Source organism: Peromyscus leucopus, chromosome 2 (assembly GCF_004664715.2).
Source record: "Peromyscus leucopus breed LL Stock chromosome 2, UCI_PerLeu_2.1, whole genome shotgun sequence".
In the NCBI taxonomy this organism is placed as follows: Eukaryota; Metazoa; Chordata; class Mammalia; order Rodentia; family Cricetidae; genus Peromyscus; species Peromyscus leucopus.
This window is the reverse complement of record NC_051064.1, coordinates 69,227,680-69,299,768: the sequence shown is the minus strand read 5'-3', so window position 1 is coordinate 69,299,768 and position 72,089 is coordinate 69,227,680. Positions and strand designations below refer to the sequence as shown.

The 72,089-nt window shown below is 38.0% G+C and overlaps 1 protein-coding gene across 2 annotated transcripts; it reads left to right on the top strand.

Moving 5' to 3' along the window:
• Window positions 1–14,467: 14,467 nt before the first annotated feature.
• Window positions 14,468–66,697, top strand: Smc2 (structural maintenance of chromosomes 2). 2 transcript variants are annotated; one of them, XM_028855959.2, is made up of 25 exons: window positions 14,468–14,574; window positions 15,422–15,646; window positions 16,232–16,381; window positions 19,371–19,493; window positions 21,266–21,304; window positions 22,275–22,385; window positions 22,583–22,627; window positions 23,632–23,865; window positions 24,065–24,214; window positions 31,650–31,883; window positions 32,969–33,128; window positions 33,580–33,697; window positions 34,713–34,851; window positions 35,678–35,797; window positions 37,167–37,371; window positions 39,597–39,732; window positions 43,061–43,185; window positions 44,958–45,151; window positions 46,140–46,283; window positions 50,876–51,070; window positions 53,130–53,330; window positions 54,807–54,923; window positions 59,709–59,869; window positions 62,438–62,585; window positions 64,921–66,697. In XM_028855959.2, the coding sequence occupies exons 2-25, from the start codon at window positions 15,479–15,481 to the stop codon at window positions 65,077–65,079; spliced, it is 3,576 nt and encodes a 1,191-aa protein (XP_028711792.1). In that variant the 5' UTR covers window positions 14,468–14,574; window positions 15,422–15,478; the 3' UTR covers window positions 65,080–66,697. The 2 variants fall into 2 exon arrangements, with proteins under 2 accessions (XP_028711792.1, XP_028711791.1); XM_028855958.2 differs by having other exon boundaries at window positions 14,468–14,656.
• The last annotated feature ends 5,392 nt before the right edge of the window (window positions 66,698–72,089 follow it).

Genomic DNA, 72,089 nt, shown 5'->3' with positions numbered 1-72,089 from the left:
TTTTTAAAAAAGAAGAAAAGGGGAAATGCTGTGGATATCATTCTATATAAATAAAACACTGATGGCCAGTGACCAGGCAGGAAGTAGGTGGCCAGGCAGGAAGTAGGTGGGACAAGGAGAGAGGAGAATTCTGGGAAGCGGAAGGCTGAGGAGAAAGACACTGCAGCCACTGACAGGAGAAGCAGCATGTAAAGACGCTGGTAAGCTACCAGCCACGTGGCAAGGTATAGATTTATAGAAATGGGTTAATTTAAGATAAAAGAACAGTTAGCAAGAAGCCTGCCACAGCCATACAGTTTATAAGTGATATAAGCGTCTGAGTGATTATTTTATATGTGGATTGTGGGACTGCGGGGCTTGGGGAACCTGGAGAGAAGCTCTCCAGCAAACGTTGCCTATTAACTTGTTATGGTTTTTATTCTTAATGAACATTGCTTTTACAATAAGAATTCTACACTGTTTACAATGATTCCAATTTTATGTTCTTGTCTGAAACCTGGGCACCAACTATAAACACATACTAGATTAGAAATGTTGGACCAGCTGGTGAGCTAAAATAGTTGGGGTTTCAATGACTTGAGGACTTTGGGAGCCACATGGGAAGAGCAGTGGCCTCAAGTATTAAAGTTAATAACCACTGCAAGGGTAGCCTAAGATTACTGTAAACATTTGTGCTTTAAATCAATAAGAACTGATATCCACCAGGATGTAAAATGTATGTGGCAGAAATTGTTAAGGTTCATTGACAATGTAAGGTTTCAGATACTTTGTGAATGAATGGATGGCCTTTTAGTCTAGGCAGTGCTTATGTTCAAAGTCTAGACCAGAGACTTCCCTCCCTCATCTATAAAACAGAGATGATAACAATAAAATAGTGCTTCATGAAGTGGCTTAGGAAAAGTGATTGGACTTAGTGAAGCACGAGTCATGATTTTGAGCAATAAGATTACTATTAACAATAATCTTAAATAACATAAGTTCAAAAATAACGTTATTTAAATTTCCCAAAGAGGGACAGCAAGGGAAAAATGTTTAAAAGTGCAAACATTAAAACAAACAAACAAAAAAAAGTGCAAACATTATTCTTTATCCTAGAGTGTGAAAATTTTAACTTTTAGCCTCAAAAAGATTTTGTTTTTGTAAAAATCATCTGAACACCATTTATAACAACATTCTGGTTGCAAAACAAATGCTTTACACATGTAGGCAAATAAATGAATTGCCTTAATATTATAATGTATTGGTTTTTATGTGTACCTAGGTCATACTAGGTCTGTATGTCACTTATTTTCATAAAAACCTGTGTTTTTCCCCAAGCAATTGCCCAAGGAAGACTAGGAGAGGATTCCTTGAAGTGCCAGAAAGAACACAGAGACATTTTTTTTTTATTTATGTATTATGTATACAGTGTTCTGTTTGCATGTATCACTGCAGGCCAGAAGAGGGAGCCAGATCTCATTACAGATGGTTGTGAGCCACCATGTGGGTGCTGGGAATTGAACTCAGGACCTCTGGAAGACCAGTCAGTGTTCTTAACCTCTGAGCCATCTCTCCAGCCCTGAGACATGATTTTTATTAACTATTCAAAAAGGATATCAGAACTAAGCATTGATGCTGATACCTCACCTGAACTGTACTATGTCATACAAATGGCAACAGTTTAAAAAAAAAAAATCTCAAGACTCCAAAAAAAATGTCTTGATGGTATCTAATCATATTCTGAAGACCGTCAAAGTCCAAAGGGCAAAAACACTTTATCTCAATAAGAAGAGTAGAGGTTTAAAGGCAACCAACTGAAGTGTAGGGATTCCCAATCTGTCATCTACCCACAGTTGGATAGAGGTGAAGCAGAAATCAATGTGTAGATATGGTCAGAATGAGAAAGAGAGGGGAAGTAGTGACCAACATGACTTCTAACTTCCCATGCACTTTATTTTTTGATGAATTGTGGAGATAATCATTAAGAAATTTAAATGTGGGAAGAAACTGAAAAATATGGACAAGAAATGGATGCTCTGTAGCCTGGAAAGACTGGCCATCTTTATGTGTATGTTTATATAGTTGCTTGCCCACTCAACAAACATTCATTAGTAATTCTGAAAGGAACTGGCTGTATTCTAGATTTCCAGAACTAACACCAATAAAAGTGTACTTACAGGTGGACGTCCAGGGATGCCAATAGGGAATTATCTTGGTTATCTTCAAAGGAAGTGGGATGATTGACCCGGAGCAGACAACATTTCCTGGTTGTTGTCATTGACTACGCAAATGTTCTAGAAAAGGAACTTAGCAGCAATAGGTACTCGTCTCTGTGTTTCCTGATTGTGGATAGCATGTGACCACCTTCTTCAAGTCTCTGTTACCTGGACTTCCCTACCATAGTTGACTTTACACTTGTACTCTGGGTGAAATAAGACCCTTTATCCTTGGAGTTGCTTTTGTGTAATTTATAAAAAAACAACATGAGAGAAACTGAGATAGTGGGAAATAACCTAGAGAACATTTAGCAGGAGTCTGTCTACATAATAAAGGGCACAAAGGAGGGGTAGTCATGCAGTGACAGCTGCTAAGGAGGTAAGCCTTGGATTCCAGTCTTACTGATTTTTATTTATTTTTAAGACAAGATCATGTGTATACCAGGCTGGCTTCAAACTCACTCAATTATCACAGAGAATGACCTTGAACTTCTGAACCTGTTTCTACCTAAGGGCTGGGATTGCAGGTGTGTCTACCATGCCTGCTTTAGAATTTTAGTCTTTTGTTATGAAACCATAGCTGTCCTACAGCATAGGAAAGGCTTGTTTCTAGCTCCCCCCAACAAACGACACATGGAGAAGGATGTGATGCTGAGAGTTCTCTGAAGCATACGTTGGCAGATTCATCTACAGTAGATGCAACTTTATGAATGCTGCGGTAGCCAGTGATGGCATTACACAGTCTGTTCATTTAGCCAGCAAAGAGCTTTCAAGGCCTTCAATATGAGATCTAAGAAAAATGACCACTATTACTAAGCTTCAGAACCTTCAAAGATTGTATATTTTGTGGGCCATACTGTATATTTCAGTATTCAGTGCATTTTAAGTCTTTACATTTTGCACATTCTTAAATTGGACCCCAAATTAGCAGTGCCAATGACAATGTCCTAAATGGCATTCTGGGCTCAGCTCAGGCTGCACACTGATTGGGTAAATACAATTACTAGCAAGTAAACAAATCCTAAATCTTAGCATTCCTCAGAAATCTTCTGAAGTGAGTTTATGTTTGTCAGGAAAAGCCATTACTTCACTTATCTGCCCCCAACAGCCAACTACTGGCAATGGGCATCTAGTTTCCAATCAACTCAAACAAGACTGTAACAGATCAAAGGCCCAACACTAGCCCTCAGGCTGTTCTGGCCTGCACCCCACCTCCCACTGCTCTAACTCCCAAGCTATTCAAGCTCCCATGAACCCCTCTTCTTAAAATAGACAAGGTTTTCCCTTCTTTTGCTGTTCTTTCTACCCACACTCCAAGAGACAGCCTGGTGGTATGATTCCCCAATAAGACTTTCTCTCTACCCTGAGAGTGGTCTAATTCAGTGATTTTACTGAACCCTGGCTCACACAAATACTATGAACCTGTTCATATTAACCAATGTTTGGTATATTCCTACTAAGTGTTTGACACTGAGGTGTGTCAAAACGGTCTACCACAAAAGAAATATATTTCAGAAGAAAGTGTGGATAAAGAGTTAAGTGAATATACAAGTGCCTATAAGAAGATAGATGGAAGCCAGGTGGTGATGGCACATGCCTTTAATATCCCAGAAGTTGGGAGACAGAGGCAGGCAGATTTCTATGAGTTCAAGACCAGCCTGGTCGACAGAGCAAATTCTAAGACAGCCAAGTCTACAGAGAGAAATCCTGTCTCAAACCCCTTCCCCCACAAAAAGAAAAGAAAAAGATGGAGATACAAACAATCCATCAGTAATATCAAAGTTAAAAATAAGATGGTACATTAACTATTTCATAACTGACTTCTAAATTTACTCACTAATTCATCTATTCATTAGAAAAACTATGAAGCACTTCTTTTTTGTCTTCAGTTGGTGCTTGGTTACAGTCATGAACAGGAGATGATAATCAGAAGAAACAGACAACAAATACAGTTGAGAAGAGATAATAAAAAGTATTTCAGCCAAAGAGGTCAAGGTTAATTAAAATGTTCACCAAAAGTGTTTACAGGAGAGAACCAGTCTGCCTCCCTTTTTAGGCATAAAGACCACCTTATAGGAAAGACAAAGTAGGTTCATTCCTGTTTATGATTAAACTGCTTTTTTCAAGGATTGGTCAATGCCCCACCTGTAATTTTACCTACAAATACATTTGTACAGTCTGTTCCAGTAATGGCAAGCATGTCTTTGTTTCAAAAAGTTATTTATAACAATCTTTAAAGAAGAGTTAATACCAATACTCTCTAAATTGTTCCACATAATAGAAACAGAAGGAACATTACCAAACTCCTTCTATGAGGTTACAATTACCCTGATTCCTAAACCAAACAAGGATACAACAAAGAAAGAGAACTACAGACCGATCTCCCTCATGAACATTGATGCAAAAATACTCAATAAAATACTGGCAAACAGACTCCAAGAACACATCAGAACAATTATCCACCATGATCAAGTAGGCTTCATCCCAGGGATGCAAGGGTGGTTCAACATACGAAAGTCCATCAATGTAATACACCATATAAGCAAACTCAAAGAAAAAAACCACATGATCATCTCACTAGATGCAGAAAAGGCATTTGACAAAATCCAACACCCCTTCATGATAAAAGTCTTGGAGCGATCAGGAATACGGGGAACATACCTAAACATAATAAAGGCAATATATAGCAAACCAACAGCCAACATCAGATTAAATGGAGAGAAACTCAAAGCAATTCCACTAAAATCAGGAACGAGGCAAGGCTGCCCACTCTCCCCATACTTATTCAATATAGTACTTGAAGTTCTAGCCAGAGCAATAAGACAACACAAGGAGATTAAGGGGATACAAATTGGAAAGGAAGAAGTCAAGCTTTCCCTATTTGCAGATGACATGATAGTATACTTGAGTGACCCTAAAGATTCCACCCAGGAATTGATAAAGCTTATAAACACCTTCAGCAACATAGCAGGGTACAAGATCAACTCAAAAAAATCAGTAGCCCTCCTATATACAATGGACAAAGAAGCTGAGAAGGCAATTAGAGATACATCACCCTTTACAATAGCCAAAAATGACATAAAATACCTTGGGGTAACACTAACCAAGCAAGTGAAGGACCTATATGACAAGAACTTTAAGTCCCTGAAAAAAGAAATTGAAGAAGATGTCAGAAAATGGAAAGATCTCCCATGCTCATGGATAGGCAGGGTTAACATATTAAAAATGGCAATCTTACCAAAAGCAATTTACAGATTCAATGCAATCCCCATCAAAATACCAACACAATTCTTCACAGACCTGGAAAGAATAATACTCAACTTCATATGGAAAAACAAAAAACCCAGGATAGCTAAAAGAAACCTGTACAATAAAACAACTTCTGGAGGCATCACAATCCCTGACTTCAAGCTCTACTATAGAGCTACAGTAATAAAAACAATCTTACAACCCTACCTTTGTTTTAAAAGATTATATGATCACCTATCACTACGTGTTATTTTGACTACCTTGCTATGCCCACCTTGCAACCATGTCTTTGTTTCAGGAGGTCATTAAAAATAGCTTGTTGCCGGGCGGTGGTGGTGCACGCCTTTAATCCCAGCACTCGGGAGGCAGAGGCAGGCGGATCTCTGTGAGTTCGAGGCCAGCCTGGGCTACCAAGTGAGTCCCAGGAAAGGCGCAAAGCTACACAGAGAAACCCTGTCTCGAAAAACCAAAAAAAAAAAAAAATAAATAAATAAAAAAATAAAAAAAAATTGCTTGTTATGCCTATGTTCTGCCCCTGTTACCCCACCTATTTTTTGCCCACCAAATATCCTATTTGGAAACCTTCTACCCCTGAGCCATAAAGCCTTGTCTCTCACATCCAATGCTGATCTCTCAAACCCCATCCTAATGGGAGGCAGCCTATGTACACGAATAAAAAAAGCTCACTTGAATTAATTTGGCCATGATGTTTTTGGTCTGTGGTCTTTCTCCTCCTATCACTGGGATTAACAAAACAAATACTAGGACCACAGAAAGGGCAGAGACAGGCTGCTACCCTGTCTTGGATTTTAAAAACAAAAATGAAACTAGAATGTGAAGAAGAGCTATTTTGACCATGGAGGCCCATAAAATTGTGTAACAAATAGAGGGAAAAAAATTGCACATCTTGTGGGATAATCACGTGTGCAGATCTATTTTGAATCTGATAAGAATTGAGCTAACAGAAAGAAACCAACTGTTGGAAGGACAGGTAGGTCTGCCATTGATTTAAAATAAAAACCAATCAAAGAAACATAGCAAGGGGCCACCATGGCAGGGAGAATAATTAAGAGAAAGAAACTTGTGGAAGAGGCAATAAAAGGAAAGAGTATGACAAAGTAAAGAGGGATGATATGATAGCTCTGCCTATAAGCTAACAAAAAGTGGAAAGATGGAATGATAAATATGACATGTGTAAGATTAGACTAGATTTTGTTAGTAATGCTTAAAAATATTTTCTTACGAGATGGTACCAGACTTCTTTAGTAATCACTGGGTTTTAGGAATAGCTATGTTGAACACAGAATTGTAGTGGGTAGCCTTAATAATTTCACCAATACAGAATGTGAGAATCTGTAAGTTGGGGTCAGTAAAAGCAAAATAATGAATGACCCCTGATATCTTCAGGAACTCACCCAACATTTGATTGGTCCCTTTGTGAGGGATCTGATCAATGAGCCACAGTAAAAAGTCATAACAAAAGAATGGGCAATTAAAAAAAACAAACAAACAAAGAGTTTTTAAATGAATGCCATCATTGAAATTATAATACATCTGTCTAGCCATAAGTGAAAGAATATGACCATTAAGGGTAACAGGGAAGATGGCAAAACTCCACTCTGTCACCCTCAGCAACCTGAGAAGTCCCACTACCTTTTAGGGACCTAAACTCAGGCCAAATTGGTATTTGAATGAAATGGAGACATGACCACTCCCAGGTATGTTTGAGGAGGTTTTTATTGTAGATATGAGGGAGAATACAGTCAGAAGCATCTGGTAGAGTACAGAGAAGGAGAGAAAACAGCAGACTGAACATGGCCAATAAACAGAACCAGGCCATGAAAGGAGAGGGAGGGGAGAGAGAAGGGACCAACAGAGCATCTAGGGAAACTAAGAGAACCAATAGGACCAACAGGACAAAAGAGAGCATGTGGCCAAAATGGCAGATTTTTATAGGAAAGAGAAGCTGGGGAAGGGAAGCCAAGCCACTGGGCTGGAGAGGTTTAGCATAGGGGTGTGGTGAGAAGAGCTGCGAGGTGTCAGGGTATTGAGTAACCCTGGTAGCCAGCCAGTGCTTTGGTATGCTAATCAGCACCTCAGTTAGCCATTTGTCCTGAGTTCTTTGGGACCTGAAGGTATTCATGCTGCTGCTTCCCACAAAATGACTAAAGTCTACCAGCTCTTTAGGATTCTACAGTTTGAAACATCCACCAGTTTTTAGCTCACAGTGATGTAACAAGACATTTACATTGTATCTACTCAATAGTCTGTTCCCAGCTGTCTCCTCTACAAATGAGGGAGTGTCATTGGCTTGTGCCTTTTCATTCTTTACTTGTGATCTCAGAAGGCAGAGCCATAAGCTTTTCACCCCTTAATCAAGTTCCTCTGAACCACATTTAGGAGGAATTCTTATTTCTGGAATGAACCAAGACTAAAACTGAGAGAGATCACAAGTTTTTTGAGCAATTTTAATAAGTAGTTAGGATGGGCATTAAACACCTCAATGTCCTTATCCAGAAAAAGTGCATTCATAGCACCACAATAAACAGATGCCCAAGTCTCTTTTGTATGTTGACTTAGATTTCTGCATGCACAAGAAAAAAGAATCATGTCATTCACAGGAAAATAGATGGAACATGAGATCATCTTGTTAAGTGAAGTAGACTCAAAAAGAAAACTATTATATTTTCTTATATCCTTATATGTGGAATCTAGATCTAAAAAGAAAGAAAGAAAGAAAGCTCTTGGGAAGAAGGAGTTTAACACCAGGGCAGAGGAATAGACAAGAGACATTAAGGGAGGGGAAATATGAACAAAATACATATTATACATGTATGAACATATCATAATGAAACCCATCATTTTATGTGATAAATACAGCCTAATAAAAAAGTACACTTACCTATAAGTTTTTATTCATTTGACCTAAGGATATCTCTTAGCTATTAATCTATTAAGATAGCCAAAACACTGATGTCTATTTGTCTTGATACTTAAATTTTTATCCCCCAAATAGATTATGCAATTTGGAAAAATCAACATTACATTATCCATTCAAAAATTAAAATTCCTTATTCATAAAAAAGTGATCAAAGTAATACAGCAGAGCTGAAGGTAAAAATTTATAATTCAACAGAGTAAGTGAAGTGAACTCATTGGAGTTCAGGAGCTATAGGAATTACAGTGGACAAAATATCTTTATTAAAGTGATGTTAGCTAATCCCACAGGACAAATTAGCTGATACCACAGGAAGGTAGGTAGCATGCTAGTATAGATAAATGTACTGTTTCTTAAACAAAAATCCATAAAACTTAACTAAAGTTGAAAAACAATTTCAAAACAAAAGACCTACTCTTGGTCATTTAAAATTGGTTCAAAATTGCTGTAAGACCAAGAAAACAATATTAAAATACATACCCCAAAATGCTATGATTTAAATTTCTTGCCTCAATGTTCACATTCTCAAATCCTAAATCCAAAGCAACAGTATTAACAGGTGGAGCTTGTGGGGCAGTTGATTAGGGATTTATTGGCCTTTATAAAATAGGTCTTGCAAAACTTGTATCTTTACCAGTGGTTCTCAACCTTCTTAATGCTGCAACCCTCTAATACACCTCATGTTGTGGTGACCATCAACCATAAAATTATTTTTGTTGCTACTTCATAACTTTAATTTTGCTACTGCTATAAATCGTAATGTAAGTATCTGATATGCAACTCCTATCAAAGGGTTGTTCAACCTCCCAATGGGGTTGCTACTCACAGGTTGAGAATTGTTGCTCCAAACAGTAAGGATGCAGCTAAGTATGAACTGCCACCCAGAAAGTAGCCTTGACTCTGCTAGTATTTTGTCATTGGACTTCCCAGATTCCACAAACCAGGGGCAGTAAATTCCTATTGTTCATGAGATGTCTGTAGTACTATATTAAAATAGCACACATGCCTCACATTTTTATACCTCACTGTATTGGCTAGTTTTTATATCAACTTGGTATAAGCTAGTCATGTGAAAAGAGGGAACCCTAACTGAGAAAATACCTCCATAAGGTCTGGCTGCTGGCAATTATTTTCTTAATTAGCAATTGCTATGGGAGTGTCAAGTCCATGGTGGCTAATACCACCCCTGGGCTGTTGTGGTCCTGAGTTCTATAAGAAAGCAGACTAGGCCAGCCACAGCCAGCCAGTAAGCAGCACTTCTTTGTTGCCTCTGCATCAGCTCCTGCCTCCAGGTTCCTGCCCTGTTTGAGTTCCTGCCCTGACTGCCTTTGATGATGACTATGATAAGGAAATGCAAGTGAAATAAACTCTTTCCTCCCCAAGTTCCTTTTTGTCATGGTGTTTGAAAACAGCACAAGAAACCCCAAAAGACAGTCACCTACAACAGAAGCCCCATTATAAAGCTAAACCCCAGCAGACCACGTGCAGAGAGGCCCATATTCCCGAGCTGCCTCCATCTCCTAGGGACTCCACAGACCCTAACCAAACTTAGCCTCACCCCATCCTTGTGTAAGCCTCCACTACCCAGGGACACTCTACCTGAGAACCCACTGGACAAGGCTGGCTTGGGAATCAGGTAGGTGATGGTCAATTTCCTCCCTTTTCACCACTGTAAATTCTCCAGTCTTGACCCCAGCCTGATAGCAGACCACCTGCTAGGACCTGCCTTCCCTCTCTGACTGCACTCCCTGGGGAGGGAATCCACAGACTCTCTAGGCAGGCCCAACTTTTCTCCTCATGTGGATTCTCTTACACACACCCCACTCTAGCCAATCCTCCTTATCCCTCCCTGTCAGACCCTAACAACTAGAAACACATTCTACCCAGGACCCCCTAGTGGCCACACCTGGCAAGGACTCGGCAACCCACACCTACCACACTCTTTTAAGATCCAGAAAGGGCAACAAAAACCAAGGAATAGAAAATCCCCACAACAAAGACAAAGCCAGGTATCAACACCTAGAATTACAATCATCCCAAACCCAGATGTCTAGACACCAACATAAAAACACTGTCAATAACCACTAGAACAGTATGTGGTTATTCACCAGAAGCCAGAAAGCCTACTCCAGGAGGCCCCGAGAAATGCAACACAGCTGAAGCACAAGACAAGGACTTCAAGTAGCTACTACGAATATAGTCAAAGATCTCAAAGAGGAAATGAATAAATCCATTAATGAATTCTATGAAAACACAAGCAAACAGTGAAATTAAAGGAAGAAAACAACTTAACATGTGAAAGTAGAAACAGAATCATTAATAAAACCCAAACTGAGGAAATCTAGAAATTAAAAATTTAGATGCTCAAACAGGAACCTCAGAGGCAAGCCTTACGAATACATGAGATGAACAAGAGAATCTCAGGCACTGAAGATACAACAGGAAAAAAAAAGGATCCCTCAGTCAAAGAAAATATTCAATCTAAAAAAATCTTGGCACAAAACATCCAGGAAATCTTTGACACTATGAAAAGAACAAATCTAAGAATAATAGAAATAGAGGAAGGAAAAGAAACACAAGTCAAAGGCACACAAAATATTTAAAAAAAAATCATAAAAAAAATTCCCCTAACCTAAAGAAGTATTTCAAGGTACAAGAAGCATACAAAACACCAAATAGACTGGACTAGAAAAGAAAGTCCCCTTGGCAAATAATAAAACACTAAATATAAAACAAAGAAAGAACATTAAAAGCTGCAATGGAAAAAGACCAAGAAACATATAAAGGCAGACCTATTAGAATTATACTGAACTTCTCAATGGAGACTAAAAACTGGAAGGGCCTGGACAGATGTGCTACAGACTCTAAGAGATCACAAATGCCAGCCCAGACTATTATACCCAACAAAACTTTCATTCACTATAGATGAAAATAAGACAGTCCATGATAAAGTCAAATTTAAGCACTATGTACTAGTCTAACTCAACTATGTTCATTGCTGCTCTAGTCATAGGAGCCAGAAATTGGAAACACCTTAGATATTCTTGAACTGATTAATGAATAAAGAAAATGTGGTACCTTTATAAAATGGAATATCAATCAGCTGTTTAAAAGTGAAATCATTAATTTGGCAGGCAAATGGATGGAGTTAGATAAAGTCATCCTGAGTGAGGTAACGCAGACCTAAGAAGACCAATATGGTATGTATTCCCTTATATGTGGATGTTAATTGTGAAGTTCTTGGTAAAGAAACTACAATCCATATAAGCACAGAGGTTAAGTATAGACTAAGGGACTAGATGGGAGGGAAGAGTTTCTCTCAGGAAGTAAAACAGAATAGTTACAGATGGACAGGGGGTGGAGGAGCACTGGAACGGGAGTATCAAACAGGGACGAAGCAAGAAGGGAGTAAGGGAGGGATAAAGGGTGGGACAGCTAAAACACAGGGCCATTTGGGGGGTCTTGAGGAAACCTGATACATTAGAAGCTCCTTTAACACATATATTTCAGATATATAAGAGGCTGGAAAGACGGCTCAGTGGTTAAGAGCACTGGCTGCTCTTCCAAAGAACCTGGGTTCAATTCCCAGCACTTGTCTGTAACTTCAATTCCAAGGCTTCTGACAACCTCACATAGACATGTATGCAGACAAAACACCAATGAACATAAAATAAAAATAAATTATATATAAAAAAGATATCTAAATTGGAATCATCTAATAATGAGGAAGACAAAGCGCCAATTAGACATCTCTCACCAACAAATGAAACCTCTAGTGCTGGGAATGGGTTCCATCAAATTATGAAGTTGGTCAAAGATGCCCTATAGAAACCTCCAAGTAACACAGGCTATTGTTTGCTCTCCAAATACTGAAGACAACACCAACACAACTCACCAATCACAGAGAAGTCAAGCAGGTGCCTACCTAGGGCCTTCACCTCTACTGAACAGTATTCATGGTATAGAAAGGTACTCTGCACACTAAAAGATCAGAAAGGTAAACACTAACACAGCTACAAAACTTTGGTCTAAAATAGTGACCTGCCTCTAAGATAAGTTGGTACAGTAGTGGTATAAAAGTTGTGGGAGTAACCAACTACTGTCTGATTGGAATTAAAGTCCACTCCATGAGACAGAATTCATGGTCAATATTGCCTGAGTGGCCAAGAACCTGAGACTAGATAGGAAATGGATCTAGGAGACAACCAAATATTACTGTCCTGCTAAAGGACTGTAGCAACAAGGCTCCTAACAACATTCTGCTATACTTAAGATGAGTGTATTGCTCAGCCATCATCAAGAGAAGCATCCTCCTGCAGGAGATAGGAACAAATACAGAAACTCACAACTGGACAATGTGCAGTGAGACCTTGGAACACTCAGTTCTAAATGGAATGTCTCCATCAAATCCCTCTCCTCAGGGTTCAGGGAAGAGAAAGCAGAAAGATCCTTTGAGCCATGGAAGGCACCAAGGAAAACAATGTCTCTAAGACAGAACAGGACTGATGCAAATATGAACTCATAGGACTGTGGCAGCATGCACAGGGCCTGTATAGATCTAAGCCAGATGGGGTCCCAGTGCTGAAAGGGGAAGTAGAAACAATCTCCTATCCCTAACTGAGAAACTATATCCAATTGAAAACTGCCTGCAAAGGACAGATTTTTTTTTTTTCAGTGAAGTCTCACTGGGCATAAAAACCACACATAAGGGCAGTCCCCATGACCAGCAATAAATGGCCAACACAAAACAAACTCAATGGTATTCCTAAAGAGTTTTTCTCTCACAATGCTTGTCTGGACAGCTTTTTTTTTTAATCTTACAGATCTTTTGCTTATATATTATGGTTTCTGCTTCTCTGTGTGTGTGTATGTTCGAAATGTGTCTCAACATATGATGTTTCTGGTGCCTTTTCTTTGGTTCTTTTTTCCTATTCTGGCTTGTTTTCATCATTTTATTATTATCATTATTATTTTAGAATCCTGTTTGTTTTCTAATGAGAGAGAAAAGAAAGGGTGTGGATTTGGGTGAGTGAGGCTCTGAGAGGAGTTGGGGCCTCTCTCTATATTCTCAGAATATACGGTATGAAAAAAATTATTTTCAATAAAAACAATAAAGCCAAGCCCTTCCCCATTTAGTATTACCGTAACACCATGTTGTTTTTTTAAAAAAAAAAAAACAAAAAACAAAAAAACTATACACTCTGTTGACGGGATCAGCTATTACTAGCACTGTAAAATTAGCAATTGTAGATAATGCTTTAAGAACACATGCTCTGCAGTTAGGCTGCCTGGGAACAAAATCTGTCACTTGACTTAGAAGTCGTTTAACCTAGTGACTCAGAGTACTCATCTGCACAAAACGAAACGAAAACCAACGAGGACATTAGGATGATACCATGTTTGTGGAGGAATTGTTGACAGCCTTTGAAACACAGCTACCCAATACACAGAACTATGTAAATGCCAACTGTCGTAAGAAGCTTCTGAAAGATTTCCTGAACCATTAGGTTAGCCACGGCTTGTCAATAAACAGCTTTTCGGCACAGGGAATCGTACAGCCATTTGCCCAGCAGCTGCTACCCAACTTCACGTTATTGCAGGCGAAGGGTCCCCTCTGGAAACTTGAGACTTCTCCCCAAAGTCAGCGCCTTCCTGATTCAACTAATTACAGCCTCCATGTCCCAGAGATCGTAGTAATCCGAAGAAAAAGAAGCCTCAGAAGTCAGTTCTGGCCAACCTGTGTTTCTACAGCGTAACCTCCTGCTAAAAATCGACCTGGCGGAGGCGGAGCCTGAGGACAGAAGCCGGTGGCCGGAAAGGGCAAGAAAGCGGGCGGGGCCGGGGACGCGCGAGGCCCCGACCGGGGAGACGTGCTGCCCGAGCATGCCTGTCACGAATGTCAGCTCGACCCTTCTTCGTTTGCACTTTCCATGCCCACAACATTGTAGCCCCTACCATCCACTGTCGAAAACATTATTTACTATCGCCATGTTGTTTCCGTATTTTTACTGGGGTCAAAAGATGAAGCGCTTCAGTCAGGCATATACTAGGCACCAACAGAGGACGGACGCTTCGGAGGCGGGGTCCTTTGCTCGCGCCGAAATTCAAAGGAACAGTTCCGGCACGGTTGTTGGGCTGCGGCGGATGCAGTCCCCGCGATGGTGGCGTTCGCCCCGTAGCACCCCAATACAGGTCGGGTGGCCTCGCTCTCCGCCTTCGCCTTGTGCAGGAACTTTGCTGCTTTCCTCGGCCGCCCGGGGCGGCTTTGTGGACGGTGCGTTGTGCGGCCTTGGCTCGGCCTGGTGTCTAGGCGGGAGATGGGGTCCGGGGGCGGGGGAAGGTTCAAGGAGGGACTTCAAGCGATAATTAGAGGTCTTGACGGTTGTTTATCCTTAAAGTGGATCGGGAAATACTTGGGGGAAGCGAGAAAACACTGAATTTTTAAAAAGAGGCTGTAGAATGGGTTCACATCGTCCTTAAGGTCCGCTAAGTACCCGGGTTCTGAGTGCCTTGCATTCAGAGATTCATGGACGTCTGCAGGCAAAGAGCATAGCGGAACTTAGGACGAGTTGGACAGACAGGCAAATGCTGCTTAGTGTCATTTTTTACTGCCATGGAGGAAATCGGAAGGAGAGGGTGCGTGTGCTTTTACTTAGGGAGAGCCAGAGAGATTCATCTGAGGTGACATTTATGCCAAGACGTCTGCGGTAAAAGGGGTATCGATTCCAGTACCAGGAAAGCACCTTTGTGGCGAGGAGAATGAAATGTGAAATTACCAATAATCTTTATCAACTACACTGTTATTGGAGTGCAGTACAAGCCTAGGAAAGTGGGCAGTAGTGATAAAGATGGTGACTTCCAGGCAGTGGCTAACTGCTGGTTATTTTTAAATCCGAGGAAGCCATTTTTAGAAATAAAAGTTGTTTGGCAAGTATATTTTTTCGGTGCTCCACATTCTTGTGTATTGTCATATTTACTGTGATTTGGGCTTTTTTTTTTTTTTCATCTACTTATGGGATGTTATTTCTGTTTTACACAGACCTGGCTTGTAGCTTGTTGTCCAACAGAGGCTTACTGGCCCAAGACAGTGTAGAAAATGTATGTGAAGTCAATCATTCTCGAAGGATTCAAGTCCTATGCACAAAGGACTGAAGTCAATGGTTTTGACCCCCTCTTCAATGCTATCACTGGTTTAAATGGTAGTGGAAAATCCAATATATTGGACTCCATCTGCTTTCTCCTAGGCATCTCCAACCTGTCTCAGGTAAAGTGTAAACTTTCTGGTTTCTGTAAAGTTTGGCTAGGACATCTTTGTTACTCTTTGGAGACTATTGAATTTTTTGTATTTGCATGTTTGGACTTCATGGGGATTATGGTATATCACAGTGCAGCCATTTAAGCAAGTACTATTATTATTCCATCCTTTAGATGAAAAGGTAGAAACTTTGAGGCCTTGCCTCAGTTTCCCCCTCTTAAACTGTTGTAGTAATGCCCACACCAGCGCTATTCAGTGTAGTCTTAGCTTAGAGTTGTGTACCTTTTAGGCTGTACTAATGGATAGGGTAGCTAGTAAAGTTCATAGACACTACTTACTTGAGTTTTGCAAATTAACTTTTACTACATTAGTAAAAATCAGTTCAAAATATAATCAAAGTTTTATTGAAAAAGGTAACTATTATAGGTTATTTATTGTCCGCAGTCCTTGTTTTTCTTGCTGATAGGATGTGACTGACTGTGTTTTACTTAATACTACATAGGTGGGTTTTCCAAAAAAAAAAACCATGTACTTTTAATGCTGCTTTTGTACAATATGAAGTTTTGTCAATGAACTTTTCTTCTATAATTATAGGTGCGGGCTTCTAATTTACAAGATCTAGTTTATAAAAATGGGCAGGCAGGAATTACCAAAGCCTCTGTTTCAATCACTTTTGATAATTCTGACAAAAAGCAAAGCCCTTTAGGATTTGAAGCTCATGATGAAATCACAGTAACAAGACAGGTAAGTAGATGTCAAATATTTGGATACCTTATATTGTGTAACACTATTTCTGGGGAGGTTTACACATCCCAGATAGGGAACCAACAACATCAGTAACAGCTGTGCATACCACCAGAGTTCAACATGATGGACCAGTGAATTATACTAGGGATACTCACAGGATTTGGGGTAAGGGATTACTACTTAGAGGGTTGGAAATGACTCAAAGACAGCTGTATCATCCAACATGGGTGGCAGTTCGCAAAGCTAGGAACCTGAAGCATATTGCATAGCTTGTAGGCAGCTCAACAGATTGGAAAGTATCTTTTCCAGGTATCTTATTTGATCTAAACCTCTTCCAGGCAGCTGGTCTGGTCTCAGTCGCCTTTGCAACTTTTCTCCTCTCAGACTCTTCTTTGCAGCTCAGCATCCTTCCTTCTGAGGGCACTCAGCTTCTATTGCTTACTCTCACAGGGAGGGCTTAGTGAGTCTGGTCAATTTTAAGGAGTTCCCGAAGCTATCATGAGTTGTTTATGTTCCTGTTTAAAGAGCTTCCCTGTAGAGTGGGACATTTCATTCAGCCTTGGAGGAAACTTAGACAACACTGCACCATGGTATATTAGAGCAGGGGTTCTCAACCTGGAGGTCAGATGACCCTTTCACAGGGGTTGCCTAAAAACATTGGAAAACACAAATATTTATGTTACAATTCATAACAGTAGCAAAATTACAGTTAGGAAATAGCAATGAAATAATTTCATGGTTGGGGTCACCACAGCATGAGAAACTATATTAAGTGGACGCAGCATTAGGAAGGTTGAGAACCACTGCATTAGAGAGTTTCTCTTCTAGGCAGCTCAGCTGATCTAAACATCTTTCAGTTTCTGGTCTTAGGTGAGAGTGTCTCTTAACAGTGCTTCTTATGTTAGATTAATGGAGTGTAGAAGTGGGCCGTGAGTCTGCTCAGTTCCAGGGATTTCCTGAAGGTTTTAAGTTGTTTATGTCCTCAGTTTTAAGGAGCTTTCCTGCAGGATGGAATGTTTTCATCTCTAGTTAGAAAGAACAGCCTGTGTCTCAAGGAGTGTCTCACAGATAGAATGTTCTTTCTTGGAGGAAATTGCAACCTAACACCTTCTAAACGTTTCAAGTCTAATGTGTTGCTTGGCAGTACCATTCAGTAAAAGCTGCCTGGGACTGTGTTGATGAGCACAACTTAGGAATACTGACTAGAACCCTAGAATATCTTTCTTAGAGAGTCTTGAACTGCAGAATGGTGCTTCTGTCAATAATGAACTGTATATTTGATAGTGCCCCTGTACGATGTAAATGTATCATCTGTAAGAGAATGGAAAGACATGTTGAGAGTCTTCATCTCATGTAAGCACTCAGTTATGATGAGAACTTAAGCTTTGCCAGGTCTTTCTTCCCTGTGAGCACCTCCAGTTACTTCAGATCTTGCTTTCTAGTCTAGTTTTGTAAAGAAATTATTAAAAACTAATCTTAAGTTCAGCAGACATCTGCTAACTTAGTTTTATGTATTAATCTTGGTTCTCTTGAGAGTTTGAAGATGAAATTGGACTTTTTTTGTATATTTCAATATTTAGATTGTCTACAGGTCTAAATATTTTCTAAGTGGAACCTTATCAGAGCTGTCATTTAAACCTCTTTCCGGGTCCTTCATTAGCCTAATCACCCCCCACCCCCGCCATATAAATTTTTTAGCCTATGTGGCCTCAGATATAGTGAGACAAAGAGGGGTAGTAAAAACAGATAGGAACAGAATTAGCATTTCTTCATTTTAGATACTCCACTGGTTTTCTTAGGTTTTCATTTCAATATCCACAACATGACTTGAAGCTGCTCTGAATTTGTTATATATGTTATTACTTAGCTTCATTACTGCCATTTCTTTTAAAATCATTACGGATCTTTCACTAGTCCTTAATTTTTTTTTCTTATAGTCAATGCTTTCAGCTTCTTAGTTTTTAAAAATTCTATTAGTTCTCACTTTCTGTTTTAACTTTTGTTAATACAGGTTTTCTTTTTATTTTTATCAAGCTTCTGATTTATTTATTTATTTATTTATTTATTTATTTATTTATTTATTTATTTGGCTAGGGCAGGATAGAATTCAGCTCTTTGTTAGGTTTTTAGTAGCCATAAACAGCTACTTTTTGGGAATTGTCTCTACATACCTATTTAATCTACATATTTTTTTTCTATCTTTATTTGGGTCATGAGACTGTATTCTTACCAATTTTTTTTTTTTTGGTATAAAATTCTTGTTTTATTTATGGACATACCTCCCAACCTAGTAATCCTGTTAAAAAAAATAAATTAACTTTATTCAGTATTTATTAATTACTGGTGTGTATTGGGGATTCTTGAATACAGTTAGGTGTATATTTTGAGAAGCAAGTCTCTCAAACTTGGTAACTGTGACAGTCATACCCTAAATGGAGATTTTGGAATTATAGTAAAATGTGAACAAGACAGGATCTAGAATGTTGTGACCAGCCCAATCTGAAGTGACATTACTCTTTTTCTTTGAAGTTGTCAGATGCCATTTTAATGAACTCCTTTTAGAGTTTGGCCAAGAATTCATACCAAAATCCATGTGTTTAGCTTTTAGTATCTTCTGTTCCCATTAAAAAGTGAAAGACAGATAATAACCTCCAAGTGTAGTCAATTTCAGAACATGATCAGGAAAGAAAAACACATTTTATACATACTGGAAAAGTCAAGTTAGATGTGACCTAGATGAGATACTTAGTCCAGTGCAGGTTAACAGGCTTGTGCAGTTACATGAACTAGTAGTTAGTCAAAGTACCTGAGTTGTCCTAAACTGAGTTAGTGTTCCTTTTGACTGTTACACACATCTTCCACTATTTACTCAGGATTGGGTATGCCATTACATGTAGAATAGTGCAAGGTAATAGATCTTGTCATTTATTATTTTGGCACAGAAATGTTCCTTTATCTTAAAGGTTGTTAAATACTTCCTTTTTAGGTGGTTATTGGTGGCAGAAATAAATATCTAATCAATGGAGTGAATGCCAATAACACCAGAGTCCAGGATCTCTTTTGTTCTGTGGGCCTGAATGTTAACAACCCTCACTTCCTCATCATGCAGGTATCTTGTTGGGATCGTTTTTGTATCTTTCATAATGGTTTTACTTTTGTTTTTCATTTGTTACATAAGAGAATCATGGGGTTTTTTTAATATCTGTTTTCTGTGTCTATTTTTATTTGCATTTTCTGTTACGTGATGCTTTTTTGCAGTTAATTTTATAAGTGAAGCTAATATCAGATAAGTTTAAAGTGTGTCAGGTTTTTATAGCTGACAGAATGGAACACCCATCCCCCCAAAAAAAGTCAGAGGAAGAAAGATTTTTCATTGAGGTTTCCAGGGTTTCTTGCCCATTGTTGACCAGCTCCATTGCTGGTCGTTTGTCTAAGGTGAGGCTGAAGTGTCACAAGTGGAACCCCATGGCAGAGTCAAGTTGCTTACCTCATGGGTTCAAGGAGCAAAGAGAGATGTGCCTTAGAAACCCAGTTTCTTGGGGCTCGAGAGATGGCTCAGAAGTTAAGAGCTGGCTTCTCTTCCACAGGTCCTGAGTTCAGTTCTCAGCAACCACATGGTGGCTCAAAACCATCTATAATTCAATCTGGTGCTCTTTTTTGGCATGTAGGCAGAACACTGTATACATAATAAATAAATAAATTTTAAAAAGAAAGAGAGAAACCCAGTTTCTCAAGTGAGATCTCCACTTCCATAGTTTCTAACCTCACAGTCTAGTGATGGCTACATCAGTGGACTAGACGATTGATTAGATCAGTGTTTTCATGATTGAATCTTGTCCCTAAAGCCCCACCTCTGAATGTTACATTGAGGATGACATCTTCAGCTCTTGAACCCTGTGGAGGAATACTTGATATCAACATCATAGAATCGTTATCTTATAAATGATTAGTTTTAAAGCATTTTAATATTTCAAGGATAAACTGAATAATGTCCTTCAGAGACTTAAGCAAATGAAAAGTAAAGTTACATGCTAGCATTATTTTATTTGGTTCATCTAACTGTCCATTAAGAGAGTCAAAGCAAGTGCCAAAGTCAGGATCCTGATGGGACCATGGGGTTGTCCATTTTATGTTGCTATAAGGGAATAGCACAGACTGGGTGATTTCTAAACAATAGAATTTTTTTTTAATTGGTTCATGGTTATTACAGGACAGTGAACATGGCACAGGTATACAAGGGCAAGAGAATGGGGAGCAAGCATGGACGAACTCACTTTTTATTATGTGCTTAGTAAACAGCAGCCCACTCTAAATATCATTCATCTCTTCCCTAGCCACCTATTACTACATCCCACCTCCCAACACCATTGCTTTGGTGATTAAGTCCGTAATGCATGAATTATGAGGAATATATCCAAACTAACTAAAATAAAAATGTATTCACAACAATCTGGCTTCAAAGCTGACAGCTTACTTTCAACCAACTTTAAATTATGACTTGTAATCTGAGGCCTGGATAAATAGGTTTTGGTTTGGGAAGTGAATATAGTTGATGATTTCCTGCCACTGGGAAAAATAAAGTTCCACTTTAGGCCTGGAGTCAGATGATCTGCTTTTAGAAGATAGATTGCAGGGCTTAAAAAATAATCAAGAAATGCTTAATAAGCCCACATGTCTAGTTTAGAATCTCTACTTATACATTATACTGACCCTTTCAGAAGTAAATATCCTGAATTAACCTTGTGTAATTTGTGTCACTTAGTAACTTAATTGGTGTCACTCTGATGAGTGAGTTCCAACAGCTTCCATTGAATGACCTACTTAGTTGACATTTTTTTATAGCTCATTGTAGTTAAACTAAATTTGTTGTTTTCTTTTTAGGGCAGAATTACAAAAGTATTAAATATGAAACCACCAGAGGTAAGAGTACTATTTATAAACATCAATCTGTTTATTCTAGGCAATCTGATTTTAAAAGTAGTTTCTTATTAGAAAAACAGCTTAATATTTAGCACTGTGTCCATAGTTAAAAGATCTTGACTGTATAACATAGTATAGCTAATAGTCTTCTATGTTGGGATGAATTACCAAGGGAAAACCTGATGGAAAAAAGTATATGAAATTAGTTTCTTTTCTAGAAAACATGAGGTGGGGCAAGGGACTTGTAACCAACCACCTTGAAAGTAGTTGGTGAGATGAGATGAGCTCTTTACTCCTTAAGAGTCTGTCACCGACATTACTACTCTATTTAAATAAGGTCAAGTGTACTCTCACTAAAGTCATGTCTTAGTGAGAATTGCTAATTTAAAGCCTGGTGAACGTGTACACATCATAGTGAATTCCAGGAAAGAAATGATCCTCTGCAGATGGGGATTGAAGATAATTAGGAACTTTGTAAAAGGTGCTGGCATGCATTTGCATTGCTTTGTTTAGTTACTAGTGGTGGCACAAGACACTGCCCTCGCTCTGAATAGAGAAACGGAAGCATAAAGTTACTTGTCACAACTTGTCACTAATGCATGTGCCATAGTCATTAAGCATATATGCCATGCTTCAGCCTTGGAGTAAAATTGTTGAAGTCAAGCTTAAAACATAAAAAAACTTGCTTTTTTTTTTTAATTGCCTTTTTTAGACTTGTATCAGGAAAATATGAAAAATCAGTAGCTTCAATTTCAGAAGAGATAAACATTGGGAAATTAGTATAGCAGAAGGCTTGATTCAGAAATAAGAGTGAAGCCATAAATATTTCTTCAATTAAGTGCCATGGTCATATATAGGGGGGTTATATATTACTTAGTAAAATTCTGTTGAGGTCAATATAGTGGTATAATTAATGTTAAATTCTAGTGAGACATATTGCTTTGAATTCTTAATACAATTGTCATTCCAGATATTATCCATGATTGAAGAAGCTGCTGGAACTAGGATGTATGAGTACAAAAAAATAGCTGCCCAGAAAACTATAGAAAAAAAGGAGGCTAAGCTGAAAGAAATAAAAACGGTAATTAAATAGACATGAAACAGTTTTGGAGAAGAATCTTGCTTTTGGAGTTTATGCTGTAAAGCGAGTAAACATTGCTCTTCTTAGTTTTGTTCTCCATAGTCTTTCATGTACCATGTCTTAAAACCAGAATGCTTAGATGTATTTTCTATTGGTACTTGACCTACTGAAAATATTGCCTGCCTTTTGTTTTCCAGATATTGGAAGAAGAGATTACTCCAACTATCCAAAAATTAAAAGAGGTATATGCTATATGTTTGATACATAGTTTGGATGGTTCTCAATATTGCCGACAGATCCTAAGTTACATAAATAGTGCAGAAGTTTCTACCATTTCTTGGGAATTTTTCTATGAGATAAAATACATTCAAATTAGTACTCTATAAGCAGCCTTCTACTTGCATAGATATGCATTTCCTATCTAAGTAAAAATGATATTAGAGAATAATCTTCATAATCTTGGATATAATATTTGCAGCCCCAGGCATAAAACTTTAAGTGGGAAAAAAAAGTGTTTGTAAAGCACATTGTTTTTGAAGATGTGCCTACTTAAGACTTACTAAGTACTTATTGAAATTTGGTATTGCTTAACTCTTGATAGTGTAGATAATTTGGAAAAGCTGAAAAATTGTGGTCCGAAGGCACCCCCCTTTTCATCAGTAGCAAACAATAGATTAGAAATATAAACCTAGCCTTTGGACCCCTATTTGACACATTCTTCCTAAATCTGGTAGGAGGGAGAGGCAGTGAAGTACTGTGAATTTTTCTTTATCTGCAGCTTCTGGAGTTTAGTTGCTATGTTGCTTCTTCAGTGGGTCCACATGTGAATCAGTTGTGTCACTAATATGCAAGCAAGTTGTTGTAGTACTTGAAAGTTCTGTAGGAATCATAGTGACACTGTCGCCAAATACATTTAACAGTGTGTCCCAGTGGGTATATGCACTTTATAGACTTATGCCACCAGTTTATAAACCTTGGAGACACTTCCTTGTTAATCTCAACTGCTTGACGTAATTAAAAAAAAAAAATGGGCATATAGGATTCTTTAGAGATGGAATAATGCTGTCTTAAAAGTCAAAGTTCTAAGGTTAAAGTCTTTAAAAATTTAAAGTGATGTCATTAAAGACAAAAAACTATCAGATCATATAAAGAGAAATTTGATCCAAGTTTGCTATAGTGAGGTTCTTCCTAAGTTTGTTTAAGAGTATGAAATTTGAATTATTATTTACTATAATTTTTCTTTCAGGAAAGATCTTCATACTTGGAGTACCAAAAAGTCATGCGAGAAATAGAGCACCTGAGTCGTTTATATATTGCTTACCAGTTTTTGCTGGCTGAAGATACCAAGGAGCGCTCAGCTGAGGAACTAAAGGAAATGCAGAATAAAATATTAAAGCTTCAAGAAGTACTATCAGAGAATGAAAAAAAAATAAAGGCTCTCAATTGTGAGATAGAAGAGTTGGAGAAAAGAAAAGATAAGGTCAGAACAAACAAATTAGATAAACACTCTAGAAAAACTATAGCATAACTAGGATTCACTGGGCAATATTTTCCACATTGGTTTGTTAATCTGAAAACAGTGATATAGCTTGTAAAAGGTTAGTATATCATAGAAATCACAGGAGAAAATTGTAACATTAGCACATTAAGTGATGTGAGTTGTGTACATTTGATTGTAGGAAACTGGCGGCGTACTCCGATCTTTGGAGGATGCCTTTGCAGAGGCTCAGCGAGTTAATACTAAGTCTCAAAGTGCATTTGACCTCAAGAAGAAAAACTTGGCCAGTGAAGAAACCAAACGCAAAGAGCTAGAAAAAAACATGGTTGAGGTAAGCAAATAGAACTTATTTCCAGTAATGCTCATTTGTCTATGTTATGAATTATGCACAGGGGACCCGAGGGTATTCTGCTGTGCAGGGAAACATGCTGGCATGCTGAGTAGTTGGAGTGGCGGGCTGGTGGGTGATCTACACCATGTGGGCATGGTGGCAGGGCAGCAGGTGGACATTCACAACCCAGACATTGCATCCATGCAGAAATGGTTTATTGTAATAGAGAGATGAAGAGAAGATAGGAAAGGGGGTGTGTGCCCAGGGGTGCACACCTCATGGGAGTGGAGGGGGTGCGGGAGAGGAAGGGGAGGGATTTTACGTCAGTCAGGACACAGGGCGGCCCCAAGGGGTAGGTCAGAATATTAACAGTCTATTCTGTTCATATTTAGTGTCTGCTACCAGGTAAGTAAAGTTGTTTGAGTCAGGAATACAAAAGTGGGGAAAAATGATTTAAAAAGAAAAAAATATCTCCCTTTTGGGTCCAGTTGGGGAAATGCTAAGTAAAATATAAAGCTTGTACAGTGATAACTGATGTGGTATAAACAAACGAACAAATAAAGTGAGGAAAGAATAGGTGTAAGGGAAGTGTGCCAGTAAATGTTCTGAAGGCCAAATGAGATCCTAATTATAATGTGGTCACATGGTATAGATTGACAGCAGAAAACTACATGAATGAGACTAAATGATTTCTTTTCCTCTTTTGTGAGGCGAGGTCTTAACTTCCTAGCACAGACTACTCAAAGGATCTTGAATTTCTGGTCTCCTAACTGTACCTCCCAAATGATAGGATTACAGGAGTACACTGTCATGGCGAGTATGTGGGCCTCGTTCCATGCTAAGGCAGAACTGAACTGCATTCCTCGTAACTTCCATCTCCTTCCTTATTCATTTTATTTGTTTTCAAAGGCTCTCACTTTGTACTCCAGGCTATTCTGAAATTCTCTTTGTACTGAAGACTGATCTCAAATCTGTTGTGATTCTACTACATTAGCCTAGTGATTACCGAGATGTAATGCATCATGCCCAGTGAATAAAAATTATTCTTAAGATACAGTTCCTTGAAAAGAAAAAAATGGAGGTACTAACCAGTAATATAGGAGAATTTGGAAGAGGGGCTTGGCTTTACTTGGAACAATTAATAAAATATACAAAATAATTAATAAAATGTACACTGGTGGTAAAAACTCAGTGGTTGGATATAGTAGCTCAGACTTCTAATCCCAGCCAGCGTTCAGGAGGCTGAGATACAAATTTGAGGTCAGTTTTGGCTTCAATATGAGACACTGTCTAAAGAAAAACAAAGCAAAACAAAAAAACCAAAAAAAGGGGGTCGGGGAACATTGATGATTCACAAACAGATGGGAGAAGGTGAGAATAGGGTGAATGAGTGTAAAGTTAGAGGAGGCGGACTTTGCAAGGACTGGTAAAGAATAGATCATCCATGTAACAAGTCAAGTATCTGGTCTCAATAGGGGATGTGTGTGATGGAGCACATGAGTTTTTCAAGGATGATCCTACTAGGTGACTAAAAGTAGACACTTTAAAGTATGAAAACAAAATATTCATGTTGTTCTATCAGATACTGTTATATATAATCTATAAATACAAGTAATAATAATTTTTAAGTAAAATACCAAAACAGGGTTAGTGTGTTATAACAGTTATGTTTGTGGTACCCAAATGCAGAAATCCATTTTTGAGTTCAGTTCTTTTTTTTTTTTTTTTTTTTTTTTAAATCAGGTTTATTAAGGATTAAATGTGTAGTCCTCTGCCTTGGTCTTAGCTCATTTTCCCCTTATTTTTGCATAGTTCTTTAGCTTCAACACAAGAGTTATTGATTGTTACATTTATTTTTGTCTCCTTCTCTGTATCCTTTATTTTTGATCTGTAAATGTTAGCATGCTCCAGGCTGGTGCATAGACATCTTCTGTTTACACTTGCTTCTTAGGAGAATTCTATTCCTATAGCTTTAAATATAGTCAAAAATTTCACGCTTTCAAATCCAAGCCCGGACTTGACTCCTTCCATGAACTCTGTGAAACAGTTTGACTGTGTACTGGTTGTCTGGTTATCAGCTTGTTTGAAAAGTCTATTAAGACAAAGAACACAGACACAAGATAATTTGTGAAGCTGGCTCAGGTTTATTACTTTCGTTAAAGAAGGTCAGCAACAGTCTAGAATTTGTGAGCTGATTCCTCAAGCTCAGAAAAATTTCCCCAGGGGAGGTAGAATCCCTTCTGCATCATAGTCACTGGACCTCAGAAAGCCGCCTGCCCTGGGTTTTATGTCCCAAGATTATTTGAGGTGCTTCTCTAGATTGAGGATGGCCAGTGGCTGGAGGAGGACTGGAATATCAGTTCCTTTATAAGTCAGGATGTTACATTACCAGCAAATTCTATAGCCATCCACTAGGTCCATAAGCTAGAAGAGGAAATTTCAGTTAGTTCAGGGCAGGCTAGAAAGCTGTTCTGTGTTCTCTCCTGATTCCTACATAAATCCCCTTAGCAAAGCTAGTTCATTTCCTTTGCCTAAGGCCAGCTGAAGTCTGGAGGAAAAGGTTTGTCGCATTACGTGTAACACTTTACTAGATACACAGTGCAACTTTGTTGAGCCTCAGCCAGAACACACCTAAAGAGACCCAGGAGAACCACCGCCATATGCAAGCTAGAAACCATCCTGCCTGCCTGGAGCAATGACCTGGCCCAGATGCTGGTGTCCAAGTACTGTTACAGAAGAGATCAGAAAGCAAGTTGGAGGGCTGGCTTCAAAGCTAGAGGTGCTGGTAGTTGTTGATTTAAAAACTATAGCACTCATCATTTCTTTGGGAGGGTGGATGGTGGGTAGGTGGGGTTCCATCTGTGTAGCCCTGGTTGTCCTAGAACTGGCTCATTATAACAAACTGACCTCCAACTCGGGGATCCACCTTTCTCTACCTCCCAAGTGCCGCCACACCCTGTCACAGCTCTCATTTTTAAAGGGAATACAACATAATTTATTCTGGAGGTATTTTAAGTGACCATGGCCTGGGAACACAGATATAGGTTACCCCAGATTCCATGTTCCAACATGGAAGCAGTTTCATGGGGTTTTTATAGTTTTACAGAACAAAGAAGTCATAAATCAAGACAAGTTTAAAATACATTGGGGGGTACACTAGGGAGGCAGGCATAATGAGATTGGGGGAGCTGTTTAGGATGCTATCCGAAGACGCTTAGCTCTTGGATTGGCAGAATCTAGTGTTCTGCTACGTTAATAGCTTCTAAGAGGTTCTTTATTATTCTCAGAGGTGTTAGTTCAGATAGAGTGGGGCAAGGCGTGGCTGTTCCAGAGGCTAAAACTAGCCCAAGATAAAGCAATCAGTCTCTGAACCTACTAAATTCTAATCTCTCCTCTGTACTGAAATTCCAATCAATCCATTAGTCTCTGCAAACTCAGACTCCTTCCAGGGTTTTTTTCGTTGTTGTTGTTCACAGCCAGACATAGCTTCTTTTCAGGGATTTCCAGGCACACATCACTCCTTTCAGTTGGGCTAGCAGGAAGTTTACAGGAGTGCTGTTGTTGTAAATGTAGGTTTTGAGGAAACTGAAAGATTGTAATGGGCTACCAAGACTATGAGAGTGGTGAAAAATCAGCTGCTATGATCTGCCACATGTATTTTACCATTCTTTTAAGAACACTGACTGCTTTGTATAGCAAACTGATTTATACCTCTAGGTAGGTCCCCAGTATACCTAGCATACAGCTGTAGGCTCCTAACCTAGTGGTGCATCACACTCTTAGGGGTCGGACCTTGAGATACCTCTTACATACCCAGTGTACAGAATTCCAGCTCTCCAGGCATGACATAGGCAATCCCCCGGTTTGCACAGGCTCCAGTCAGCATGCATAGAGGTTGAAGAAACATCTAATTCCATTGGGCTTATCAGACTCACAAAGTTTTAAAAGCAGTGTCCATACCCTAACTTGTTTAGTGCTTTGAACAGCCCTGTTCAAAATTGACAGCTTTACTAAGAGGACCAAGACACCAGTTTTATGAATAGATTCCACCAATGCAAACACTTTTGTTTAGACTGAATCTAGGATACTTCTTAGAGATTTGGCCCAAGTGGTGTTGGCAGTCAGCCTGTTGGATAGTATAGTCCCCATGCCTCGACGGCCTTTCTGACTAGAGGGATTGTCCTGATGTTATTGTAGCAGGGTGTCTTGTAACCGTGTAGCTAAGTATGGCCTTGGACTTTGACCTTGTCTTCACTTTCCCAAATGCGGAGATATAGGTGTGTTTCACCATTCCTGGTTATGTGGTCCTGGGGATTAGTGTCTGTCTGTTTGACCATGGTTTTTGTTGAGTAGCCTATTGGGCCATGGGAAATTTATGTGGCATGAAGTGAGTATATGCCACTGTTGTGGTGTGAATCCTTAGCTGTGAGGGGACATACCCTTTCAGACTGTGATGGTGTTCTGTTCCATAAGCAGCCAAAATGAAGGTGCAAATAATATATTCTGCAGTGGGAACCAGGGTCACTGGCACCCAAAATGGCCTAAAGGGCTCCACTCAAAACAAAGAAGTACTGTAGATCACTGCACTCATCTCATGATCTGGTGTTATCGTAACTTTCTTTCTAAGAAAACCTTGAAAAGTGAATTCCTTTCTTTTTGTATCTCATCTTGACAGAGGTAACAGTGCCAGTGTCCACTGTGTTAGTTTCTTACTGTTCTTTATAGACTATCCCGAGAAAGCAACCTAAAGGAAAAAGGTTTTATTCTGGCTCACAGTTGAAGAGAAGTTCCACAGCAAGAGGTTGAGTTGGCTGCTCTCATTGCTCTCAGTCATGGATATTGGTTTAAATATTAAGGCAACTCCACATAGTTAAAAGGGAGGTTTGTTTTGTGGGGTAACTTACAAGTGAAGGGATAGGTAACAGGGTCTGGGAAAGTGGCACAGTCCAGCAGTGTTCCCTGGAGAACTCTGCTTGGTCTACCTCCAGTGTCCAGGATCCAGGAACCAAGAGAGCCAGCCCATCCGGATCTCGGGTCTTCAGGGTCCTCTCGGCTCCTCTGCCTTGTAGGCGTGACAGTTACCGAAGCCTCAATGGGGGCGGGGGTGTGTGACACTTCCAGGTCAAAGCTGCAAAGGCTACCCACTACACATGAAGCAACTAGTGTTGAATGCTCATCTCACTTTTCCCTCTTTGTGCAGTTCAGAATGCCAACTCAGGGAATGGCGCCACCCTCGGTGGGTGGGCCTTCCCACCTCAGTTAACCTAATCAAGATAACCCACAGGCACATCCTGAGGCCCATCTCCCAGCTGATTCTAGATCTCATCAGGTGGTGGTTGAGGTGAACACCAAAACAGCCCTGTGGGTCTGCAGTAGCCCTTTAGCAAACAGATATCTTAGCAGGCTGTATAAATCTTCCTAGCCTTTCCCTGTCTCTCTTCTAGGTAGTCTGTTTCTCTGGAGGCCTATACTGCGTGTTACTTCCCTCTCACATGGCTCAGGGCCTGTAACCTATTTTCTGAGAATTCTAACCTTTGGGATGGGAAGTTACATTTTCCCCAAACTGGATCTTGTGCCGAACTCCCACATTTATACATCCCCCCACCCCTCTACATCAGATGTGTGTAGCCAGCTCATTACTGTGTGGAGAGAGTAGCCTAGTTCCAGTTTACTGTGTCTTTCTTCCTAAAATGTCAGGCCATGTCAGTCCATAAAGTGTGAGACAAGTCTACTCTGTGCTGCTTATCGGGCTAAAGCCACTTTTGCTTTTTCAGTAAAGCAAACGGGATCCCCAGTCTTGTGAAGCATATTCATTTGCTGTGCACTGGTTACCAGCCTGGCAGTGACACATCAAGTTATAAGAAGCAGATTGATTTCTTTCCTACAGGTGGTGATTATGTAGGAGCCGGGATTATATTGCGGGCCTTTCCCACATGACCCTCGAAATTTGTCATGGGTGAATGGAGTCACATCTGTGTATATCCATTTGACCTGCAACTGAGGGACCTCCGGAAGCATCCTGATGAGGGACTTATACACTGAGTGAAGTGGGATTTACCTAGAGTGATGTGAGAGGCTGTGTTAAAGCATTAAATGATATATTCCTAACGGGGAAAGGGATTAGAACATAGCCTTGGGAAGTTGCATTACCAGCACATTCTGCAGTTATTTTTAGAACTTCTAAGTGGGGAATGAACTGGGTCAATTCAAAGCTGTCTGGAGAATTATCCTTTAATTATATTTTCATTTTTCCAGCACTTAATATTTTTACCTGAGTAACTAACAAAGTATATAAACTACCACATCCGCAATGGAAGTCATAAATTTTTCCTACCAATGCTGAATTTTCCACGTCAGTAAATGATAAGACCACACTCTTCATTATTTAGGCCAGAAAGCCTCAAGTTGATCGTGATCTCACGTCCATCACTGAAAGTTCACTTGAGCTACTCCTTCCCATTGGGGCTGTTGCAGTACTGGCTTATTAGTTGCTCTGCTTTTACTCTAGCCACTCTATAGTTTGTTCTTTACAGAAACTAAAATATAAGTTGTCTAATATCAAACATTTCAGAGTCATATCTGATTCAGTCAGATGTTTATCATAGCCTCCTGTATGCTCACACTATGACATCTGGTTCCTTTTATATTCTCTCTACTCCAACCACAGTTACTCAGTCTTGTCTTGAGGACGGTGCTGACTGTTGACATGTTCAGCTTTCATTTAGACTTCTGCTCATACAGGTTTTTGTTCCTAAAATAGCACCTTCTACTACTTCAAGCCTCCTGACCTTCCCTTATTTTACCATATTTTCTGCCTTAGAATATAGACTCCCTAAACACAGGGTTTAATCTGTGTCTTTTAAAGCTGTGGAACAGTATCCAAATATATAGTAAGTACCTAGTAAATATTAGGTGAATCACAAATAATCAAGTGGCCCAAAATATCTGGCCATGTTTATGTAAAAAGATCTTTTTTTCCTTAGTTGGTATCTTGTCTACTGTGAGATAGCTAATTAATATTCCTTAAAAGGTGTTACGTATTAGCAGTACTTATTCTGCAGTGCTTGAATCTTATGCCACTGTGTAAAATATTTTTTTTTATGTATTTTCTTAATCACAAAACTTTTAAGCTTGGTGTGGGGTGGCTATTGTTTTACTTTTATGGATTTCAGAACTGACTTTTAGCTTTCTTAAGTGATTTACTTAATATATAGTAATTTATCCCATTTTCTCCTGGATTTATTGTCCCATATGGAAAGAAAATATTATATAGGTGTCACATACCCAAAACAGTGAGTTACAAAGTAAGAATTTGAAGTAATGACAGTTAAATTACGTTTTTTATTATGCCCCCTCAAAATGCCATGAACTTTAATAATCACGTAAATTGAATTTTTTTAAAAAATACTTTTTCATTTTAACATTTTTCCCAAAGGATTCTAAAACATTAGCAGCAAAGGAAAAAGAAGTTAAAAAGATAACAGATGGGCTGCACAGCCTTCAAGAAGCGAGTCATAAAGATGCTGAAGCCTTGGCCGCTGCACAGCAGCACTTCAATGCTGTTTCTGCTGGCTTGTCCAGTAATGAAGATGGAGCAGAAGCCACTCTGGCCGGTCAGATGATAACCTGTAAAAATGACATAAGTAAAGCTCAGACCGAGGCCAAACAGGTACACGCAGACACTGAGCATGGGTGGGGACGGCTGCAGTGTGTGAGAAGCTACTTTTCACAAGTGTGCTTTGGGTTACTGCAAAATCTTGAAAATAATTAGTTGAATGTGAAGGATTTTTTTAAAATGTACATGTCTAATCTCTAATATGGAAAATCTCACTTTGTTCATTGTTAAATATTGGTAACCTTTGATTGTCAAGAGCTGTAATTCGATAAATGCTTTGCTGTTTGTAGCAGTGCTTGGAATTATGCATGAATGCTTTTTTATTAAGAAGGGGCCACCTTTAAAAAATTTACTTGGAAACATTTGTTTTATTAATTAATTCTAATCAGCTTAAAACATTCGTATTTGCAAATATTTGTATTTTTCATTCAGAAATGACAGGCATGAAGTTTGTAAGAACTCAATACTATAAAATTTAAAAAATTTTTTTTTATAAACTTCCTCTGTCACCATTCAATATCAGACTTTTGGCATTACATTTCTGTTAGTGTACCTTCCCTTTTCCAGATTGTCTTGTTCAGCTTCTTTGCTGTTGACAGACAGGATTCACAAAGATATGCAAATAAGGTTAGAAACACATGAGTTGAAAAGGAAGAGATCCAAATAGTGGTATGCAACCGTCAGGTGTATTTTTAAGTAGCTACTGAGAGTTACTCTCATCAAATTTCTCAGCTTTGTTAATAATGTCATACTTTATGAATATTAAAAGCACTTTTGTACTAAATTACTCATAGTAATTTTTTTTTTTTGGTTTTTCAAGACAGGGTTTCTCTGTGTAGCTTTGCGCCTTTCCTGGAACTCACTTTGGAGACCAGGCTGGCCTCGAACTCACGGAGATCCGCCTGCCTCTGCCTCCCAAGTGCTGGGATTAAAGGCGTGTGCCACCACCGCCCGGCTCTCATAGTAATGTTTTTAAGACAAGAATATGGAGAAATGATTCCCTTTTTAAGTACTAATCCAGGAAACTACACAGTTCTATTTTCAGTTCTGATGTCTCCATGTTAAATTAATTTGAATCTCTAACTGTTTAGTTGCTAAGGCTGTGTGCCTTCATAGTCCTTTACACCTTTCTGTCACAGGCACAGATGAAGTTGAAACATGCCCAACAAGAACTAAAGAGTAAGCAAGCAGAAGTTAGGAAGATGGATAGTGGCTATAAGAAGGATCAAGAAGCTTTTGAAGCTGTAAAGAAAGCTAAGGAAAAACTTGAAACTGAAATGAAGAAACTAAATTATGAAGGTTTGTTTTAAGTGATTTAAGGTCAAATCATTAGGAGGTTTTTATGCATAGAAACTAACAAAGGAAATAAGGCTTTTTTTAACCTACTCATAGACATTAGAGAAGTGTTTATAAATACAATGAAATTATCTAAAATAGTCCAGTTAATTTTTGATATTTCTTGCTTGATCCCTTCCTTGAAAGTTTAAAACTGGCATTTATCTGTTTTCACTTCAATAGGCATTCAGTTATATATTGTTTCTTGGATTGAAAATTGTATGATTTTGAAGTTGGAAACATGTCCATTTGATGCTTGATAGGAATTTAGTAGGACACCTGCCTTTTCTTAGTATTAGCTAGAGATTTACATTTTTGCTCCTGAGTACTTCAGAAGGAGAGGCTAAAGCCCTACTTGCCTTAAGTGGAAATGTTTTTAAGACTTGCTTTCAAGCTCCTTGTGATTACCCCTCAGAAAACAAAGAGGAAAGGCTTCTGGAAAAGCACAGGCAGCTCTCTCGAGACATCAGTAATCTGAAAGGAACTTACGAAGCTCTCTTGGCCAGATTTCCCAACCTTCGGTTTGCATACAAGTAAGAGATTTAAACCATACATTTTCAAACAGTAAATAACCCACACACAGTTTTACTTACACTGGAAGGCAAGCTGGAAATTTTTCACACAATTTTTAAGTTACATTTCTTTATTTCGTATTTTTTCCTTAAATATTAATTGCTGTACATCAAATGTTGGATGTGGGGGATTCTTGTGAAAATAATAGCGACTGGTATCATTCATCTTAAGGCAGATGGGGTTATTTAGTCTCCCTCTGCTCAGACTGCCTTCAGAGGTGTCTTGCATCACTGTTGCATCTTCCAGTTTGGATCTTTGTTTAGTTTTCATCTTTTTCCAATGCAGTACTGAACATTGAATCCTGGGTGTCAGGCATGGGAGGGAGCCAACTCCTGAGCTCGAGCTCCAGCCTTGTTATGGCAGTGCTAATCATAATTGCAGTAGAGAGATTAGAACACCAATGTTGTTTTCATTACATTGAAAATTGGAGGCCGGGCAGTGGTGGCGCACGCCTTTAATCCCAGCGCTCAGGAGGCAGAGCCAGGTGGATCTCTGTGAGTTCGAGGCCAGCCTGGGCTACCAAGTGAGTTCCAGGAAAGGCGCAAAGCTACACAGAGAAACCCTGTCTCAGAAAACCAAGAAAAGAAAAAAAAAATTGGCTGAAAGGGACTGGAAAGATGGCTTAGTAGTTAAGGGAACACATGGCTTTTTCAGAGGGCCCAGGTTCTGTTTTCATCACCCACATGGGTGAGGGAGGCTTATCTTCAACTCTTGGGCACATAGTACCCTCTTCTGGCCTCCATGAGGAATTGCACTCACATGCATTTACCCCCACATAGACACATGCATGCACATAATTATAACTTAAATAATAAATGTGTTTTGACTTAAATGAAATATTTTACTTTTCAAACAGTAGCTGACATTTTTAAATTTTGGTTTTCGTAAAACTACTAATTTGTTTGTTTAGAGGTCTTAACTAAGGTACTACGATATTTACCTGAAATTAATTTTTGGTAATTTCTCTATTTTTAGGGATCCAGAGAAGAACTGGAATAGGAATTGTGTGAAAGGACTTGTAGCTTCTCTGATAAGTGTGAAAGATAATTCTGCCGCCACAGCTTTGGAATTGGTAGCTGGGGAACGACTTTACAATGTTGTAGTAGACACAGAGGTAAATTAATTTGAATTAAAGTAAATTTAAAAATTAATATTTAGCCTGAAAATTCATATACTACTAGAGAAATTTGGTGCTTTTTAAATTTTTTTTTAACTCCAAGCCGCTTAATCATATCATGGAATTAATCAGTTAATGATTTTTTGATAACGTTAATTCCAATTTATTTTTTATTTTCTGTTTTGCCTTGCAAATTTATATTTAAATTTGTAAAGGAATCTGAATGCCAATTTTCCTACTGCTGTCACATTGGATTTATCTATATTTATTAGTTCCCACTATTCTTGTTCTTGTAAACTAACCAGAGCCCATCATCTTACATTTTATTTTTTAGCTTTAATTTGTGTGTGTTATGTGTCTGCACAAGCACCACATATGTGTGGGTACCTGCAGAGGCCAGAAGAAGGCATCCTATACATTTTATCTCTAGATTCATTCAACTTTCAAATTACAAATATGTATCCCTTTCCCTGCGTCTATGCGTTTGCCCTCCTCCATGCTACTTCTCACCTTCTGGTCTACTCTGTAACAGGTTTTCCTTCTAGGATTCTGATGTGTACGTGGTATTATGTGATATTTTTTTCTGACTTACATCACCTAGCAAAAACACCTCCCAAGTTCATTCATAATGTCCACAAAGGTCAACATCTCCTTTAGTAAGGCTGAATTATAATCTGTTTTATATACTTTAAGTCTACTTCTTTGAGATAAACACACCATAGATATATTTGATAATGTATTCCTAAACTTTTATACATTTCCATTTTGCTGTTTTTAGTTACCATTAGTAATTTTTCTTCAAATTTCAAATGCATGTTTTTAGGTTACTGGTAAGAAGCTGCTAGAAAAGGGGGAATTGAAGCGTCGATACACAATAATCCCTCTCAATAAAATTTCAGCCAGATGTATTGCTCCTGAAACTCTGAGGGTCGCTCAGAATCTTGTAAGTCTCATTTTGTCTAAATTAAATGTTTAATCTCTTTTAATAATAGGAAACACTAATTGTAAGGGGCATACTCATGTTGAATTCCAATCAACTGATGAGGTAGCCCTATTATAGTGTATCTGCTAGTAAGAAAATAGATATGTACAAGGAAATACATTTTAAATTTCCCATGCATTTTTATTTTTAAAAGATTTTCTGCCGGGCAGTGTAGCATATGCCCTTAATCCCAGCACTTGGCAGGCAGAGGCAGGTGGATCTCTGAGTTCAAGGCCAGCCTGGTCTACAGATCTAGTTCCAGGACAATATTATTTGTATTATTTATGTATGTGTATGACTATATGTTATATGCCGGTGCTCTTGGAGGCCAGAAGAGGATGTTGGATCCCCTGAGGCTGGGGTTCCAAGCTTCCTGATGTGGGTGCTAAGAACTGAACTGTGCTCTGGAAGAGCAGCTAGTGTTCTCAAAAGCTGTTTCTCAAGCCCCGTACATGGGTGTTGAATGCTGATTAAAAACATGAAGCTAATGACATTTATCAATAAAATTAGCTTGTTAGTAAGCAGAGTGTTTGAGTTGAAAAAGTTAGGTGAAACCCAGAAATAACACTTGTAGTTAAGGTACTGAGCAGATAGCCAGTGTATTTAGTATTACTGAGAAAATTTCAAAATGTCCTGGAGGTTAAAAGTGCTTGTTTGGGTTAGTTTGTGTAAGTGATGTTCGCACACTTAATTTGCCTACAGTTCAGCCCTGGTTTAGGGAGCAGGAATTTCCCACACCAGCAGAGGTACTTACTTAGAGTTTGTAGCCAGGCCTGTTTAATGGTGTCCACTGCCTCAGAAGATAAACCTGAACAACAGCTGTTGCTGTGCTTTGCTGTTGCCATAACAATGCTTGGTTCTTCTAAAAAGATGGGAAAGTTGGACATTGTAAACAGAGTTCAGGAAGAGGCCATGGGTCGGGTGAAAGACGGGCTTGCCCTGCCTTTTTATTCTTTCAGTGTTTATTTCTGTCATTTCAAAGTGGCTGCTCTCATACAGTTTGAATAAAAAAGCATTCACTGAAACAGATTACTAATAATTGAAACAAGACACTTTCTCTAAGTGTGCTAATGAAGAGATAGTTGTATTTATATAGCCCACGTAGATGTGCAAACTTGGTATTGCCTTCTTGATAGAAACTGATAGCACTTTGTACTTAAAACTCTTTTAGTTAGTAATAGATCTTTCAGTATTTGAAGTTATATTTTAAATAAAAAATTAATAGTAGGTGTAGATGATTTAAATATATATTGTAGCAGATCTTACTACTTTATATAATAATACTTCAAAGAAAATAGTATGTCCTGTGGTACGCATTTTGTTTTTGCAGGTTGGTCCTAACAACGTTCATGTAGCTCTTTCCTTGGTTGAATACAAACCAGAACTTCAGAAAGCAATGGAATTTGTCTTTGGAACAACATTTGTTTGTAACAATATGGATAATGCCAAAAAAGTGGCCTTTGATAAAAGGATAATGACTAGAACTGTAACTCTTGGGGGTGATGTATTTGATCCTCATGGGACATTGAGTGGAGGTATGTTGTGTATATGCTTGTGTAACAGTTCTGTAGTAAACAGTTTGTGCCTCTGTAGCAGTTCCTCTCTGTCTCTATATCCCAGTTTCTTTTAAAAAAAAAGAGTAGTGCCCAGCCCTCTAGTGGCTTATGGCACTATCATGAATCAATTCAGTAAGTAGCTTCTTCCTCTACAGCTTGCCCCTGTTTGTGCTTAGGCTGTTCCAGTAACTGAGGTGGTGATGTTAGTATATAGTCTTGCTTGTGCATACTTTCTGCTCAGTTGCAGTCACCAAAAAAAAAAAAGACTTTTTTTAAAAATTTGTAATTTCTTAGTCTAACTACCTATTTTCTTAGCAAATTTACTAACTCACACAATGATTATGTTCTAATGCTGTGTCCCAATAATATAACAACAATAAATAATATTTATTCTGTGTCAGGAATATTGAAGACAATGTTGTCTAGTACAATGGCCATTAGCCACATGTGACTCTTCACATTTGATAAAATGAGAGTAATTTTCTTACTTGTACTAGCAGCTTTTCAGGGGCTCAATAATCACAAATAGTAATTGGATTATACATGTATAGTACATTCTGTAAAGCCTATCCTATGGGCCTTAAATACAAAATTAATCCTTATAACAACTTTAAGATAGGAATATATTATCATCACTAATGTGCAGTTGTAGAAATTTAAAAAGCACTAGTTAAGTAACTTAGTAATTTGCAAAGTTTGGATTTGGAATCCTAGCAGTCGGGTTGCACCTTGTGTTCTTAACCCATTTTAATATCTTTTTAAATATTATTTTGTAAGATTTGTTGTTACTTATATGTCTGATAATGTGAGTGTTTGTGTTTGTGTGTCAGGCCAGAAGCAGGCACAAGATCCCCAGGAGCATGTAGTTAGTTGTGAGCTGCCCGACTTGGGTGCTAGGAACTGAACTCTAGTCCTCTGAAAGAGCAGGAAACACTGTTAACCACAGAGCCATTTCTCCAGCCAAAGACTTATGTCTTTGTAGGCCAGGTGAATTAATTAAGTAATCAAGTGTCACACTCCTCAGTACATTATCTCATGAGTACTGCCTGCATGGAAGATAAACTAAATATTTTTAAATATCTCAAGCAGAAGAAATTCTTGAGATTTAATTGATTCAGATGTACTTGGAGTTTCTGTTTAAGAAGTGTCATATAAATGATACTGTAGTTTATTAGCTCTAATGGCATTGTTAATTAACCTTAGCATCCTTTCATCAAACCTACAGAGCTTCCTTGTTAGCGTAGTATCTCAGGCTGTCACTGCTGGATAAGTACAGGTATGTGAAGGCAGTTGATTCTGATGGTTTCGCTGCATCTTCAGAGCCTATGACAAGTTATGAGGTAGTATATAATAGCTCTACTAGCTTGAGCTAGTTTATTTCAGTTATATTACAATTACTACACGTCAGTTGCCTCTGGTCCCTGTTCTCATACTGTAATTCAGTTGGAAGAAATCCTCTTTTCAGTATGCTTTCCTTAGGGCAAATGGTGAATTATATACTGATGTTCAGGGGAGTTTGTTTTCCTTTCATTGGTCAGAACAAATTACATGACTAAGTTCAATGTCTGGAGTGGAAAATTTGCCTTAGCAAGATAGACCCAATAGGTTGGGCAGTGGTTTTTTTGAATCAGTAAACTATGACATATACAATATGAGTGTTTGTAGCTTCTTACAGTTTGAATAAAAAAGCATTCACTGAAACAGATTACTAATAATTGAAACAAGACACTTTCTCTAAGTGTGCTAATGAAGAGATAGTTGTATTTATATAGCCCACGTAGATGTGCAAACTTGGTATTGCCTTCTTGATAGAAACTGATAGCACTTTGTACTTAAAACTCTTTTAGTTAGTAATAGATCTTTCAGTATTTGAAGTTATATTTTAAATAAAAAATTAATAGTAGGTATAGATGATTTAAATATATATTGTAGCAGATCTTACTACTTTATATAATACTTCAAAGAAAATAGTATGTAATAATATACATTTTTGGGTTTTGGTTTGTTTTTTGTTTGTTTGTTTGTTTTTTTGGTCAGTTTCTTCTTTGTTAAGCCTTGGTTAATGGAATAAATTCCTTTTCGTCTTTAGTTAACCGGAAGATTTGATTTTGCATCATTTCTAGTATAATTCCCTTAGAAAAGAATGTTTAATAAATGTGTGTTAACATAATATCCAAAGCCTCTGTTAATTTGCTTCTATCCAGGTGCTAGATCCCAGGCAGCTTCTATTTTAACCAAGTTTCAAGAACTCAAAGATGTTCAAGATGAGCTGAGGATCAAGGAGAATGAACTACATGCTCTAGAAGAAGAATTAGCGGGTCTTAAAAATGTTGCTGAAAAGTAAGACTTCTGCTGGACCAAACTACACATGTTCTGTGGGATAGAAAACTGTTAGAAGTTGACTGACTTTATTTTTAATTTTAGAGTAAATTTTGTGTCTAATTTTTTATCTACTTTTTTCTGATTTAAAAGAATGTCTTTGTTAAAAGAAGTTAACAGAGTCTGATTAAGCAAATAGGAAAAAAAAGACACCTCTTTTCTTGAACAACTCCGTGGCATTGGTGTCCCCCGGGCTTGGTGGGGAATGCTTTGATACTCTGGATGACTCCAGAGGATACTTGAGATCTTGATTTGAATTTCCTCAGTGTAGCAGCCTTAATCAGGTGTCAGCACTAAGTGAGCAGTACTCTGTCTGTCCTTGGATACTGAGATCATTGTGTTGCCTGAGGAGGAGGTAGACCAGTTCATGTCAGAGAGTAAGAGTAAAATTATTCTATTTCTTACTAGCATACTATGTAGCAGGTCTTTTTTATGGCACTTTCATTCATACTTTGTTTTGGTGGTTCTGCCCATCTTTCTTCCCACAAAGTTCTCACCCCCATCTGTGACCCACTCCTTATGTGTACTCTTCTGTCCCGAGTATTCCCCTTCCACATTCATGTCACCCGTAGTCTGTTATTCTTCAGCACACTTTCCTTAAAACCTTGTTTTCCATCCTCATGGAACTCTTCATAGTCTCATGACACACACCCCGACTCCTCACACAAATACACATACAGAGAATTTAGAAGCTAGAATCTACATATGAGACACTGGAGTATTTATCTCTGTAATCCTGGAGTCACCTCACTTAATATTTCCAGGTCCATCAATTTGCTTATAAATTTTATAATTTCATTTTTATGGCTAAATAAAATTCTATTGTATATATACATCACATGGGTGGACATCAAGGTTGTTTCTATTTTCTTGCTGTTGTGAATAAAGCAGCAATAAAACATGGATGTGCAAATATCTATGGTAGATTCTGAGTATGTGCCCAGGAATGTTCTCTTAGAGTGTTTCTTTTATGTAGGTGTAGGATAGTTGTGTATACTTTGGATTTGTTTGTTTTTTGAGACAGGGTCTCATAATGTTGTAGATGAAATTCTAAATGGTCTTATTAAATAAGAAACACAGAGCCAAATAGTTAAAAGCCCAGAGATCAGAGCAAGACCACCTTATCTTACCATTAGCTCTTGTGCTTCCCCTGAGAAAAGAGACTTTCTTCCTGTGTCCTTTCTTTTTATTGCCTTTCTGTTCTGCCTTTTCATTGGTTCTGAACACAACCATATGACTTCCTCGTCAATGCCTGTCTATACAGACCTCCAGGTCTCTATGGTTCTTAACTGAGATTAAAGGTTCGGGTCACCAGCTTGACTGTGTCCTTGAACACACAGAGACTGCCTGCCAAATGATCGGATTAAGGGCGTGTGCCACCAACACTGGATTTCTGCTAAATGGCTTGCTTTTAGCTCTGATCCCCAGGCAAATTTATTTATTAACATACAAATAAAAATCACATTTCAGCACAAATAAAATAACACCATATGATGTAACTAGCTGACCAGAACTCAGAGATCCACTTGACTCTGCCTCTCAGGTGCTGGAGTTAAAGTTGTGCCATCATGCCTGGCATGCATGTCTACTTTTGAATTTCACTTGTTTATAATTCAGTTATCAGATTTTTTTCCAAAATTGCAATAATAGATTTCACCTCTGTTTCTCTTGGCATTATATACTCAAATACATATTGATTGAGTGCTTTGTGTGGGCCAGATACTGTTCATATGAAAGTGACTAAACTATTTCTGCCTTTCTGGTTTTTATATCTCAGAAAAAGACATAAACTGGTAAAAGTATGTTAAATAGTTCATAGTTCTGTATAGCAAAAGGTAAATCTGGAAAGGAAGTAAGAACTGTCCAGGAAATAGGAGGTATTGAAATTTTAGTAGGATGACCATGAACAGCTTTACTAAATACAACTACTGAGCAAAGCAAACACCTTAATAGTGTGTAAATGGCCCTATAGTCACCTCGAAGTCTGTGCTTGCCATAAAGCTTCAGCACTGAGTGCTGCAAAGTTATAAGCATTGTTTAAAATGTAATTGTAATTTTCCCATTCCCTTTGAAAATGATAAACAGGGATTGATAAAAACACTGTCCAGAATTTACGATACTGAATGAAAGTAATCTAAATTTGTGTAAGTCAGTAGCATTTAATTTTTGAAGTTTAAAATTGCCCAAGACTTGAGATCCTCTGTATATATTGAAGAGATCTCCATATTCCATTAGAGTGGTCATTCTAGTACAAAAATACCCATTTTTCCTCCACATCTTCATTTACCTTATTTGGTTGTAGAACAACTGAATTGTTTTTCTGTAAAAAGGCACAACAAAGTTTTTCTGTTCTGTGGAAGCTCTATCGAGGTGCTGCTGAGTTTGTAGTGCTTTGGACTTCGCAGTCCTCATTTCTTTCAGGTGCAGGAGATTATTTATTCTTCAGACTTGGTTAGTGACTAACAATAGCACTGAGGTAAAACAAACTGATTTTGAAAATTTAGAAATGTAACGATCAGCAAAAGCCATTCTTGTATATTGTATCAACATTGGTATGGTTTTCTTCAAAATTTCTGTGTTAACATTTTTTTAATGACTTGGAGTAGAAAGTGCTCTTTTATTTACTGTCAAGCAGTTTCAAGTAAGAATATTCAAGAGTGTTTATATTTAGGTTAATCCTTTTCTCCTCAAAGCTCATGAATTTCTAGTGACTAGGGTATGTTGTGAATTTATATGAACTTGAAATTTCATTGCAACTGAGCTAGCTAAATACTTTGCAAAGAGATAAGGAGCCAGAACATGGGTAGAAGTATAGCATTGATAAAATGCATATTACAGATGCTTAAGGTGAATACACGACTACTTAAGCTGTCAGTTTCCCTATGAAGAGTGGGTAGTATTATTATTGCTGACATTTGAAAATGGGAACTAATAAGTAGGTGCCAGATTTGGGGGATGTTTTATGTAATTGTCATTAATTTTATTTTTATAGTAATTAGTGATTGAGTATAGGTATTTATAGGTATATTTATACATTTAAATAAACTTAATTTATTCAAAGATTACTTTTAATGTTTTCTGAAATTAAGGGTATTTTGAGAGTAGTTATTTGATCATTTACAGTTTACCTTCAGTGATAGCTTTCCATGCTAACCATTGGCACGTCGTTCTATTTATTTTACATGAGTTCATTTTATTTGTATTACGTATGAGTTTATTTCAGGTAAGAGCCTCAAGTTTGAATGCATGTCTCAAATGCCAAGAAGATTTATAAACTTGTCTTTTTAAGGTATCGGCAACTGAAACAGCAATGGGAGATGAAGACAGAGGAGGGAGATTTGTTGCAAACCAAACTTCAGCAAAGCTCTTATCATAAACAACAAGAAGAACTAGATGCCCTTAAAAAAACCATTGGTGAGATGCCCACTGTGCCTAATCTCTGTGCTGCTCTCCTCTCCCTGATACTCCGAAGATTTAAAGAGTTCGAGCACATGTGGGTGTTTTTCTGCAGGACAAGTTCAAGTGTGGGACTTTTAGAACTTAGGGTGTGATCATCCTTGTCTTTATTATGCAACACCAAAATTTGTCTCCTTTTTACCAATATTCACATCAATATAGGAAAATCTTCATTTCTTTAAGTTCTTTTCCAGACATTTTAGGATTCTCTAATCTTACAGTTGTGAAGAGGTGGCATGGCATTCAAGCTAGGATTTAATTTGCATTTTGCTCATCATATATAAGGTTTGGTATACTTTTTGTATGTTTATTGGAGCTTTATATTTCTATTCCTGTAAGCTTTTCATTTGCCCATTTTTCCTGTAAGTAACTTGTTTTCTCTCATTGTTTACATACAAAAGTTTTTAATGTTCAGTACAATGCAATTTATAGCTACTTACCTGTTGCCTAGGAGAGTGATCCTAAAAATGAGGCAAGCTAAACTCTCATACAATAGCTAACTTTATTCAGAGCATCAGACAGTTTATAGTCTGAGAGTATTCTTGAGGCTTAAGCAAGGTCAAGTGAGCAAAAGTCACAAGTTTGGGCTATATACAGTCAGGAGGGCAAGGTCACATTAGTTCACACTGTATACAGTCAGGAGGACAATCCATGCTTGGAAACATCATTCTGAATAGTAATGGGTAAGATGATGGGTAATCTAAAGTAAAACTCACTCCTATTATTACACCTGGAAGGGGCACAAAAGCACATTCCAAGAAGAACCCATGTTATGGAGGAACAGGGATTACTAAACTCTTACCTTGTTTACTTGGAGCTTTCTCAAAGGTCTCAGAAATCTCACACAGCTTCATTCATGAACATGTTTCGATGCTTTCCTATGCAAATTCCTTAACTGTTCTATATTTATTTTCCCTCTTCATTATATTCATTATAATTTGATTGTATATAGCAGTTTGTTTTGTTTTTGTCATTCATTGTGACAAAAATCTGTGTGTGTATTTTTCTACTAATATTTTATTCTGTACTAAAAAGTAATGGAAAATTGTCCAGTGTTAGCTTCTGGAATTACATTTGCATAACGGGTCCTAGCTCTGACTGATGTCACACATGATAGGAGACTATCCATTTTTCCTTGTTTGCTTATGTTAATACCTCAGCTTCAATCTAAACATGTTCTCATCGTCCTTCTCTCTCATCGTAGAAGGCTGCTTGGTGGCTATAAGTAGATAGAATCAATGGAAGCTCATGCTAACTATAAAATCGTGGAAAATAGTATGGCACCAGTGTTGATTTGAGCTGTAAGATAGGAGGCATAATTCAGTAGTGTACCATGTGCTTTATATATGCAAGGTTGAGTTTCATACTTAGCATTTTTTTTTTTTTTTTTGGTTTTTCGAGACAGGGTTTCTCTGTGTAGCTTTGCGCCTTTCCTGGAGCTCACTTGGTAGCCCAGGCTGGCCTCGAACTCACAAAGATCCGCCTGGCTCTGCCTCCCGAGTGCTGGGATTAAAGGCGTGCGCATTTTAAAAACAAAAGCACTCTCTCACATACAAATAAAACTGTGATCTTTCAGTAGAAATAATTTCACAGATCTCAAATACAGCTTTTAGTGGGATTCATATTTCATTATTGCATTTCCAAAACAGCCACAATGCTTATATTAATTTGATTTATAAGCTTTTATCTGTGTTATTAAATTAGCCATGTTTAACTACCTTGTGATTCAGAGGAAAGTGAGGAGACATTAAAAAACACCAAAGAAATCCAAAAGAAAGCTGAAGAAAAGTATGAAGCATTGGAGAATAAGATGAAAAATGCAGAAGCTGAAAGAGAGAAAGAACTGAAGGATGCTCAGAAAAAACTGGATTGTGCCAAAACAAAGGCAGATGCATCTAACAGGAAAATGAAAGAAAAACAACAGGTAAGAACCTCCCTTCAAATGGTGGCAGTCTTTTTAAATCGGCATAGAACGGAAGGTGAGGAAATGTCATTGGCTGGCCTTACTCATTAGTGCTGATTCCAAATAAGCACCTTGTTAAATTGTAAATTATGCATCTTACAAGCCAAACACTGTAAACCCTGCAATTGAGAGTCTCACAAATCAGGAGCAAATCGTGATGTGGCATGTGTCTTACCAGGTTATGTTCCTGTTTATCACTACTTTTGTGGATGTGCACTGTCAGAAACTGAAGAAAAAACATGCTATATTTACAAAGTGTCTTAGGATTGTAGACTTACCTTTAATATCTTTTGTAGAGTGCCAGAGCTTTTTGAATAGTGCCACGAACTTTTTTACATCTCCAAAGACTATACCCTACACTCTAAATTTTGCCTCTTTATCCAGCTTAAAATTCTTTCATTAAATAGTTTCACAAGAATTTTTTAGTGAACTAAAAGTATATTGGAAAACAAAATCAAGAAACCTAAGTTGTGTTTTTTTTTTTTTTTTTTCGAGACAGGGTTTCTCTGTGTAGCTTTGCGCCTTTCCTGGAACTCACTTGGTAGTCCAGGCTGGCCTTGAACTCAGAGATCCGCCTGGCTCTGCCTCCTGAGTGCTGGGATTAAAGGCGTGCGCCACCACCGCCAGGCAAGAAGCCTAAGTTTTTGCATGCTGAAATACTTTTGTCAATAAAGCTCACTAGTGCATAGGTTATGTAGAATTTTATTACTTTGCTTTAGTATAACTAATGGTAAAGGAAATAATTTATGCAGTTTCCTAACCTCATAAAACTTATACATTTTTAAGGGGAAATAAGCTTCTGTTTTCTTTTTCTTCTGAGGAAACAACTTGGTTTGTTGATATTTTAATACTAAATGGTTAGTCTTACTTAAATGGGAATACTGTTAATGTTTATCTCTGAAGCTAAATTCTTGGCTAGCAGTTAACCTTCACTGCCATGTTTCTGTAGGAAGTTGAAGCAATTACTCTGGAGCTAGAAGAGCTCAAAAGAGAGCATGCATCTAATAAACAGCAGCTTGACGCTGTGAATGAAGCCATCAAAGCCTACGAAGGTCAGATTGAAATGATGGCAGCTGAGGTAGCTAAAAATAAGGTAAGGATTATTTATCAAATTAGAGAAATTAAAAACCACTCAGAGAAAGGTTTTGGGTTTAGGTTCAAGGAGCACACTGAAGCAGATTGCCTTTGGGGTTAGAGATTTATTAACACCATAGAGACTGCATGCTGGAGGATCTTAGAGGCCAGGCCACCAAGGGTAGAGGTAGAAGGCTCCCAGGAGAGCTGGGTCCCAGATGTCAGAGAAAGGGAGAATTCCCTTGCTAAGTAGATGCTGAGTAATTCACAGGAATAGCTTTCAGTCAGGCTGGCTAGACTTGGGTGTCTGGGGAAGTGGGGCTTACAGTGTGAGGAAGAAAGGAAGGCATCTTGTTAATGGACTTGCAGGATGTGGGGAATAGAGAGAGAAGGAGCATACCTAGTTAAGGTATACTCATTATCAAAGTGAAAGATGGGTCAAGGTCATTCTCTGTCTCTTAGAATCTTATAACCTGAGCCTATAAATTTCTTAAGAAAGTGAGAATTATGCTATTTTCCTGGAATTGGTCACTTGGAGTGTCTGTTATTGATAGGCTCTTGTGTGTATGTGGGGGGGGGGGGGTGCCATTTGTTGCATAGCAGCTTTGAGAAGGGGGCTGCTGTGGCTGGACAGGGCCTAATTAGTTCCTAGCCTGAAACTTAACACTCATCTACTTAGGAAATGTTGAACTAAGATAACTGACAAGTACTTTAGGTCTTTTTACTTATGATCAGAGCATGAGGTGAAATGGGGATTCCAGAAAATTATGAAATAACATCAGGGGTTCAGCCTTGTAAGTAAAATTGTTGCAACTCTGTGGGTTTGGTCCTAGATTTCGGCACCAAAACATGAATTTTGCAACTCTGGGGAGGGGTCCTGGCTACCTGGGAGTCAGGCAACACCTTGAGCTGCTTAGGACAGCTCTGGTGGCTGGAGCTGCAAAGAGACAGCCCAACCCTACAGGGGAAGTTTTTCTGACTTTTCTCAGGAAATTCAGGCCTGGAACTGCTTCAGGAAAGTCAGGGCTATACCTGATGTGATGGGGGAGATCTCCCCACAGATATAGCAGTCTTGCTCCTCTCCTGGAAAGCCACTACAGCTGAGCTTTGCTCAGCCCCCACTTAAGGGGCCTTCCTAGCAGAGCTCTTCTTCTCCTGCCTAAGAAATTGCAAAAATGTAGCAAATCTCAGGCTCAGGAGAAAAGTGTTACTTTTCAGTAACTGTCCACTGAGGGACATCTCAGCAAGGATCTTCTATTTAGTTCCTCCTTGCTCTGTCCACTGAGGGATGTCTCAGCAAGCTTCTTCTGTTCAGTAGTGAATGAAAGTCTTCACACCCAAAACTCTTTTGAGAAAGAGATTTATTTGGGAAGGAGTCCAGGAGAGTAGCTGCCTATACCAGGGTGGAGAGAACAGCTCACAACTGACCAGGCAGGGCAGTTTATATAAGATGGCCTGTGGGGGGAGTCAATCCATGATTGGTTAGTTTTTCTTCTCAGGGATTGGTCAGTTTTGTGGGCTAGAGACAGAGATGGCCCTGATTTCAGGGCCAAACTGTGTTTTTTTCACTGGCCTTTTTTAGCTTTTTGACACTACCTCTAAGGCCAGGGCACATTTCTTTCACTGACTCTGATTCTAGGGACCAAGAGTGTTATTTTGGCACTAGTTTCAGAGTCAGGGCATGTATCCTTCGTTCTGGGTTTGGGGATAAAGTGTTCATTTCTCTGGCTCAGGTCCCAAACCCAGGCTGTATTTCTTTCCCTGGTCCTGGGCTCCAGGGCCAGGATTCTACTGTCCTGCTCTGTGATTGGTTGGTTTCACAAGTCAGGTGGCCAGGGGCAGAGATGCCTCTGATTTGAGCCAAACTGTTTCTTTCATTGGCCTTATCTGAGCCATCCTTCCCTAGTTCTGGGCTCCAGGGTCAGGGTGAGTTTCTTTAACCAGCCCCTTTTCCCTACAAGACTGAGTCTACTGAAACGAATCCATACAGGAAAATGAACCAAGTTTAAAGAAAAAAAATTAACTGTTTGTGCGAAAGGGTTGATCAAAGGGGTTGAGCGAAATCTAAAGCATATAAGAACAACAGAGAGAAATAGGTGTTACCCCCAGGACTGAGGTGATGACCCTCAGAAATAGCAGCAAATCTGCCTTGGAGCCCTGCTCCTCCCACAGGGCTGAACACTAGGTAGGTCTCACTGCAGAGGTGTGACTGACTTTGTAAAGATTTAAGTTTGCCAGAAAAAGCTATCCACAAAAAGACTGCATATGTATGGTGCCTGCTGGGAAATAAATTTCTGTGAACACTGGTCATTGGATGGTATTCACCTGGAACTAAATAAAACCCTGTGCTCAGATGCCAGGTAGAGCCAGCCATGCATGGTACTGTCCCCTATATGTAGTAAGTCTACCTTTGAGACAAGCACACCGGCCAGCAAGCACAGCCCCTTCTGTCTACACATCTTTATAGTGATGCAGCATTGTAATGCAGCAATATTGTTGCAACTGGCAAGGAAGACATAACCAGTTCTCAGAAGAAGGACTGTGAAAGTTAAGATTCAGAGTCTTATGAATATTCCCTTCTCATACCTATTTTTAATTTATCCTAAATTCTCTTGTATTTTTGCTCCTACTTCTGTAATGCAACCTTAATTTTTCAAGTGTTTGAGTTAATCGCTGAGATGTATTCTTATTAGTGGCATGAGTTTCGTGTTAATTACATACACATTTTATGAACACATTACATACTGTATTGGTGGCAGAATAACAATTTTTTTTAAAAGATTTATTTATTTATTATGTATACAGTATTCTGCCTGCATGCCCTGCAGGCCAGAAGAGGGCATCAGATCTCATTACAGATGGTTGTGAGCCACCATGTGGTTGCTGGGAATTGAACTCAGGACCTTTGGAAGTGCTCTTAACCTCTGAGCTCTCTCTCCAGCCCCAGAATAACAATTTTTAACTACTCCTTTTCTGACTAAAATTTATAATTTGTCTCAGCTTTATGGTTCGTGTTGATTGGATGTTTTACAGTTTCTGTTCAATTTTTCTTTCTAGCTTCCAAGGTAAATTTCACTTTTTGTTGTTCTGATATCCCTCATTTTGAACATGTATTTTTTTCATCTTAGTTCCTTCCTCTGTCTTCTACTATGCCCTATCAACATCATGTTTTTCTTTTAATAGGAAACTGTAAGATAGATGAATTGGTCTTTAAAGGTTATTTAATCAGGCTTTACCTTAAAAATTGTTTCCTTTTGCTGATAGGGCAGATTAGCATGCTTCCTGGGAGCTAAGGAAAGAAATGAACTTCCTGTTGACTAATTGGCTTGATACAAACAAGATTAAAACTCTATTCCTGCTCAATCTGAAGTGACAGGGCTCCTGTGTGTTTTCTACCAGTGCAGAACAGACTGACAGTCACACCTACCATGCACCTGTATGTTGGCATGAGAGTCTTCATAAGCATGCTCTATCAGACATACCTAAGGCTAAGAGGACTATATAGTATTTCCCTTTTAATGTATCAGAATTTTACGCACTTTCGTTCTTTTCTTTGAAGGGTTTTGAGATGTAAAATATCTTTAGATTTTATGTTAAGTCTTGAATGTCGTTCCTCCTGCAGAAGACAGTTAACAAACACAGCTAGGTACTGTAAGAAGATTAGGTCACTCACTCTGAGCACAGTCGGACGTATAACACTGGCTCAGAATTATGTTGTTTTCCAAATTCTTTCCCCCCACCTCTCCCACCCCCATCTAAATTGTCATTGGTTTGTGATTATTTAAGGAGATCATTTCTTAGAGTCTTTCTTAGTTAGGGTTTCTATTGCTGTGAAGAGACACCATGACCTCGGCACTTCTTATAAGGGAAAAACATTTAATTGGGTAGCTTCCATTTTCAGAGGTTTAGTCCATTGTCATCATGGTGCGACAATGTGGTGTGCAGGCAGACATGGTGCTGGAGAAGACAGAATGTCCTACATCTTAGCAGACTAAGAAAACATGCTGAAATTAGTACTTGGGAAGTTAGGTAGCCTCCACCCTAGAGACCAGGTGGTAGTGAAACTCAGGGTAAAAAAATTCCTTTTCAACAGGTCTTTCAACAGAAGGGTTCTCTTCATTTCTGTTTTGACTGCTGTGTTGAAATCAAGAGCTGTAACATTCTGTTGTCACTGGTCATCTCCATCACCTTACATCTGCGGAAGGGGAAAGTCATAAATCAACCTCCCTTGTCTTGAGCCCTTATCTTTGTCCTTCCTAGATTTATGTTCTTCAGGGATCTGTCAACTTGTCTTCTTGTTAGCTGCTCAGACTGCACTTTTTAAACTAGAGACAGCAGGTCAGCTTTAAGTAGTCCCTCCTCCCAGGCATTTCATTCCAGCTACACTACATACAGTAAAAGCCTGGTTTGTTTAGGTGTAAGCTGAGATTTACCTTGTGTTTGGATTCATGACTTATTTTACATGGGTTTAAACTGTGAAGCTTTAGACAGCCATTTGCCCGTAGTCACATTGACATGTTTTCTAGAAGTCTGTCAGACAAACTTGGAGCAGAGTTAAAATATTTACCTATTTACCTTACCTGTGCTTTTTAATTTTTGTTGTTGTTTTAGGAATCAGTAAATAAAGCTCAAGAAGAGCTGACAAAGCAAAAAGAAATAATAACGGCCCAAGACAATATAATTAAAGAAAAATGTGCGGAAGTGGCGAAGCACAATTTGCAAAACAATGATTCTCAGCTTAAAATTAAGGAGTTAGACCACAGCATCAGCAAACATAAGCGGGAAGCTGATGATGCTGCTGCCAAGGTATGGTTATGTTCAGTTTTACAACCTGGATGAGGTTTTATTTCTGAGCTCTTAAAAAAATTCTAGTAACTGTTCAATAGGAAACTTGGTACAAATGGCAGAACCATAGCCTAAAGTCTATTTGAGTTTATTACTATGTTAACTGTTTCTCACTAAGAATCAAGTTTTCAGTAACCCAAATGATTTGTTTTTAAATTTAATTATAGACATTTATTCCTCATTATGAGATGTATTTCTATAATAATGATATCCAATAGGATTGGTATTTTTATCCATACTCATTGATAGAACTTAGTAATGATAATGTACATTCTTTATCTTATTACAAGTTGAATTTGAAGAAATCACGAAAATATGTATATAGATCTCATTTTAAAAGACATTGGTTTTCGGGTATCCTTATACATTGTCAACGCTATTTATACAACTTTATTGAAAATATATTGTGCATTGCAGTTATTTTAAAGTTATTCCAGGTTTTAATTGCATTTGAGGTCTTCTTTTGCTATGTCACAGTACCCTAAGTATTTTAAAGAGTATATGGTTGATGTTGTAAAAATTATTGTATCAGACCCTACGCTGAAGATGCAGGGAAAAGTAACATGTCCACGCAGTACCTTCAGAGATCTTACAGATCATCTCAGAAGCTAGACTGTAGTTGAGAGTTTACTTTGTGGTTTAGAGGTACCATTGCAGTGGAAGTGGTGAGGGTAAATAGATTGGCAATATTACATTCTACTGATCAGAGTGAATCTCACCCAGATGTAGACAACAACCATTAAGGATTATAATTTTAAGTTTGAATTGGTTGTATTATATGAAAAGGTTACATTTTACTTTGTCAGAAGGGGTGGAAGTAGGGATAGTCAACATTTGGGGCATTTTTTTTTCTTAGATTATAATTCTGAGACAATTATTAAGTAGTCACAATTAGGCTTCTATGATTTCATCAAATATATGACTGTCCCTAAGGAAGTTTCCCTACATACAGATTACTTTTTGCCATATTAGATTGGATTTAGTAAAATCTGAATGAGCCTCATCTGACTTACATTTTAATGGAGATGTTTTGAGTATACAAATGAAGCATCTTCAATCTGGAAATCCTAAGTGCTCCATAATTCAAAACATTTTGTGTGCCAACATGCCATAAGGAGAAAATGTAACACCTGGTCTCATGTACCAGGTCAGAATGAAAGTAAAGAAGCAGTAAAAATGTCAAGTAAAATTGTCTTCAGATACTGTGTGAATTTTCTGTTTTGACTTAGATCCTATCTCTAAGATAGCTTACTCTATATATGTAAATATTCCAAAATTGAAATAACAAAGCAAAAACCCAAAGCATTTCTGGACCAAAGTGTTTTGGAACAAAGGACACTCAACTTTGTAAAACTTTCTCTTTCACTCATTGTTATTTATTAAGCTATGCAATGTTATTTATTAAGCTGTGCTGTTTACCGTGCGAGAAAAGCCAGGAGGTACCACAAAACCCACTGTAAGAGTTTATTAAGGAAAGAGAACAGAAGGAGTGTGCATAGGCCTATGTAATGACCGTGCAGGAAGAGAGGGGAGGACTAGATGGAACCGGCTTTTATGGTTCCCCCCTACACATGTGCATATGGGCTTATGTAGCTACATGATTGCTACATATATAGATTGTGTGACCACGCTGTGCGTAGATTACATGATCACGAGGTGCCCAGATTATGGGATTATGTAGAACATAAGGCCGTAAGGCCCTAGGATGACTAAGCATCTTGCCTGGCTACTGGACAGTGCATGTACAGTCATGTAGCTCGTGGGGGTGGCTAGGAATTCTAACACTCATCCCTGCTCCTGCATGGTGGGAAGATCCTTCTCTATGAAGTCTGTGCTTGGGTCTGCGATCCCTGGCCAAGAATCCATCCTTATTGCTGTAAATGAGCTGCCCTAACCTTTCTTTGTCTATGTCATTGTGATTCTTTTTTTTCCCTCCCAAATATTTGATTTAAAAGTAGTAAGCATTCAGGAAACATTTTTGAATATGATTTTAGTTCTTTCCTTTTTCATATGTGACCAGGTATCCAAAATGTTGAATGATTATGACTGGATTAATGCTGAGAAACACCTCTTTGGCCAACCTAATAGTGCCTATGATTTCAAAACAAACAACCCAAAAGAAGCTGGTCAGAGACTTCAGAAGTTACAAGAAGTAAAAGAGAAACTAGGAAGAAGTGTCAATATGAGAGCTATGAATGTACTGACAGAAGCTGAAGAGCGGGTAGGTCTGCTTCCTATCACTGTTCAGCCATAATAGAGCAACGTAGCCATCTGTGATAATATATGACCTCTAAGCTGTTATTAGATTCAGCCCTTTGCCTAACTTAGTAGGTTCTTATATTTAAGCTGCATAGCATGGTAGGACTTGTTTATTTTTATTAGATCATGATAACTGAGCTCTAATACCATTTTTTAAAACGAATGTTATAAGAGAAATATTGAAAGAATTAGAAGGTTGTCCTGGTTAGGGTTACTCTTGCTGTGATAACTCCACTACAAAAAGCAACTCGGGGAGGACAGGGCTTATTTGCCTTCCGGTCATGGTTGCAGTCCATCATTGAGGGAAGCCAGTGCAGCACCTCAGTCAGGGCAGGAAGCTGGAGGCGGGAGCTGAAGCAGAGGCCACCGAGGAATGCTGTTTACTGGCTTGCTCAGCCTGCTTTCCTAGAGAACCCAGGACAATGTGCCCAAAAGTGGCACTGCTCACAATGGGGTGAGCTCTCTTGCTTAATCATCAATCAAGAAATTGCTCCACAGACTTCCCTTTCGGCCAGTGTGATAGACATTTTCTAATTGAAGTTCCCTCTTCCCAGATGACTCTAGCTTAGGCAAGCTGACACAACGAAAGAACGGTAAAAGCCGTAAGAAGCACTAAGGTTCTCTGTTGATGAAGAGCTGACCTCTTCTCATGTGTTGTGTCTGCTTATATAAGTACTGAACTAACGGAATAAATAAGGTAGAAATGTGGAGGTCACAGGACTGGCTCAAGTTAATAGGGGAGGTATGAAGACTACTTGAACTGTAGAACTCTAAGGAGAAATGGGCTAGGAAGGGTAGTAGAAAGTTCTGTACTGTCAGTCATGCATGCAGCTTTCCCACTGCAGCCCTCAGCAGAAAGCTAGTGTGAAGCAGTAGATGAGAGCTGAAACTGAGGGACTACTTACTCAGATACGGAGAATGCCTTCCAGGAAGACAGAACAGTGCAGGGAACATAGACCACGAGTGGGTTTATTATGTCCAAGGGACTGAATGAGACCCAAATTGCAGAATCCAAGGAAGACCCAGATTCTGTAGTCAGAAAGATAAAGGCCAATTACTGTATTACACAGGACATACACAGCACAGTGAAGAATTAAAAGCTTATTCGTGGTGCTACTGAAACTGATACCTTGTACTATAGTTTTCATGTAACATTTTCCAGTTTGCCTCGGTAACTAGAAGAAAAGGGCTATTAGTATAGTCTAAATACTTTTAGGACTTCTAAATTCTTGGTTCTGGTAGTTGAATTTACCTATATATTGGTAATATATTTATTTTCTCATAATTTGGTTTTTATTATAGTTCTGGTACTTGTATCTTTCTAGTAAATAAGATTGTGTTATGTTTAAAACAATGAAGCTTCTTTTTGACTGACTAAATACCAGAATGTGGAAGACATTTTGTGTTTTACAAATTAAGTATCTCATTTTCCTCACAGTATAATGATTTGATGAAGAAGAAAAGAATTGTAGAAAATGACAAATCCAAAATCCTTGCAACTATAGAAGATCTTGATCAGAAGAAAAACCAAGCCCTAAATATTGCTTGGCAAAAGGTACTTTAATCTTAAAATGTAACCCCAGGTCAAGGATGAAGGATCACATCAGTAGGTTTACACAGTAAGAGCAGTTCAGTGTGGCTTGAATGAGCCATGTGCTCACACCTGAGCCTCCTAGACTTTTTAAATGTGTTTTTGTCTTGACTTTACTACAAGACTTAGAGAAGCAAGTTTATGTCACATCAGCATTTATCATGACTGTTACTTTTAAAAGGAACACTATTTATTCTCCTTCCTCTGTGAGACTACAGTTTCTCATATTGGAAGAAACTCAGTACTCTCCAGTGTCTGCTACACCCTGCACAGCTGCTTAATTCTGAAAGCAGCACATCTCACTCAGACAGCTAGCTAGAAAAAGGACCTTCCAAGGACTCAGTTTCACCATTGTTTATTTCTCTTGCTATTTCCAAAACATTTCTGTACCCCAAATCTATATAGCTCAATAAACTCCTGTGCCAAAATATAGATTTGGGGTATGGTTAGTGTTGCTATAATAATAACAATGACTTGCAAGTTCTGTAAATTGAAGTTTAAAAAAATAAACAGCTGGGTGGTGGCGGCACATGCCTTTAATCCAAGCACTTGGGAGGCAGAGCCAGGCAGATCTCTGTGAGTTCAAGGCCAGCCTGGTTTACAGAGCGAGATTCAGGACAGGCTCCAAAACTACACAGAGAAATTCTGTCTTGAAAAATTAAAAAAAAAAAAACCAAAAAACAGTAGAAAGACTTTAAGAAATACCTTTTTAATTGCCATATAGTAGCTATACATGTTTAAAGGGTATGCTGTGACATTTCAGTATATGCAATTTGTAATAATGAGGCTTAGGCACTCAACATACTCACTTCAAACATTTAATACTTCCTTGTACTAAGATAATCAAAATCCGGTTTTTGTTTGTTTTTTTTAGTTAGTTTGAATTTTCCATTAATTGCAGTTAACAATAGTTATCATCCTGTGATATAAAACAGGGGAATTGATTGCTCTTATCCAAAGGCATGCCTACACCTGTTAATAACTATCTTCTCTTCATTCTCCTTACCCAGGGGTACCCTTCCTGGGCTCATAATGCCTCTTTCCTTCTAATGCTTTACCTTTCATATAGTTGTTAGTTAACTTTTCTCATGCTGTGACAAAGAAGGCTATTTTGGCTCACATTTTGGGAATATACTTCATCACAGCAGGAACATCCTGAGTCAGGAGTAGCAAGCCACTGATCACATTGTACCCACAGACAGGAAGCAGAGATAGATCCCTGTGGGGTGGTCTGCTCACTCTTTAACTCAGTCTGACACTCTACCCCCTGAGATGGTGAACACCCACATTTAGGATAGGCCTTCTTGTTTCAGTTAGACCTCTTTGAAACAGCCTTACAGATAGAACCAGGGAATTGTTTCCAGGGTGATTGTAAATCTTGTCAGGTGTCAGTCAAGATTAAGTGTTCCGTATACTTATCAGCTATATCCCATTTCATTGTGTACTTCTTTATCAGTAGCCTCTGAGTTGGTTTCATCTTGTGACTTCCTGCATCTTTGCTGGCAGAAACTTGTCTTTTTCACGTTGATCATTTTAACTTGAGTGAGATGGTAGGTCACTGTGGTTTTGATTTGCATTAGTGATGTTGAACATTGTTCCTTTCCTTGTTGGTCTTTTGTATAGCTATTTTGAAGAAATTTCTATTCAAGTCATTTACCCATTTTTTAAATCATGTTTTGTTCTTAAGTTTGTTACATGTATATTCAGCATAGTAATGCTTTGTAAGTTTACAGTTGTTTCTCTCCATTCTTCAGATTCTTTCTTAACTCCTCATCATTCTTAAGTTTTAGTTTTTAAGATTATTTTCCAAATATCTGTCTTTTAGTTTTCTATATAAAGTCTATTATATCTGATTTAAGTATGGTTGCTGCTGCTCACTTTGGATTTCTGCTTGCATGCTATATCTTTTCATTTCAATCTTCATATATATATATTTTACGGGTAAACTGAGTTTCCTCTAGGCATTAGATCATTGTATCTAGCTTTTGTCTTTACCCATCAGCTAGTCTGTATCTTAAAGAAATTTAACCCCTTTGCCTTCAGAGATATTAATAGTAAAGATGTACTGCTTCATTCTGTTATTTCATATCTTCTTCATTTCTTTATTCCTTTTTGTTCATCTTTGTTGTTTGGTGATTTTCTGTGATAGTAGAATTTTATTCTCTTATTTGTCTATTATTTGTATCTGTTCTGTTGTGTTGTAAACTTTTGTGTTTGTTTTGTCTAATTATATTCAGCATCCGTTTACTTATAGTGTAGAACTCTAAAGCAGGACCAGTTGGGTGGTAATAAATTCCCTTAGTTCATTTTACCTCAGAAAGTTTTTTTTTTCCTTGATGGAAGCTTTACAGGCTAGCTTTGTGTTGATTGACAGTTTTCACGAGTTTGAATACCACTCCATATTTAGCAACATTGAAATAATTTCTTGTATTTTATCTGATATACAATAAAATAAAAGTATTGAAGTAGCCAGAGAAACTACAGAACATACAAAAATTTGTAGACTAAGGACCCAGCTACTGAATCATGAATGGGTCATTGGAAAACTTAAAGAAACTTGTTTTTTTCTTTTTGGTTTTTCAAGACAGGGTTTCTTTGTGTAGTCCTGGCTGTTCTGGAACTTGCTCTGTAGACAAGGCTGGCCTCGAGCTAAGAGAGATCTGCCTGCCTTTGCCTACCTAGTGCTATGATTAAAAGCATGTGCCACCACTGTCCAACTAAAAAAACTTTAAACTTAGAATTGAATGAGATACAATATACAAAAATGTAAGGGGCATAATAAAAAACAGTGCTGTGATGGAAATTTTGACCTAAAAAAAAAACCCTACATTTGAAAAAGTCAGAGAAGCACAATATAAGTAATATGTATTACTGATGCCACTTGGGGTTTTAGAAAAACAAGAGAAAGTCAAAGGCCAAGTCAGTAGATGCAATATCAATGTTAGGGCACAAATTAATGAATTAGAAATGAAAAAGAAAATATAACAATCAAGGAAGAACAGAGTCATTACAACAGCTACCAGTATAACTCTGAAAGTAATTGGGGTCTATTTTAATAAAATGTATTCTAATAAATTAGAAAATGTAAAAGAAATGAACTTCTAGACTCATGGCCTACTGTCTTAGTTACTATTCTGTTGTTGTGAAGAAACATCATGACCAAGGCAATTTATAAAAGGAAGTATTTAATTGGGGGCTCACAGTTTCAGAGGGTCCATGATCATCATGATAGGAGGCATAGTGGCACATAGGCAGGCTTGGCAGTGGAGAAGTAGCTGAAAGCTTATGTCCTGATATAAGAGACCCTCTGCCTGGTATGGGCTTTTGAAACCTCAAAGCCCATCCCCAGTGACATACCTCCTCTAACAAGACCAAACTTCCTAATTCCTCCCAAATAGTTCCAACTGGGGACCAATGTATGAGCCTGTGGGGACTGTTCTCATTCAAACCACCACACCTACCAAAATTAAATCAACGTGAGATAAACAACCAGACATACAACAAGCAATAGAATCGAAGAAATGATGCTCATTTTGCTCTTTCCTAATTCCCAAGGTTCACCAGTGCAACTTTGAGTATTCAGCATCCAAGTCATCATTCTTCTTTTTCCCAATATTCAATGATAACCTACTTGGTAGAATCTATTAACATTGGCATATGTAGCTTTTTGCTGGAGATAATGTAAGTTCCTTAGTTAGGTTCATATTCAAGAATACTTCTGGTCTTAAGCTGCATCTTTAAGGTACTTATATAATATCTAAACAATTATATAATTTGTAGAACCATTCCATGCCCGGTAGGAATCACTGCTGAATCCCACCAAACCTTTAAAGAACTGATCCCAGTGCTTCAGAAATGATTCTGTAAAATCAAATGGATGGAGTGCTGCTAACCTATCTTTATCAAGTCACTATTGGTCATATCAAATCCTATGAAACACACACACACACATACATACACACACAAACACACACTGAAGAAAACAAAAAGAAAATTATAGGTCAATTTCCTTGTGTAGAAACTTGATTGAAGTATTCTTATAATACATATAGATTTAATAATGGGTCCTAAGAGACGCCCCCAGTGGTTCCCAAATTTAGTACAAATGAGAATATTTTGTAAATTGATTTTTCTCTTTCCTAATTCCCAAGGTTCTTGCATTGCAACTGATGTTTATTGGTTATTCAGTATGGGAGTCATCATTCCTCATTTTCTCAATTTTCAACTAGCCTAATGTAGTAGAAGCTATTAATACTGGCATATATATTTCTTTTGGCTGAGGTAGCATGTTACCTAGTTACGTCCATATCCAGGAATACTGCTTGCCTCTTAAGAGATTTCCTAATTATATTTACTTGTTTATTTTGGGTGCCTACCACTGAATCTGAAGATTTCCCTAGAGACCATGGCTATCAAATCCTAGAGGACATGGATTTGACAAGGAGCAATGCTGGTTTCTCTGTGGTATACTCACATTTGTCTTCTGAATGCTGAAGTTATTTGTCATATTTATAAGACAGATGGCTAAATGCTGATCAGGTGTACATGTATATGCACTGAACCATTCTGAATGCCATGAATTTGGGCCTAATCTCTGTGTAATCAGGCAATTCAGACAGGCCAAACAGTTTCCTGAGACCTTTTCTTTCTGACAGTGGACCTACTGAGTTGCATGTATGTATATTAATAATTGGAAAGCATTCTGATGATTTAATGTGATTTTTTTTTTTTTTATCTTATTTGATCTAGGTAAACAAAGACTTTGGCTCTATTTTTTCTACCCTTTTGCCTGGTGCCAATGCTATGCTTGCACCACCAGAAGGGCAGACAGTTTTAGATGGTCTGGAGTTCAAGGTTGCCTTAGGAAATACATGGAAAGAAAATCTAACTGAGCTTAGTGGTGGTCAGAGGTAAGTAATCTCTTTGCAATTTATAATTTCTTATGGCTATTTAATATAATTCATCATTTCATTACTCTGTAATTCTCTTTCAATTTTGATTTGTTTGACTGCCTTTGTAGAATTTGAGAAGCCTAATATATAGAACTATTTGTTTGAAATATTTGTTTAAATTAGTAGACAATAACAACTAGAGCTAGGGATATAGCTCAGTGTTGGGTATAACTCAGTGTTGGTGTGCCTGCCTGGCATATACAGGGCCCTGAGTTTGATTCCCTAACACTGTAAAAAAAGAATAAACAACCAGATAACTAAACAAAATATAGGAGAAACAACTCATTAAACATTTAAAAATGAGCAAGTCATACAGTCTCTGAATACCCAGAAGTAAAATGGAAATGTCAATTCTGTGTTTACCCAGCATACTCCTTAGTGACAATTACTGGTCATCAAAAGCAGGGAGGGAAGCCGACTAGCTTTTAATAGTCTCAGTACATTTAGGACAATTGGACTTTTGTTTGAGGAAGCCACAGAGAACAAAGTGTTAGGTTTGCATGGTCCTGAAGTGAACACTGCTTTAGACAAACCCTGGAAAACTGAACAGTGGACCCTGACCTCAGTTTTATCACACACATACACAGTAGTGCTCTTTAAAGAAGATAGCAAAGCAGACACTAAACATGGTGTCCAGCCTTTAATAAGAATTCTAAGACACCAGTGTGCTGCCTCACTCCTGTGATCCCAAAACGCCAAAAGCAAAGGAAAAAGACTACATAATTTTATTTTATTTTAGTAGTAGTAGTAGCAGTAGTATTTTGATTTTTTTCAAGACAGAGTTTCTCTGTAGCTTTGGAGCCTGTCTTTGCTCTGTAGACCAGGCTAGCCTCACAGAGATTCTCCTGTCTCTGCCTCCCAAGTGCTGGGATTAAAGGTGTACACCACCACTGCCTGGCTCAGATTACACAAATTTGAGACCATTTTGTCTGGCTCAGATTACACAAATTTGAGACCATCTTGATATACAACAGTGAGCTAGCTCAATCTAGGCTACACAGCAAAGTCCTCTATTTAAAATAATAATAATAATATCAGTAAATTTGCAAGAGAAAATTCAGTTTGCTGATCTAGAGAAGAATAATTCTTTAAAACGGTCCTAGAAATGGTGAGATTAATAGATGTGAAGTTTAAAGTAACTGTTTTCAGGAATTACACAGGAAAAAAAAACTAACAAATAATTAGGTAAAACCTGTTTTAAAAAAATCAAGCGAAACTGTAGATATAAAATATAACTGAATGTAAAGTTCACAAGATTAATGAATTAGGCACCATAAAATGAAGAAGAGTTAACTTGATGTAGCAGTCAAATCTACTGTACCTAAACTGAGGAGGGAAAAAAAACAACTCAAAACCAGTTTGGTGTCCTGTGGAAGCTGCCTGATACACATGACATTAGTGTTTGAAAATTAGAGGAAAACAAGAAACAGAAATACTTAAAAAAAAAAATGACAGCAGATCTCCCAGATATGATGAATTCTGCGAAGACCACCATTTGAGCTAGTAAGATAAGCACATAGACATACTGATACAGCAAGGCATATACAAAATTATTGGAAACCTATATAGTTATAAAACTTTGAAAGCTAGCAAAAACCACATAGCATAGATGTAAGGATGATTTGAGACTTCAGACTTCTTATCCTAAACTTCCAGCTGGTGGAAGTATTAGAACATTTAGAAGTGCCAAAAGAAAATGAGTCAACCTAGAATTATGTATCTAAGAAAAGCATTCATATTGAAGCCAATAAACTTTTGTAGACAAAAGCCAAAAGACTTTGATAATTCAGAAAATTATTTAAAAAAAGAGATCTGTTTTTTCTTATGAAGCCCTTTGTCATTTTTGAATAGAGATATAATCTATACATACAGTATGTGTGTATATATGTATGTGTATATAATGAGTATAGTATATATGTATTTGTGTGTGTATGTATATAATAAAAATTTTAAAGGGGTAACCAAGTTGTTATTGCTTCCTTAATAAATATATAGCCACTCTCTTACCTATTGTCTAGGCTTTAAATAAGCAGTTGAGATAAGGATAAATGTCACTTGATAAAAAGGTGCAAGATCTAGGGCTGGAAAGATATCTCATAGGTAAGAGCACTGGCTGCTCTTGTAGAGATCCTGGGTTTAATTGCCCGCACCCACGTGGCAACTCATAACCATTTGTGCCTCCAATCGCAGCAGTTAAGATACCCTCTTCTGGCCTGTGAGGGCAGTAGGTATGCATGTGGTCCACAAACATTCATGCAGACAAAACACCAATACATGTAATAAATTTATTTTCAAAAAGTAACATGTTCTTCATGTTAATGAAGTATAAGTGCCAAATGTAATGAGTGTTAAAATTGTCTCATGGAAATTGTATGCTTGTAAAGAGAGCTTTGGAACCCAGATTCCTTACGACTTTCAGATGAGTCTATACTATATATCATCTTAAGGACATTGCAGATTTGCTTTAGTGTTTTGGTAAAATGTCTATAAATGTCTATGACTTTATTTCCCCCAACCTGTTCTCAGGTCTCTAGTGGCTCTGTCACTAATATTGTCCATGCTCCTCTTCAAACCTGCTCCAATTTATATCTTGGATGAGGTGGATGCGGCCTTGGATCTTTCTCATACCCAGAATATTGGACAGATGCTGCGTACTCACTTCACACATTCTCAGGTAAGGACCACTCCAAAAATATCTCAGTAGAAGTGAAATGGTCTTTGTGTTTGTTTTATGAAACCAAGTCTTTTTATTAGTAATCATTGTTAAGTTAGATATTTGGGATTGGATTGGACTGTAGCTCAATGCTGGAGTCTTTGCCCATTATGCAAATTGTCAAAAAGAGAGGTCAGTCTCCCTTGAAGGAAAGAACCAGACATTAACACTCTTGATTTAAGCATGATGGAGAACACAACTTATAATTGATTTAGTGATGATATAACTGTTTTCTCTAGCTGTTTGCCACAAGGATGCCAATCAACTAAAGCTACTTCAAGAGTATACTTAAGGTATCAGAAGCATGTGGCACATAATAGGGACTGTGGTTTCGCTCAGCTAAAACAGAAAACCCTTCAAGCTAAAAAGACCTTTAAAAAATTAATTGTTGCTGTAGAGCTGTAGCTGCCATATACGATTGAATAAAACTACATGTTGTACAGTTCTGGAGTCTACTCATTCTAGAATATGTGTTTATTGTGGCAGATTTTGGGTACCTGCAGTGAAGTGGTGCCTTTTCCTAAGTATGTGAAGGTGGTGTTTGGACTCAGGTAGAACTGTAAGAATTTATAACCTTCTTTGGTATTATTAAATTCATCACATAGAAAATTACTTCACTAAATGATTAGAGTTAATAATAAAATATGGAATGCTAGCCATAAGAGTCAGCTACTGGGAAATAATAACCTTAAGTAATGAAACACTGAAGGTAAAATGAAGAAACTTCTAAGATAAAAGAACATTACTATCTATTTGGGTGCATAGGACCATAACTATTTTCAGTTAACATTTGAGGTTGTGCATTTTCTTGGTGGTATGTGTCTAAGGAAAGAACAGAATGATCTCCAGATAATTCTCTTTTTAAATTCAAATATAATTACATCATTTCTCCCTTCCTTTTACTCCTTTCTCCCTTATCATGTAACCCTCTATCTTACTCTCTCAAATTGATGGCCTCTTTTTTAATTATTACACACCACAAACTTATATTCCTAAATATATAAATGTAGCCTGCTTAGTCCATATAATGTTACTTGTATGTATGAGAAGGCTTACTACTTGGTATTGAACAGACAATTATTGCAGAGGTTCTTTTTTAGCTACCTGTAGTTCTTTGTCTGCTGTGGATCCCCATGATGTTTCCCTCTTCTGTATAAGCACATCTGTTGGTGTTGTCCTTATTTAGATCTTGTTTAGGCAGCCATGTTACTGAGACTTTATGGGTGTAGCTTCTTGGACATTTCTGAGGGACACACTCTCATAGCAGCCTTTCTGTTCTTTTGGCTCTAATAGTCTTCCCTCCCCTTCCTCAGTATTATCTGACCTTAGGTGCAGGACTTGTGTTACAGATGCATCACAACTGTGCACCATAAGTCACTTGTTCTCTGCATTGTGATCAGTTGTGGTTTTCTAGAGAAATTTTGTTGATGAGGGCTGAGAGGTACACTTATCTGTGTATCTGGATATAAGGATAAACATTCAGAATCAGGAATTATGCTAGTTTAGTGAATGGCAGTTGTAGGTTCTCTTGAGATCCACGACCTCATTAGCCCTGTTTAGTTGGCCAGGTTCCCACTGCCATACGTGATGTGATTTCCCTCTTGTTGTGGGCCTTAAGTATAATTAGAGAGTTGTTGATTGCTGCCAAGATATGCATGCCACTATTGTATCCTTAGGGTTATCATTGCCATGCTGGGTAAGACTGTTGGTTGCTTCTTTTCCTTGGAAACTTGGATGGCACCTTCTGACACCATGAAAGCTAAGCCTCAAGGAACAGACTTTCAGGTCAAAACCATCGAGTATCCTTCAGATCCTGTGTCCAAAGTGCATGGTGTCCTTAGCAGTAGGGTACCTTCCACCAGGGGCAACAACAATAGCCTATGTAATGTTTTGGGAGTTTCTTAGACAATCCTGACCAACAACTCGAAAATATTAGTTTATTGGTCCTTAGCTCTAAGGAGAGGAGCGCATTGTCAGCCCAGATGGGATAATTTCATTTAATGTGTATATTTATGTCTGTGTATAGATTTGTGTATGTGTGTGTGTGTGTGTGTGTGTGTGTATACAATATTGAACTTGTATTGAACTTCCTTCCTAATTAAGGCCTACCACCACCCACAGTTTACCATTTATCCTGCTGTGCTACCCTCCCACTACTGTACCCCATCCTGTCCCCCATGTTGTTTGGACATTTTGATTTCTGTGTTCCATTCAATTTCTAAATCCTCTTTAAGAGAGTAAACTTCTTTAAGAATATTTTCTTTTAATGATTTTGCTTTCTTTCTGTTCCCTTAAGTTCATTGTGGTGTCCCTCAAAGAAGGTATGTTCAACAACGCAAACGTTCTCTTCAAAACTAAGTTCGTGGATGGTGTTTCTACAGTAGCCAGATTTACTCAGAGTCAAAATGGGAGGATTCCAAAGGAAGCAAAGTCCAAGGGAAAAGGACCCAAATGAGCACGTGCTAGAAGTTCAGACTACAGACTGCTCCCATTGACCTGTTTTTTACTCATGAACTTTCAAGAATTTGAAGTCTAAGTTGTTTATATGGTAATATTATCATTTTCTTACTTAATTCCTTTTATCACTTGTAAAAGAAGAATCCTCTTTTCTTACCTAGTGTGGTTGTGGTCCAATTATTGTAGCTGTGATTACATGAATATCATCAATTTTTTTTCTTACAAAAATCTTTTATGTATTAAGGAACCTGAGATCTGCCTAGTTGGTAAATTCTGTATGCAAAAGCCAAAATACAAAGAAACAGATGAAGTTATAGGAAAAAAAATATAGCTGATGTCAGCTTTTAACTAGTTTAATTTCTAAGGACGGTATTGATGAATTTTCTTTTGCTTATAAAATCATTTGAGTATGGATATTTATAAAGCATGTCCTTGGACCAACAAAGGGAACACAGCAATTATGCATGTACTGAGCTGTTTGAGGCCAGTGCTGGTCCAGTCCTGTAGGGATAGATACCATGCCAGATTCTCAGATGGGAAATGGAACTTGAGAAACATTTTCACTTCAATGATGTTGGACTATCATGTTTATGTGTGTGCAATAATTGGTTTTTGAGTATTTTAATAGAAGCTCGGGAAGAAATGTGTTGCACCATATTACACTTGTATTGCTCTATCTAAAGTCCTTTAATATTTTTTAAGGTTTTTATCAGACTTCTCATAATCTAATCATTAACCTTTTGGTGATTATAGGACCTAGCAGATTAAGTGAAAAGTATATTTTCTAAGAATCTGATAAACCTAAACAAATCTGCCTTTTCTACCAAAATAGCTCAAAGGCTTGATGATTGATGTAATTCTTAGTGCCTTCTGCTTGTCCAGGTCAAAGGGTGACACTCCTTTAGAAAGCAGGAGGCAGAGCTAATACTCACCCTGAGACCCTCATCTGCAGTTCTTAGTCTCTCTCGATAACATTTCCACATCAGCACCTCCACACTTGGAATCCTCAGAGCTCTGATGTGATCTAATATGATTTTACATGTTTGGGCCCATATTTCTTCCTGATACTTAAGCATTTGTTCCTTGGTGTTCTACTTTTTCTGATACATTATCCAGGCCCTGAGTTGGATATTTCTCAAACTTCATTTGCCATACATATCTGTGATGTTCTTAAGTAATTTTTACCCTGTGACATATTGGAAATGATTTCATCTGTGGGAGGGAAGAGACACTAAACTGTAAATACTGACCTACAGACAGTGTGGAGCACAAATAATGGACCTACAAAGTGTTTTGTTTCCCATGGTGTTATAAGCTGTTGGTCAAGACAGTTGTGTCTATTCACACTGTCACTGATACAGTATTCTACTTTGGTCACAATCTAATCAATGTCAGCTGTTAATATTTTGGATTAGGCAGTTATAAAATAGCATTGAATTGCTATTTTAGCCAGCATTTTTAAAATGACTTATAAGGTTAACCATTTTGTGTGATTTCCTTTCTTTGGCTATAAATTATTTCCTTGTATGCTTTTCTGTTTTTTTTTTATATTATGTATAATTTTGCTCTTTGAAAATTCTTGTGCATATATTAAATTTCTGTGAGGCATATATTAACTTTTTGCAGTAGTGTTTTTTCAATATAAGAAAGTTGCGGCATTTCATATATCCATAAGACATTGAGTTAACAATACCTTAAGCCAGACGCTTTTCATTTGTATGTATTTTCTTACTTAGTCCTTATGTAACTCAGTGAGGTAATCTTTATCACTGAGGAAACTGAAGAGGTTAAGTAACGTGCACACAGTAATAACACTTAGTGGATGGCTAACTCTAGAAGCACTGGATACTTAGAATGACCATGCCTCATCCAAAAATGCTTGGGGCCAGAAGTGTATCAGATTTGGGAGATGCCTTATTTATTTTTCTAATACTGTGATAGAACTCCATGACCAAGGCAACTAATACATGAAAGTATTTAATTTGGAACCCATAGTTCAAGAGAGTTAGAGTTCATGACTGTCATGGCAGGGAGCATGACTGTAAGTGGGCAGGCATGACATAGGAGTAGAAGCTATGAGCTCACATTTTGATCCAGAGTAACTGCCAGTTTTTGAAAAAACTGTAGTGACAAACTTTATATTGATGAATGTTATAAGGTTACATTTTATACTTCTTATTGCCAAGGAGGAAGCAGTACCTTCTAGGCCTAATCTGATTCTGAAGGCAGCAGATTGAACAGCTGGGAATACTATTTGACCTATGTACCATGTAACAGGGTAGCTTCAAGAAGGACACAACAAGAAAAGGCTTGGTAAAAAGGTAAAGCATCTTTATCCCTTAAGAACATTTGACAAGGCAGAGACTCCATGGTGTGAGTACCATTGTAAAGGGCACTGTGTAGAATTTACAATAAACTCTAGTGGGATATTCACAACACAGATCCATCCCTAAGGCAAGACCATGCCATGCCATCTACAATAGTAACTTCACTATCTTCTGAAGCACACTGATGTGTTACCAGACCCTTGTAGAGGAGGAGCACCTAACCATGGGGTAGAAAATGATCATATAGCCCCAAAGCCCATTTTTAGCTCTATTTTGCCAGATTTGCCAACTCATAATAGTCAATATGTCAAATAGTCAAAAAAATAGATTTGAGGATGAAGTTGGTGCATTAAGAATAAGTCCCCTCAGTGGGCCTAATATTCCCAGGTTATCCACCATTGCCTATCACACTCAGAACTTGAGGGGAATCCTATCCTGCCGGTTGACAAGAGGAGAAAGCATGAGCTCCAGTCACAGATGAAAACACTGCTTATGCATGAAATTTACAGTAAATGCCTGAGATATGAATGTGTTGAAAGATGTTGCCAAGTGGAAGTCCAATGGGGGGATTTAAATACTGCACCTAGTAGTGCACATTGTGTGAAAACAAGACCTGAAATTAGAATGTACAAAGACTCCTAGGCAATGGTGAATGGCTTGTCTGGCTACGTAGAGACTAGGAGGAGAAGTTTTGGCCGACTAAATGCAATCCATCCTCCAAGGTACACAGATAGTATGTAAGTAGGTATAAGAATGGTGCCAGATGTAAAAATATTTGACTACTACCACCACCAGAGACTCTACCAGGGAAGAGGCACCAAAGAGCTAAATGATCAGTGTGCTGGGCAACTATCAGCAAGATGGTGCTTCCAGCCTCCCTAGTATGGACATGGAGGTGCAGAATGCAATGGGATTTATGTTTTGCCCATTGGTGTGTGTTCACCTTTTTATCACAGCTCATGGTGCTGCTGAGGGGTGTCTACTGGAAATAATGGTCCAGCATGTGGAAGGAGATAAGAAGCTTCACCCTTGGTTTGGAAACCAGCTACTATGGCTGTTGTTTGTCACTATGCTACAGAGTTTATACAATAAGAGGTTTGCTATGACCTTTTAGAAACTTACCAGATTATAAATAAACTTGATTGGGATGGGGTAAATTTGGTTTAGGGGACTATTTGTCACAATTGTTGCAAATGCCACTGGTTGGAGTCTTCAGCTGTCATCTTGCAGGTTTTGGTTTAGCTCCCAAGAATTACTTTACCTACGATTGCATCTCTGCATGGAGAGGCCTACATCTAACAAATGGTAAATTAAAATGGACCCAGGAAACAAGCCATTGTAGCCATTTTAATATTTGACAAAATAGACTTGAAACCCAAACTAATCAGGAGAGATAGGGAAGGATAATACATACTCATCAAAGGAAAAATCTACCAAGAGGGTATTGCAATTCTTTACATCTATGCACCAAACACAAGGGCGCCCAAGTTCATAAGAAGCACGGCTACATCTTAAATCACATAGAGACCCTCACACAGTGATAGTGGGACACTTCAATACCCCACTTTCACAAACAGGTTATCAAAACAGTGATACTGGAGCTAAATTATGTCATAAACCCAGTGGACCTAACATTTACAGAACATTTCACCCAAACACAAAAGAGTACACCTTTTCAGCACCTCATGGAACTTTTTCACATACTCAGACACAAAGCAGTTCTCAACAAATACAAGAAAATTGAAAAAGCACCCTGCATCCTGTCTGGCCACCATAGATTAAAGCTGGGTCTCAACAACAATAGAAAGCTTACAAGCTCATGGAAACTGAACACCTCTAGTGAATGGAAAATGGGTCAAGACAGAAATGAAGAAAAAAAATTAACACTTTTTAGAATTGAATGAAAATGAATATAGCATAGTCAAACATGGGACATAAGGCAGTTCTAAGAGGCAAGTTCATAATACTATGTTTCTACATTTTAAAAAAAAAGATCATATATTAGTAACTTCAAAGCACACATAAAGACTCTATAACAAAAAGAACAAATAACACCAAAAATGAGTCGATGTCAAGAAATAAACTCAGGGCTGCAATCAGTAAAATAGAAACAAAAAGCCCAATACATATCATCAATGTAACACCAAGTTGGTTCTTTGAGAAAATCAATAGGATTTATAAACCCTTAGCCATAAAAGGCAGAAAGAAGATATCCAGATTATGAAAAGAGGACATAACAGATACTGAGGAAATCCAGAGACTCATAAGGACATACTTTAAAAACCTGTACTTCACAAGAAATGGATAATTTTCTCAATATATACTACTTATTATCAAAGTTAAATCAAGATCAGATGAGCAATTTAAACAGACCTCTAATCCCCCAATAAAAAAGAAGCACTAAATCAAAATCTCTCTACCAAAAAAAAAAGCCCAAGCCAGATGATTTTAGCACAGAATTCTACCAGATATTCAAAGAAGAGCAACTGCCAGTACTCAAATCATTCTACAAAAAAGAAATAGGAGGAACATTGCCTAATTCTTTTTACAAAACCATAGTTATCTTGACACTCAAACCCCATAAAAACACAACAAGGAAAAATACAGATCAATTTCCCTTATGAACATAGATGCAAAAATTCTCAGTAAAATATTTGCAAACCAGACCAAAGAATACATCAAAAAGATCATCCACCATGATCAAGTAGGCTTCATCCCAGAAATGAAGGAGTCATTCAACATATGTAAATTGATAAACATAATCCACCATATAAAGAAATTGAAAGAAAAAAACATTAGCACCTCATTAGATGCAGAAAAGGCCTTTGACAAAATTCAACCAACACCCCTTCAAGATAAGAGTCCTAGAGATTCAGTGAAACAAGCCATAGTCAATATCAACACAAAACTCATTCCACTAAAGTCAGGAACAAGACATGGTTATCTACTCTCTCCATACTTATTCAATACAGTATGTGAAGTCTTAGCTAGTGCAATAAGACAATTGAAGGAAATGACCCTAAAAATTCCAAGAAACTCAAGATACAAAATAAATATACAAAAATCAATAGCCTGTGGTAGTTTTAGTATAATTGGCTCCCATAATCTCATAGGGAGTGGCACTATTAGGAGATGTGCCTTTGTTGGAGGAAGTGTGTCACTACGGGGACTGGCTTTGAGGTTTCCTATGTTCAGGATACCGCCCAGCATTTAGTCAACTTCTGTTGCCTGCAAGCCAAGATGTATAACTAATACTATGTCTGCTCCCACTCTGCCATGCTCCCTGCCGTGATGATAATGGACTAAACCCTGAACTGTAAGGGAGTTCCCTCAATTAAATGTTTTCTTTATAAGAGTTGTGGTCATGGTGTCTCTTCACAGCAATGAAAACCCCTAAGACACCTTCCTATATGCAAAGAACAACAAACAGACCGAAAAAGAAATAAGGGAAACAAAACCTTTGACAATAGCTTCAAAAATCATTATCATGGGGATAACTAACCAAGCAAGTGAAAGACTTGTATAATAAAAACTTCCAGATGTTGGAGGGAAAAAAATGAAGATATCAGAAGATGGAAAGATATCCCATGCTCATAGATTGGTAGGGTTAATATTGTAAAAAATACTGAAAGCAATCTACAGATTCAATGAAATCCCCATCAAAATCCCAACACAATTTTTCACAGCTCTTGAAAGGACAATTCTCAACTTCATATGGAAATATAAAAAAAAACCCAGATAGATGTAACATTCCTGAACAATAAAAACTGGTGGAGATAGCACCATCCCTGATTTCAATTTGTACTGTGAAGCTATAATAATAAAAACAACATGGTATTGGCACAAAAACAGACATGTTGAGAAATGTAATCAAATTGAAGACCTAGACATAAATCCAGACATCTATGGACACCTGGTTTTTGATAAAGAAGCCAGAAAATCACACTGAAAAAAAAAAATCTTAAACAAATGGTGCTAGTCAAACTGGATATCTGCATGAACAAGAATCCAAATTTATGGATTTGATCTAAATTAGATTCATACTTATCACTACACAAAACTCAAGTCCAAATGGATCAAAGACCTCAACATAAGGACAGCTACACTGGATCTCATAGAAGAGAAAGTGGGGTCTAGTATGGAACTCATTGGCACAAGAAAGAACTTTCTGAACTATATACACTGTTAGCATAGACACTAAGGAAAACAATAAATGGGACTTTGTAAAACTGAGAAGCTTCTGTGTGGCAAAGGACTCTGTCATCCAGACAAAGTGACAGATCACATGCAGAATGGGAGAAGTCTGGTCTTAACACAACTCTCCAGCACTGAGAAGCAACTTTAAAAGAGTAGGTTTGACTGGACCCTCTATTTAATCTTATTTCCTTTTAACTCTTTTGTAGAGATTATTCCTAAGGGAACTCTTCAAATGACAGCAAGCAATCCAAACCCAGTGTTTGAGTTAGCTCAATCATTCCTCTCATGCTGCAACATTTTTAACATCTTATTCCATCTCTCCTATAAACTTGCTAGAATACTTTATGCTAGGGACACCTTATAGTTGTTTAGCCATTCTAGTATTGGCTTTCTAGAAAGGGTATAATTTTAAAATAAAAAATGCATAAAGTAACTAGAAAGATACTGCTACGATTTATCTAATCTTCTCAAGAACTGCTTAAAG

Bases quoted from the DNA above. Each gene is read 5' to 3' on its own strand.
- Smc2 (XM_028855959.2), top strand. From the start codon at position 15,479: ATGTATGTGAAGTCAATCATTCTCGAAGGATTCAAGTCCTATGCACAA. The intron at 24,215-31,649 runs GTAAGCAAATAG...TTTTTCCCAAAG, and splicing joins TAGAAAAAAACATGGTTGAG to GATTCTAAAACATTAGCAGC. The intron at 37,372-39,596 runs GTATGTTGTGTA...GCTTCTATCCAG, and splicing joins TCATGGGACATTGAGTGGAG to GTGCTAGATCCCAGGCAGCT.